Raw genomic sequence first — 72,089 nt, 5'->3', positions numbered from 1 at the left:
TAAAAACAAATAGCAATACAAACAGACTTAATAACTGGACGTCCAGCGTAAAAACCAGGGGTTAAAACAGTAATAATCTAGGGTTAAAACAGTATTAACCTGAAAGTGCACTATAGTGAACAAAAACACTCGTGACTAGATGATCATACTAATAGCATTGGATCAAGCTAATGGGCGAGTGAGGTACCTTGCGCTAATCTGTGGAGCACAGATTGAATATTGTTCGTCCTGTACCTCCTCCTGAGGTGGGTGTGTACTCCTAGAGTAGTTCACTTACATCACCCTTTCTGAAAATGTCCAGTTGATTTCGGGAGGAACAGAATGTAAATGATCTCTGGGGTAATAGCAATCCTTTAGATGATGGTAGATAGTAACTTCAAGGCACTCTTATTCTGTGGTGCTTAGTGCAGGTACTAGATCATCTGGCAGTATATTCAATTTGTAGACTGGTGCGCTCCCTCAGAGGGCTGTATTCAAATTCACAGGCCTTGGGGGTAGTGAGCCAGGCGTTGGTAGTTGTCCTGTGTGCTTTTTCAACACAATAGCGATCCTTTCGGCGGCTGTATCAAGTTCACAAGCCTTAAAGGAGTTCAGCTTAGCAGTAGTTCTTCTTGTAGGAAATGAGACACAGTCATCAACCGGTTTCTCCCCTCACTTGGGGCTTTTTCAAGATGTGTTCTCATTGCTGGCAGGTATTCCTTTATAGGGCTATCCTGCATCCTTATTGGTTAGTTCAAAGGGGTGTGTGATCCCAGTTAAGGTGGAATTTGAGTTATATCCCTTAAACTTTTAAGGAGGTATCTTATTGTCTCTTGTAGTTTTTTGGAAATTTCCCGTTGTTAATTTTAGTTTAACAACTAGTATACTAAAAGTACATATTGCTCCGGAAAGGAACAACCATACGTGTAATATGGTCACATCCATGGTGTCAAGTGAAATCGACTTAAATTATGAGTAAAGTCTGTTCAAGAGTTAGTATTTTTTGTTGTCCTCAATTTGATTAAACACATAGGTAGAGGTAAAAGACATAAGTCAGTATTGTACAGGGAATATAAAGTTTTTACAGAGTGTTTTACATTTGATAGTTACAAACAGAAGTAAATTAGGGACAAAAAGAGAGAACTGGGGGTTCTCATTGTCTTAGAGTTAAAGTTAAACACATAGGTAAAGAATTTTTCCCATATGTGTATATGATACAGAAAATAGACAGACATTCTAGATATTTCATGTTTGGTGGTTGCATATTGGGGCATACTTATCTGATCAAGAGTCAGTATTGTTTGGGGGATGATAGTATGATTAAACACATAGTTAAAGGTTAAACACATATGTCGGTATTTGTTCTCTTTTTGATAAATATTATAAAATCTTACATTTGGTACTTGCAAACGGAAGTTAATTATGAAAAAACGGTTCTTAGTGTATTAGGGGTAAAGTTAAACACATAGGTAAAAGTTAAACACATAGGTAAAAGTTAAACACATATGTGTATATGACATTGACAGACTATTCCAAAGTTTTACATTTGGTACTTGCAAACGTAAGTTAGTTATGAAAAACGGTTCTTAGTGTATTAGGGGTAAAATTAAACACATATGTAAAAGTTAAACACATGTGTATATGACATAAAAAATGTAGACAGACTATTCCAAAGTTTTGCATTTGGTGGTTGCATACTTGGGCAAATAATGAAAGGAGGTTCCGATTGTTCTTAAAAGGCATATCTAATAGAGACCGTTAGGGGAAGTTTTAGTCAAACATAAAAGGAGCTACATCAAGTTCTGAGTTTAAGCCTAATGGGTGCAGTGTTTTCATGGTATATATCAGTTCGGCTTCCTTTTTTAGGAGCTTTGTTTCAAAATTCCCTCCTTTCCATTCTGGTTTGACTTTTGAAATCCCCCAGAATTTAAAGTCTTTAAGTCGGTTATTATGGACCTCTCTAAAGTGTCTGTATAGGTGTGTTTCCTTGTTGCCTTTTTCTATGATACAAAGGTGTTCTCTAATTCTTTCGCGGAGTGTTCTAGAGGTCTCTCCTAAATATTGCATATTACAACTACACTGTATGAGGTATATGATTCCTTTATCTGTACATCTGATAGTGTCATTTATATGGTAGGTTATTCCTGTTTGAGTTGACGTATATTCTTTGGTTTTATTTGTGTAGTGGCAGGATCTGCAGCAATGGCAGGGAAAGAAGCCTTTGACTATGTTCCCTAGTAGGTCATGTTGTTTGGACTGATTATTTGTTTTAAACTCGCTGGGGGCCAATGTGCTCTTTAGGTTCTTTGATTTTTTGTATATAAATCTTGGGTTAATAGAGATCTTATCTCCAATAATTGGATCCTCTCTAATTAGGTGCCAATGTTTTTTAATAATACGTTCGATAGTCTTATGGTCCCCATTATAGTTTGTAATGAAAGGGACAGATATATCCTCCATTTCTTTTATGCCTATAGGATCTTCATGTCTTTTATATTTAAGTAAATCTTTTCTATCTATGTCTTTTATTTTATTGAAATTATCCTGAATTGTTATATCATCATACCCTTTGTCATTAAATTTCTTTATTAGAATTTTAGACTGTTCTTCGTAGTCTATTAGGTTAGTGCAGTTTTTTCTAATCCGCAGAAATTGTGCTTTGGGTATATTTTCTTTCCACTTTGAAAGGTGGCAGCTTGTAGCATGAATAAAGTTGTTGGAATCTATTTTCTTAAAGAAAGTTTTGGTATTAAATTGGTCATTGTTGGTTTCAATGTCCAGATCTAGAAACGAAATGTTATGTTTATTTATTTCGTAAGTGAACTGTATTCCCCTGTCATTTTGGTTCATGGAGGAGAAAAGTTCTAATAGTGTTTCTTCAGTGCCTTTCCAGATAATCAGAATGTCATCAATGTACCGCTTATAGGTCACCAGATACTGCACCAAGCTATTGGTTCCCAAAAATTCGGACTCCCAATCCCCCATAAAAAGATTGGCATAGCTTGGTGCAAATCTGGTGCCCATAGCGGTACCTTTAATCTGTAGATACATCTTTTGATTAAAAGAAAATGTACTGTTTTCAAGAATGAATCTGATGCTGTCTAATAGGAATTCTCTTTGTTCTTTGGATATAGTTTCATCTTTCTTTAGAAACTTTGTAACTGCTTTAACACCTAGATCATGTGCGATATTAGTGTATAAAGATGTTACGTCACATGTAGCTAAAATGATTTCACCGTCAATTTTCAAGTTATCTAGAAGTTGTAGCACTTGTGTTGTATCTTTCAAATATGAGGGTAATTGTTTCACATATTTTTGAAGGAATCTATCTATGTATTGGGACAAGTTGGCGGTGAGTGAGTTTATCCCTGAAATAATCGGGCGACCTGGTGGATTTTTTAAATCTTTATGAATCTTTGGTAAAAAATAAAAAATGGGAATTCTAGGAAATTCGGGGTATAGGAAATTGTATTCTTTAGAGTTGAGTATACCTTTATTTTTAGCAGTATCTAGAAGTAGTTTCAAAATTAGATGGTCGGCTCTAGTGGGGTCTCTTTTTAACTCTTTATAGGTGGTTTCATCCTTCAATAGTCTTTCTGCTTCTACTAGGTAGTAGTCCCTGTCCATAATCACTACTCCACCCCCTTTATCGGCTGGCTTAATTATGATGTCTTTGTTCTCTTTCAGTCTTTTGAGGGCATCATTTTCAGATTTTTTCAAATTAAAAAGGCGTTTTTTATTTTTATTTGGCTCATACTTTTCTATGTCTCTTTGTACTAGTTTTTCAAATAATTCTATGTTCTTCCCTTTCTCTTGAGTGGGGTAAAACTTGGACTTTGGTTTTAAATCTGTATGAACAAATTTGGGGTCTTCGGTGTATTGTCTGGATGTGTATTGTTCAATTGGATTTTTAATAAAATACCTCTTGAGTGTGAGTTTCCTTATGAACTGTGATACATTAATATGTGTTTCGAATTTATTGAGTTTAGACGTAGGTGCAAAGGATAAACCTAGGCTTAGAACTTTTGATTCTTCATTACTTAGACTTGTTTTGCTTAGATTAAATATTCCTGAGGTATCAGGGTCTACCGTTGCTCTCGTCTGTCCCTTGGTTTCTTTATTGTTTCTGCCCCTTCCTCCTCTCTTTCCTCTAGAGCTCTTTTTCTTTGATTCATGAGGGGGGCTAATTGTACTTTTTCTACTATATGCCCTCTTGATGTTTCTGCTCTTGGACTGACCCCTAAAAAATGTGCCCCTTGGTTCATTTCTTTTCTATCTATAGTGTTGTCCTTTTCAGACTTTTGTGTAAGTGGTTGAAACCTATTTCTGAGTGGTATTCTCCAATTCTTTTCTTCTCTTTTGTATTGAGGGTAGTCTGTTCTTCCTGAGGGGGGCTTCATTTCTATATCTATCCTCTCTCCAACTATAGGGGGGAGGGTTTCTAGTGGAGTATGGTCTATATTCTCTATCTGACAGTGGATATTCTCTAAAGCGTGCATGAGTATATTCTTGTCTAGTTGGCGGTATATTATGCCATCTATGTTGGTTATTATAGTACTCAGGTTCCCTATAGGAATCTTCAATATTCTGTGGGTTTCTAGGTTTGTACTCATTTTTATGTTGGTAGTTGGTAGTTTTTCTAGGTGTGAAATCCTCATGTTGTCTATGACTAATAGGTTTCCTAAAGGAATCATGTCTAGTATTATTTGTTTGAATAATTGGTTTATTATAATTAGAGGGATTTGTGTGCTCTGTTTTGTAAGTATCTCTGTCGCTTGTGTTATTAGAGTCTTCTATATGTAATGTGTAGTCATTTTTGTCTCTCTGCATTTTTTTCTTTTTAATTTTTTGTAACTCTGTATTAGTTGATTGTAATGTTCTAATTATTTATGCTTGTCTTTCTTTAAAAATATCCGTATCTTTTCTATTTTCAAGAATTTCTTGTATTTCCATTATTCTTTTGTTTATGGTTTCTAGACTTAGTGTTCTTGCTTTTTTAATGATATCAATTAGGGTGAAGGATGCCTTTTCTAAAGCTGTGAACCATTCTTCTTGTAATGTCTCACTTAATTCAAAGGTACAGTTTTTTTCCAACCTTAGGCCTCTTGGAACCATATTTAGTGTTATATATTTATCTAAATAGTTCAATTCTGTTTTTTGTTTTAATTCTTTAATCATTATTTTCTCTAGTTCACTCATTAGCTCTTTAGTACTAGTAAGAGTTCCTTGCATGTTTTCTATTTCTATATTTGAATCCTCTTTATCTAGTTCTAAAAGGATGTTGTTCCTAGTAGTGAAGAGGTCCATTCTATAATTTAGAGATATTCTAAAAGTAGTGTATGATAGAGCAGCCAAATTCGAAAAGAGAGATAAAGATAGTGTAAGGAGGATAGGTGAGAATTGGCGCTTATATCAACCCTAATGCCAAGTATAGAAGGGTCTCTCTCTAAGAACCCTGAGGAGGATAGTAGAATAATGTAAGCGGAAATACTGGCGCTGAAAGCAGGGTAGTACACAAATACAATATACGGGTAACCTAAAAGGGTCTACCTTAGCAGAAATATAATCGTTATAAAAGTCAATAAATGGTAATAGCCTAATATATATCTTAGAAAATATATTTAATAGTGTAAAATTACAATACAATCAAGATTATAAAATCAGTGTTAATAAAATCAGTACATATATACTAAAAAGTAATTAATGGGGCCCTTTAAATTAGTTTGAAAAAACATACAGAAAGGGGAAAGATTAACCACAAATCTATATATATATATATATACTATGATTGAGGATAGAAGAAAACTATACTCAAATAAATATAAGTATAAAGAGGGCAGAGATATTCAAACAGTATAAATAAAAACAAATAGCAATACAAACAGACTTAATAACTGGACGTCCAGCGTAAAAACCAGGGGTTAAAACAGTAATAATCTAGGGTTAAAACAGTATTAACCTGAAAGTGCACTATAGTGAACAAAAACACTCGTGACTAGATGATCATACTAATAGCATTGGATCAAGCTAATGGGCGAGTGAGGTACCTTGCGCTAATCTGTGGAGCACAGATTGAATATTGTTCGTCCTGTACCTCCTCCTGAGGTGGGTGTGTACTCCTAGAGTAGTTCACTTACATCACCCTTTCTGAAAATGTCCAGTTGATTTCGGGAGGAACAGAATGTAAATGATCTCTGGGGTAATAGCAATCCTTTAGATGATGGTAGATAGTAACTTCAAGGCACTCTTATTCTGTGGTGCTTAGTGCAGGTACTAGATCATCTGGCAGTATATTCAATTTGTAGACTGGTGCGCTCCCTCAGAGGGCTGTATTCAAATTCACAGGCCTTGGGGGTAGTGAGCCAGGCGTTGGTAGTTGTCCTGTGTGCTTTTTCAACACAATAGCGATCCTTTCGGCGGCTGTATCAAGTTCACAAGCCTTAAAGGAGTTCAGCTTAGCAGTAGTTCTTCTTGTAGGAAATGAGACACAGTCATCAACCGGTTTCTCCCCTCACTTGGGGCTTTTTCAAGATGTGTTCTCATTGCTGGCAGATATTCCTTTATAGGGCTATCCTGCATCCTTATTGGTTAGTTCAAAGGGGTGTGTGATCCCAGTTAAGGTGGAATTTGAGTTATATCCCTTAAACTTTTAAGGAGGTATCTTATTGTCTCTTGTAGTTTTTTGGAAATTTCCCGTTGTTAATTTTAGTTTAACAACTAGTATACTAAAAGTACATATTGCTCCGCTTACATTATTCTACTATCCTCCTCAGGGTTCTTAGAGAGAGACCCTTCTATACTTGGCATTAGGGTTGATATAAGCGCCAATTCTCACCTATCCTCCTTACACTAGTTTTCTTTTTAATGACACGATGAGTCCACGGATCATCTAATTACTATTGGGAATATCACTCCTGCCCTGCAGCAGCAATAAGCACCTCAGCAAAGCTGTTAAATATCACCTCCCTTCCCTCCCAACCCAGTAATTCTCTTTGCCTACGTTAAGAGCAAGGAGGTGGTAAATTAGGTGTTAGAAAAAGATCTTCAATCAAGAGTTTATTATTTTTAAAGTAGTACAGGATTGTGCTGCTTTGTCCTGGGGTGTAGCTGTAGTCCATATCAGTCTCTTCAGTAGAGCAGTGGTGGCTTTAGAGCGATGGGAACGTGTGGGACATAATTCTTACTGCGTCTCCCATACTGATACTGCCCTAACTCTGAAAAACTGAGAATAGGATCTTAGTCTTTTCCCTTTTGTCACAGGCCATGGGAGGGAGAGGACCTCTCAAACCTGGGAGCTGCCTTACTGTTGGGCAGATTATGAGGTAAGTGCTGACTTATTATCTGGGGGACAAGGACTCAGAAAAAGTTAGGCACTTGATTTCAACAAGGGACAATAAAGAGACTCATGGGATATGCGACACTTTATTTATGGCACAAAGCTCCTACATTGTCAGGAGGTATATGTGGACAGTAACAGCGCAGGCACTGGGGTTGATTATAGAAAGCATAGGCTTATGGTAGTTCTCATCTCCCGGCATTTTTAATAATATGCATGACCGGGAGAAGACAGGATTTGGCGTTGCCCACGATTGGCGGTACTAAGGGTTCGCATTGCGTGCCCTTTCTTTCTTCCTCTTCCTGATAGTCGGAAGAAGAAGCTTGTTAGAATTTTCTACTGCACATCTAGTTGGAAGAAGCGATTGTTAGCATAGTAATCTGTGCATCTTTGGTGAATTGGATGCGTGCCAACTAGCGACTGCAGAGTTCCGGTTTTGTTAGTTGGAACGGCTCCTGTTTAAGCAGAGAGGGTCGTTTTCTTCAGACAGGTAGGCACCTCAGCAAAGTACTGCTGAGGTGTAGAGGTGATCTGCAGGGCTAATTTGTATCACTGTATTTACATACGCTAAAAAGGAAAAAAAGTTACTGTTTTTTAAAATTTAAAGAGACAGTAACGTTTTTTGTTCAGTTCTAAAATTGCTTAAAAATTCTTTATTTTTGTGAACAGTTGTGAGTTAAGATGGACCAAGAGTCCTTGCAAGCTGTCACTTGTTCTTTATGCTTTGATGCCAATGTGGAACCACCAATTCCTTTCTGTTCCTCATGTATTGAGAGGACTTTTAATTATAGGGATAGACTTTTTGCTGAGCCATCATTTTCAAAAGAGGATGCTGTTCAGGAGTCTAATGACAATGCTCAATATATGCCACAGCTTTCTCCTCAAGCGTCCCAAATTTTACCGCCCTCACATGCAGTGCCCTGCGCTTCCTCTATAACTCCTGCTGGGGTTACTTTACAAGACATTGCTTCTCTTATGTCTTCTGCAGTTTCAGATGCGTTGTCTGCTTTTCCAATGTTGCAGGGAAGCATAAGAGGAAAATCAGACATTCAGTAAGCTGAAACCTGAGGAGGATACCGTAGTAGCATCTGAAGGTGAAATTTCAGATTCTGACAGTGTATTCCCTCTTACTGATACTGAAGTGGTATCTTTCAGGTTTAAGCTAGAGCACCTCCGTCTACTACTTAAGGAGGTTTTAGCTACATTGGACGACAATGACTCCACGGTCGTTGTTGATCCTAAGAAATCCAGTAAGCTTAACAAATATTTCGAGGTCCCTTCCTCAATAGATGTTTTTCCGGTTCCAGACCGAGCTTCTGAGATCATTACTAAGGAGTGGGAGAGACCAGGTATCCCTTTTTCTCCATCTCCTATATTTAAAAAGATGTTCCCCATAGCCGACTCTGTCAAGGAGGCTTGACAAACAGTCTCCAAGGTGGAAGGAGCGGTTTCCACTCTGGCTAAGAGAACTACTATACCCATAGAGGATAGTTGTGCTTTTAAAGATCCTATGGACAAAAAATTAGAGGGGTTACTCAAAAAGATGTATGTACAGCAGGGTTTACAGTGGCAACCAGCTGTGTGCATTGCTACCGTCACCAGTGTGGCAGCATATTGGTTTGATGCGTTGTCTGATGCTATTAGGACAGACACTCCCCTGGATGAGATCCAGGATAGGATAAAAGCTCTTAAATTGGCTAATTCCTTTATTACGGATGCTTCCCTTCAAGTTATAAAGCTGGGAGCAAAGATTTCAGGTTTCTCTGTTCTAGCTCGCAGAGCCTTATGGTTAAAACCTTGGTCTGCGGACATATCCTTTAAGTCTATGTTTTTAGCGATTCCTTACAAGGGAAAGACCTTGTTTGGACCTGGCTTTATGGAAATAATTTCTGATATTACGGGAGGTAAGGATAAGAGGTAAGGATAAGAGAAACAAACAGAAAGGACGTCAGAGTAATTTTCGTTCCTTTCGAAATTTCAAGGGAAATTCTTCCTCTTCCAAGCAGGAACAGTCTAAACCATCATGGAGACCCAATCAGTCTTGGAATAAGGGGAAACAATCCAAGAAGCTTGCCATAGAATCAAAGACAGCATGAAGGGTATGCCCCCGATCTGGGACCGGATCTTGTAGGGGGCAGAATTTCCTTCTTCGCTCAGGCTTGGGCTCGAGATGTCCTGGATCCCTGGGCTGTAGACATAGTGTCCCAGGGATACAAACTAGAATTTAAAAGTTTTCCTCCCAGAGGCAGGTTTCTGCTTTCAAGATTATCTGTAGACCAGACAAAAAGAGAGGCGTTCTTACACTGTGTAAGAGACCTCTCTGACCTGGGAGTCATAGTTCCTGTTCCGATACAGGAACAGGGTCTGGGATTTTATTCCAATCTGTTCGTGGTTCCCAAAGAAGAGGGGACCGTCAGACCAATTTTGGATCTCAAGAGTCCAAATAAATTCCTCAGAGTAGCATCCTTCAAGATGAAAACTATTCGTTCCAGTCTTCCTTTGGTCCAAAAGGGTCAATTCATGACAACAGTGGATTTAAAGGACACGTACCTGCATGTTCCTATTCACAAGGATCATCACAAGTTTCTAAGGTTTGCCTTTCTAGACAAACACTTCCGATTCGTGGCTCTTCCTTTCAGCCTTGCCACAGCTCCCAGAATTTTTTCAAAGGTTCTGGGTTCGCTGTTGGCAGTGCTTTGTTTACGGGGCATTGCAGTGGCGCCCTATCTGGACGACATCCTGGTCCAGGCACCATCCTTACAACAAGCAAGATCACACACGGAAATTTTGTTATCGTTCCTGCAATCTCACAGTTGGACTGTAAATTTGGAAAAGAGCTCCTTAGCGCCAAACACAAGGGTATCTTTCTTAGGAACAATAATAGATTCCCTATCAATGAAGATTTTTCTGACAGAAGTCAGGAAATCAAAGATTTTCTATACTTGTCTAGCTCTACAGTCCACTCCTTGGCCATCAGTGGCTCAGTGCATAGAGGTAATCGGGCTGATGGTGGCGGCAATGGACATCATCCCGTTTGCTTGGTTCCATCTCAGGCCTCTGCAGGTTAAACATGCTCAAGCAATGGAACGGAGATTATGCGGATTTGTCTCCTTGAATACTACTGGAGATGGAGACAAGGAATTCTCTTCACTGGTGGTTGTCTCTGGATCATCTCTCCCAGGGAACCTGCTTTCGCAGACCATCTTGGGTGATTGTGACAACAGACACCAGCCTTCTAGGATGGGGGGCAGTCTAGGGCTCCCTAAAGGCTCAGGGAGTTTGGACTCGGTCAGAGTCTGTTCTATCTATAAACATTCTGGAGCTGAGAGCAATCTACAATGGTCTTCTAGCCTGGCCACAGTTAGTCTTGGTCCAGTTTATCAGTTTCCAGTCTGACAACATAACTTCAGTGGCTTACATCAATCATCAGGGAGGAACGAGGAGTTCCTTAGCGATGACAGAGGTAACCAAAATAATTCAGTGGGCGGAAGCCCATTCTTGCTGTCTGTCAGTGATCCACATCCCAGGGGTGGACAACTGGGAGGCCGACTTCCTGAGCAGGCAGACCTTTCATCTGGGGGAGTGGGAACTCCATCCAGAAGTGTTCTCCAGCCTGATTCTCAAATGGGGTCAGCCGGAATTATATCTCATGGCATCTCGGCAGAATGCCATGCTCCCAAGGTACGGGTAGAGGTCCAGGGACCCTCATGTGGTACTGATAGATGCCCTGGCAGTACCCTGGACCTTCAGTCTAGCATACATATTTCCCCCATTTGCTCTTCTTCCTCGGGTCATTGCTCGAGTCAAGCAGGAGAGGGCCTCAGTGATCCTCATTACATCGGCTTGGCCTCGCAGGATTTGGTATGCAGATCTGGTGGACATGTCATCTCTGCCACTTTGGAGACTTCCGTTGAGGAAGGACCTTCTAATTCAAGGTCCCTTCCTTCACCCAACTCTAGTTTCTCTGAAGCTGACTGCTTGGAGGTTGAACGCTTAATTTTGTCCAAGCGGGGCTTTTCTGACTCGGTCATAGAGACCATGATCCAGGCTCGTAAACCTGTAACTAGAAAGATTTACCGTAAGATATGGCATAAATATCTCTATTGGTGTGAATCCAAGGGCTACTCCTGGAGTAGAGTCAGGATTCCTAGAATTTTGTCTTTTCTCCAAGAGGGTTATCAACAAGTTCCCTAAAGGGTCAAATTTCTGCCTTATCTATTTTGTTACACAAACGCCTGGCAGATGTTCCAGATGTACAATCATTTTGTCAGGCCTTGGTCAGGATCAGGCCTGTTTTCAAACCAGTTACTCCTTCATGGAGTCTTAATTTAGTTCTTAAAGTTCTTCAAGGGGCTGCGTTTGAGCCTATGCATTCCTTAGATATTAAGATGTTATATTGGAAAGTTTTGTTTCTGGTTGCTATTTCTTCTGCTCATAGAGAGTGTCAAAGCTCCCTGCATTACAGTATGAGTCACCTTACCTTATTTTTCATTCAGATAAGGTAGTTATACGTACTAAATTAGGATTTCTTCCTAAAGTAGTTTCTGATCTGAACATTAATCAGGAGATTGTTGTTCCTTCCTTGTGTCCTAATCCTACCTCTCAGAAGGAATGGCTTTTACACAATTTGGACATGGTTCGTGCCTTAAAGTTTTACCTGCAGGCGACTAAGGACTTTCGTCAGTGTTCTGCCTTATTTGTGGTTTTTTCAGGAAAACGTAAGAGACAGAAAGCTACAGCTACTTCACTTTCTTTTTGGCTGAAGAGTATCATTCGTTTTGCATATGAAACTGCTGAACAACAGCCTCCAGAGAGAGTTACGGCTCATTCCACGAGGGCTGTCACTTCCTCATGGGCATTCAAGAATGAAGCTTCTGTGAAGCAGATTTGCAAGGCTGCTACTTGGTCCTCTCTTCACACTTTTTCAAAGTTCTACAAATTTGACACTTTTGCCTCTGCTGAGGCCGCTTTTGGGAGAAAGGTTCTTCAAGCAGTGGTGCCTTCCGTTTAAGGTTCCCTGTCTTGTTCCTCCCGTATCATCATCTGTGTACTCTAGCTTGGGTATTGATTCCCAATAGTAATTAGATGATCCGTAGACTCATCTTGTCATTAAAAAGAAAATTTATGCTTACCTGATAAATGTATTTCTTTTTTGACACGATGAGTCCACAGCCCGCCCTGTTTTTTGATAGACAGGTTGTTGGTTATTATAAACTTCAGACACCTCTGCACCTTGTTACTTCCTTTCTCTCCTTTACTTTGGTCGAATGACTGGGTTGGGAGGGAAGGGAGGTGATATTTAACAGCTTTGCTGTGGTGCTCTTTGCCGCCTCCTGCAGGGCAGGAGTGATATTCCCAATAGTAATTAGATGATCCGTGGATTCATCGTGTCAAAAAAGAAATACATTTATCAGGTAAGCATAAATTTCCTTTTTCGTCTACAGTGGAATAATCTTGCAAAGAGACCTGGAGCTGTTCTAGCATGGAATCAAACTAGAGCTCTGTCAGGGTGCCAGGAATCAGACTGAGACGAGAAGTGCAAAAATAATCACACTTTTATTAATAGCAAAAAATTATAAAATGTCCACAAGTCAAATAACAAGCCAGGAGTCAAAACCAGAGCTGGTAGTCAGCAACACGTAATAAGAATGAATGGTACTGAGAAATATACTCAATTCATAAGATTTGATGAACATAACTCTAGCATAGAATAACACGAGTGAATTGAGAAGTTTTGCCAATAAGGGATTCCTCCGTCATACAGACACGAAATTGGAGGTCTCCGATTGGTCAGAATATAGGGAGGAGGTGGAGTCAGATTCATAAATAGCCGCGTTTGCCACGGCGCCCTGCCTTTTGATAAAGCCGCGAACCCGGCGAAACATGTCAAGGGAGGAAGGGGGAGCTCATGGGAGCTCAGTGCAGTTGTTTTTTTTAAAAATACTTGCTGGCACAATTTTTTAAGACTAGAACCTGTAAAACACATTCGGTGTATTGATCACTTTGACAATAGTAGTTAACTCAAGAATATATTTAACTTAGTGAATAATATAGCACTTCCAACACTCGAGCGAACTAGACTATAGATCCTAGTATGCTACCAATGGCAGTGATTTGTAAATAATTACGCTGTATAGTTACAAGTATCATTTGTTCAATAATACTTTAAGCTTGTGACTAAATATAGCTATTTAACTATTTAGTAATTTAACAGAAAACTGCGATTAAGCAGCAGGGCAGATAAACTTGCTGACACAGTATACTTATGTGTGTCAGAAGTACCAACGCTGCATACTAACAGCACTGCACAACAATGATTTGCAAATAATTACGCTACAAAATTACAAGCACTGGTTGTTAAATAATACTTTAAGCTTGTGGCTAAATACAGCTATTTAATTATTTAGGAATTTAATAGAAGACTGCGAGTAAGCAGCAGGGTAGATAAACTTGCTGACATAGTATACTCATGTGTGTCATATTCATCAACGCTGTATACTAACAGCACTACACAACATTTAAATACTGAATGGAATTTATGTATACTAACAGCACTGCACAGCATTTAAATGCTGAATGAAATTCATGACAGTACCTGATACTAAGGGATTTTCAAGCATCTAAGTTTTGTTATTAAGTAATTTTAAGCTGCTGATGGCAGTGCATACAGCACTAGATTCATTCTAACCCTTAATACAAATACTGATAAGCGTTAATGGGGCAGAGTTCCAAGAATATATATATACACATAATATATATGCAAATATATTATGCAATTCTAATATTAATGGACTCTGGAACCCATGTTATACGCAACTCAGGGATACAATAGAAGTACACTTGATCCAACATTTATATTGAGGCTGAGTACCAGCTGTTCAAATATAATTTCAATATTCAGCTTTATCTGTTGTGCTTCAAGCAACTGTACTGTGTATCAGGGTCGGACAAGCTGTCTTATGATCGTACAAGTATACACCAAGCACTATCAATTCCCTTATGTCTAACTCATACACATTGAGAAATCCTACTGACAGTCACCCACTGTTATTTTAGTTGATAATTCCTATTTGAATTTATGTACCATAATAGTCTCAGTCCATTATCCAAGACTTAATATAAGTTATATGAAAATATCAGCATGACAATTACTGTTCAAAATAATAACTTATATAATTTACTGATTTAAGTTTCTAATCAGCCAGACTGATTTGGTACAAACAGTGCAACTGGTTTGCCTATAGTACTGATTATTTCTTTCTAGCATTTTCAGTTACTTTAACATTATTGTGCTAATATGCAGTATTAGGAATTAGTGCTGCATTGGCTGAGACCATATATCTTGTTATGCCACTATTGATCTAAATTTTCTCTAGTAGCCACTAACTATCCTTGTCGTTGGTTTCATTAATAATCACCAGATCATATTATTAATTGGTTCTAGTCTCCAATATTCAGTCTTTGTACTGGGAATACCAGCATTTTAATTTTAAATCAACCCATATTTTAATATTTCTAATAAAGATTAATGTTTTAATTTGTGTGAATCTTTTTTTCAACTCCAGAAAATTTGGGGTCATGTGAGTGCTTATATAGTATCTTTTTCTGTTAGTTTCTTTAACTAACATATTTGGAATGCAACTTTGTTGATACATAGCACCTAACCACATTAACTGTAGAATATCTAGGCCATTGAGCTTATCACAGAACGGTAAAAGACCCAGTGTGAAATCAATGAGTGGTGCCATCAATTCTATCTGAATTTCAGCAGTCAGACAAGCCGAGTCAGGAGCCAAAGCAAATAGTCAGACGAGCCGAAATCAGGAACAAGGAGAACAGCAGAGTCAGGAACAAGCCAGGGATCAGGAAACAGGAAGGACGTCAGGCAGCCAGGTAATACACAGGAACACTCACAAACAGGTCTCAGACAAAGCAAAGGCAAAGCATACTGAACAGAGGCCCTTTAAATAATAAATGATGACATCACAATTCTGAGACTGCATCCTGTCTCACATGGATGATGCACAACAGTCTGGCCATAAAAGGAAGTGCAGGAAGTGAGCAGCATCCCCCACAATGCACCAAGTCAGGAAGAGAGGTGAGTAAAATGGCTGCCAGCAGCACATGGCAAACACAACAGGGAAAAACCCTGACAAGCTCGAGAGGATGCTGTACCAACGATATCAAGAATAAAAAGAGCTGTACATTACAATCTGCAACCTGTGGAAATAAAGATGAATGGGCTACCGCAAGGAATTTATTGGAAACCATTTCCAAAACCTATAATACAAAGACAAAGAGTCTTAGGAATATCTCAAGTGGTATTTATTGATTCAACAGTAATATCAAAGAAAGCAAAGATCAAAACTCATATGGGAAGAAAATTGGTAAAAGATCACATAAATGGGCAAATGGAAATGATACAAGCAAAAACTTTGGAATATGATTTGCCTTTACAAGAATACTGGAAGCAAAAGACATATAGAGAAAAAAAAATGTGTTTTTCAACATTTGCACATTGCTATTATGTGGACTTTCAAGGGACAAGGAGATGGTCTGCAAAATAAATAAAAGCAGACCAATGTCCACGTCCTGGGATTACAATTGACAAAGTCAAATATAAAGAATATCCTATTTTTTATCTAAACACAGGACAATTAACTCAAAAAGGCTTCTTTCCTGAAAATCACAAAGATCCTCGCACTGCATTCTGGGTAAATGCGAAAGAAGAGGAATACAGGATTCCTGGAGGAGTAGAATCATATAATGGAGCAGTATTTTGTACTAACACACTTTATTCAAATTGGTGGACGCCAGAGTTACATAGAGATGAAGGATACCTGCAACTATTTGAAAAGCTTCAGCTGGAAGTAGTGGATCAACAGACGGGAAGACTGCGAGAGCAAGCATTACCTACAGAATGGAATGAGAAAGGGAAAGATTAAATGTTTTTGAATCTAAAAGAATGGGATACATGTACAAGGCCAAGATATGCAGCTTTCTCGAATACAACATATTACAGTCACTCATGCAAAGAAAAGAACAATCTTTGTAATATAACAGTTGAAGATCTAATTAAAGAAGGCATTTGTAACTTGGAAACGGACTATCAATGTATATTCTGTTGTTTCTACCTTAAGAAATCAGGGAAATATTTTCGTTTTCAACCTAAAGACATTGATAAGGGATTCCTACATTATGCAGGCATGCCTGGGTTTTGGTGCGAGACAAAACATCACATTATTAACAAAAATTATGTAATGTATTCCCTGTTTCAGAAATGTCTCATAGATAGTATAAGATGTCCAGTAAATGTAGTAATTGCAAGTATGAAACTACAAATGGAAGTAAATATATCAAGTTGATGACATACCATGTAAATATGCTAAATGTTTTAAACAAAATGTGGCAGATATGACTTATGATGAACCTGTTTGGGGAACAAATAATACATTTGATAATGTAACATATATTACAATAGAAAATATAATTCCAGATGGTTGTAATACAGAAGGAAAAACAAATCAAAGGCAGTTAATGTCTAATGCTGAAGTTCAGATATCCACAGGGCATTTGTTAAGTGATGCAGTATTTATTGTCAGTGAAATTTCAGAAATTAATGATAAAGAATTAAAGAGAGGGTTAATGATTTTAAAAGATCATATGGTAACTATACTGACTGCAGCAATGTCAGATTTTACAATGGTAGATGAAGAAACGAAAGCAGTAACGGTACTTAATTATTTAACAGCTATGAGGTTAACTCTGCAAGAGGGACACATAGATATAACAGTTAAATGTTACAGAAATTTCTACACAATTAAGTCTAACGGTGAAACAAACAGAAATCATGCTGCATATTTCAAAATCAATGATTTATAATATAAGGGTATTGAAACGTAGAATAACGAAAAACCCTGAAGCTTGTCAATGGGAAATATTTATTAACTATCAATTAATAATACCAGGAAATCTATATACAACAAATTGGGAGGTTATCAATTTTGGACATTTAATTGATTCTCCTGATCATATGGCATTGTTACAGATTTAACACCCATATCAATATGTTTCACAGTATTGTGATAGCTGGGAATATATTGAAACACAAAAATATTGATCTAGGATACTTAGTATGTGAAAATGTCTACAAACGAAAACCTTGTGGTGTTGATAAACAAGACTCTGATTGTACTGTTAAAGTTACACCTGTAAAACCACCATACACTTGCATAGAACGAATTCATAATGGATCATATGTTGTGATTACTAGTCAAAATGATTGCAATATCCCTATGTTGCAAGCAACAATGGTAACAGTAAATCAATCTGTGGAGTGTTATAATACAATTTTAACACCACCTGTGATAATAAAATATGCATGCTAGGTCACATTTAACAATGCAGGCACCCCATATTACAATTGCAAATACCATACATGACAGCATTCTGGGCTAATTTACATAACATGCAAGTGAGACTAGGTTCCTCCCATGAAGCAATTGAGGACTTGGTTATAAGGGTACATGCAGACCTCTTAAGAATTGACTTGCATGAAGGGGACTTTCCTTCCTGATTAGAACTTTAGGTAAGTCATTGAGTCCAATAATGCCAACATTGGGTAACGTTATTTCAAAGATTGGACAAGGTTTAGCAACAGTAGGGAATGGGATCTTTGGAGACATACTGGGAATAGTTGGGTATATAAAACCAGTACTTATTGTATTAATAGCCATAGTATTGTTTATCATTTTATTTAGAATTTTATCCTTTCTTCCTAGGAGGAAATCTAAGTAAAGAAAATGAGCAGTTATTTGTCAACCTGTTTTCTTATGAGTGCAATTCCAGTAAAGAAAAGGCATTCCATATCATCACGTCATGCTTTAGTCCATACACCAATAACATATGTAGAAGAAACATCACTATTTTTATTATAAGTGTAACCAATGTGAGTTATTGGTAAAATATATAAATAATCCATATATATTTTCATTTCTTATAGGCTTTATAAGTTTAAAATTTAGGCCAAATCGGAAATCCTGGATTTCAGCATACCAACATTCTTGTGTAAACAATGAATCAATTGAGAGCACATAGGCCAACAACACTATCCCAGAATCAGAAGCAAGTGATGAGGCTACTCCCTCATATGGAACATATCACTATGAAGATATATCTCCGCAAGTGATACCTTGCCAACTAGCAGTGATACCGACCTACATAGCTCTTCAGTGTAAACAAAAGATGGTAGAGTGTCGCTAATTCAGCCGAGGATAAACATTACAATGTAATTCTAGAGTATTGGAATAGTGTATATCCAAGTAAGATAAGGTATAAAAAATTCACTATTAGTGCATGGATATAAGAAATATATATTTAATAATACAAACACAGATTATATGTATATAATAATCTAATCATTAGATCATTCAAACAGATGTGTCGTGGCCACGACTATAAAATCCTTAAAAAAATCAAAGAATACAAAGGTTATATATATATGTATGTATATATAGGTGGAAGCAATCGGGTTATATATATATATATATATATATATATATATATATATATATATATATATATATATATATATATATATATATATATATATATATGTCGGAATGATTTGGGATTTTTTGTCCTTTTTATACATATAATATATAACGATTTTGAATCTAACAACGGTTCAATTTGCACCATTTCAGAATAACAACCTTTTTTCCAGTCATGTGACTGCTATTGAAAAACATTGAGAAGCAGTGCATTGATTAAAATAGCCAGTAGGTGGAGCTGTCCGCTTGTGTTGCAGCAAAGCCAAGCAAGCTGAAATTAATCAGTTTAACCAGACCTGAGCTATCGAGCAGATTTCAAAGGAACAAGATCTTCCTGTCTATAAATCAGTCCAGATGGGAATGCATAGAAAGAACTGTTTGCAGAAAAATGCAAGTGAAGTCTGTGTTGTGTGATTATTTTATTAGGTTTATAATGCTGTTTAGCAAATGTTTTTGTTCATTTAACTTAGTTTAATTATATATTCTGTGTTGCGTGATTATTTAATTAGGTTTATAATGCTGTTTAGCATTTAAAGTCTTCATTTCAAAGCATTAAAAATAATGTATTAGGTGTTACTTATGACAATTTTGAGAGGGGCCTGGAACCTAACTCCCTCACTTCCCTATGACTTACATTATAAACTGGGTTTCAATTTACAACTGTTTCAATTTACAACCATACCTTCTGGAACCTAACCCCGGTGTAAACTGAGGGCTACCTGTGTATGTGTGTATATATATATATACACTGCTCAAAAAAATAAAGGGAACACTTAAACAACACAATGTATCTCCAAGTCAATCACACTTCTGTGAAATCAAACTGTCCACTTAGGAAGCAACACTGAGTGACAATCAATTTCACATGCTGTTGTGCAAATGGGATAGACAACAGGTGGAAATTATAGGCAATTAGCAAGACACCCCCAATAAAGGAGTGGTTCTGCAGGTGGTGACCACAGACCACTTCTCAGTTCCTATGCTTTCTGGCTGATGTTATGGTCACTTTTGAATGCTGGTGGTGCTTGCACTCTAGTGGTAGCATGAGACGGAGTCTACAACCCACACAAGTGGCTCAGGTAGTGCAGCTCATCCAGGATGGCACATCAGTGCGAGCTGTGGCAAGAAGGATTGCTGTGTCTGTCAGCGTAGTGTCCAGAGCATGGAGGCGCTACCAGGAGACAGGCCAGTACATCAGGAGACGTGGAGGAGGCCGTAGGAGGGCAACAACCCAGCAGCAGGAACGCTACCTCTGCCTTTGTGCAAGGAGGAACAGGAGGAGCACTGCCAGAGCCCTGCAAAATGACCTCCAGCAGGCCACAAATGTGCATGTGTCTGCTCAAACGGTCAGAAACAGACTCCATGAGGGTGGTATGAGGACCCAACGTCAACAGGTGGGGGTTGTGCTTACAGTCCAACACCGTGCAGGACGTTTGACATTTGCCAGAGAACACCAAGATTGGCAAATTCGCCACTGGCGCCCTGTGCTCTTCACAGATGAAAGCAGGGGCACACTGAGCACATTTGACAGACGTGACAGTCTGGAGACGCCGTGGAGAACGTTCTGCTGCCTGCAACATCCTCCAGCATGGCCAGTTTGGCAGTGGGTCAGTAATGGTGTGGGGTGGCATTTCTTTGAGGGGCCGAACAGCCCTCCATGTGCTCGCCAGAGGTAGCCTGACTGCCATTAGGTATCAAGATGAGATCCTCAGACCCCTTGTGAGACCATATGCTGGTGCGGTTGGCCCTGGGTTCCTCCTAATGCAAGACAATGCTAGACCTCATGTGGCTGGAGTGTGTCAGCAGTTCCTGCAAGACGAAGACATTGATGCTATGGACTGGCCCTCCCGTTCCCCAGACCTGAATCCAATTGAGCACATCTGGGACATCATGTCTCGCTCCATCCACCAACTTCACTTTGCACCACAGACTGTCCAGTAGTTGGTGGATGCTTTAGTCCAGGTCTGGGAGGAGATCCCTCAGGAGACCATCCGCCACCTTATCAGGAGCATGCACAGGCGTTGTAGAGAGGTCATACAGGCACGTGGAGGCCACACACACTACTGAGCCTCATTTTGACTTGTTTTAAGGACATTACATCAAAGTTGGATCTGCCTGTAGTGTGTTTTTCCACTTTAATTTTGAGTGTGACTCCAAATCCAGACCTCCATGGGTTGAAAATTTTGATTTCCATTTTTTAATTTTTGTGTGATTTTGTTGTCAGCACATTCAACTATGTAAAGAACAAAGTATTTAATTAGAATATTTTATTCATTCAGATCTAGGATGTGTTATTTTAGTGTTCCCTTTATTTTTTTGAGCAGTGTATATATATATATATATATATATATATATATATATATATATATCCCTAGCTATTTTGTGTATATACGGAGCTCCAAATTTGAAGAGAAAGAAAAGAAAAACAGTCTCTCTTATATAGTGAAAAAACACTTTTAGTGATATAATAGTTGCAACTTAAAAGTGAAACAATGTGCTGAAAATTGTCAAACAAATGTATCTTTAAGGGTGACGGTTCTTAAGCTATCCCTCTTGGTTTCTTATGTCTAATAGATTTGTTGAAAAAATGCTTTGATATATATTCCAGAATTATTCTGTTGCATATGTGAATAATTGCGTTTTTTTAATGCAGCAAATGTCCTTATACTGCAGTTGTTATAATAAATATAATAATATTTACGTTGTAACAGGTGATCTCCAAATAGTATACATATATATACGCTGTGTTCCGTATGTCTTTCAATATTTGTCTTACTTACTGACTGGTCAGTGTGATGTTCTATATGTGGATTTTTACCGGACCTCTGAACAGGCTATTATGTATCATTCAAGCGTACACATTCAATGGCAGACTTACTTGGCTGTGTCTGTTATCCTCGTTCAGATGTCTCCTGAATTCGCAGGGAATTTCACAGCGTCTTCACTGCCTGTGTCGGAAACTGGGTCATGTGACCTTGTTGCAGCCAGTCAGGTAACCGGAACCCAGTTTGGATCCAAATTCAAATAGCGATATATCGATGTAGATCCAAATTCAAAACAGCAATGTATTATAGAAGTTCAGAGCAATGCTATATGGATAATCCTCAAAGTTCAGCATAGATATACTTTAAAAACAAGTCACTTCACCGCATTTCGGCATTCACTGCCTTTATCATCTTGATAAAAGCAGTGAATGCCGAAACGCGTTGAAGTGACTTGTTTTTAAAGTATATCTATGCTGAACTTTGCTAACAGTGCATAACTTTGCAATAAAATGTGTTCATAGTATGCTTGTCTGCATAAAATTAAATGTTTTAGCTAAGACTGTGCCAATTTGATTAAAAACTATACCAACAGTAAGAAATACATTCTTTCGGAAAAACATTCATTATAAATTAAAGTAGTTTCTACTGTATATAAAGGAATTAACTCTTTCATATACATCTCCTATATATAAAGAAGTGTAAACTTACATATATACAGTATCCAATGCAAAAAGGATGTTTTAAAATCTTTCATATGCTTATCTTGCAATATTCAAATATATGTTTAGCTAAAATACTTCTGCAATATATAAGATGTATAACTGTATAACAATATTCAAATATATGTTTAGAAAAAATACTTCTGCAATACATAAAATGTATAACAATATTCAAATATACGTTTAAACAAAATTCTTCTGCAATATATAAGATTTATAACTGTTCATTGGGATTGTAACAAACTAATTGACTAACTTACTAACAACTAAAATGGAGATTTATTCAACCTTGAATTTGTAAGTCCTAAAATGGATGCTCATTGCAATAATATAAATGCGTATGTAAAACTTGTATACCAGACTTTCAAGGCTATGTACAAAATGTTTATGTTTTAAAGAGATACAATGTCTGCATCTGATTACAAAACGTTAACAAAACGCCTCTTTGTAAACAAGGTTCAGGTTGTTCTAGAGCATCTAAGAGATTAGGTGTCCGGTTGCATAGAAGTCATTTCGAGTGGTATGTAAACATTTATTATTGAAAGCAAGTTTAACTGATAATCTTTTAACTGTGTATTTTGGATTTAAATGAATTTAATTTTTATTACTTCTGTATGCTAATTTTCTGCATAATAAAAATTTATTAAAACAGTATTTCTCTCTCAATACCATATCTTATTATTGTACTCAAAAACTTTCTTTATAAGAAATGAGACCTGTTTCACTGATATAATATTTAAAGGTCAGTGCTTGGAAATCATATTTCAATATAACTGTACTTTAAGACATTATGAGTGAATTAGGTGTGAACCACTACAGGCCTAATTTGTTCATCCTACCTTGTCTGTATTCTCAACAGATGCAAGTTTTTCTGGTGGGGGAGCTGTCTGAGAGTCTCTGACAGCACTAGGAGTTCGGAAACCTCAGGAGGCGAGGTTACCAATCAATATTTTAGAACTCCATGCTATTTTCAGGGCTCTTCAGGCGTGGTCTCTATGGAAGAGACAATGTTTACATGTTTTTAAACAGACAATATCATAACAGTGTAATATGTCAATCATTAAGAGGGAATCGCAGTCCTGTTATGGAGGAAGTATCTAGGATGCTTTCTTGGGCGTAATCCAACCCTTGTCTAATTTCTGCGATTCATATCCCAGGTGTAGACAATTGGGAATGGGATCTCAGCCGTCAGACTTTATATTCGGGGGAGTGCTCTCCATCCAGCTGTTTTTTTCATCTTGTACATATGTGGGGTCTTCCAACAATAGATCTGATGGCCTCTCGTTTAAATTAGAAGCTTTCCAGATACCTTTCCGGTCCAAGGATCCAAAGGCGGAGATGGTGGATGTTCTAGCAGGTCCTTGGTTTTTACCAACCTGCTTACATTTTTCCGTCTCTGGTTCTTTTTCCAAGAGTGATCTCCAAGATCATAATGGTACGATTTTATGCGTTTCTGATAGCACCAGCTTGGCCTCTCAGGTTTCGGTATGCGGACCTTGTCAGAATGTCCAGTTGCCAGCCTTGGCCACTTCCTTTAAGGCCAGACCTTCTGTTTCAGGGGCCATTTTTTCCATCAGAATCTCAAATCTCTAAATTTGTAGGCATGGAAATTGAACACTTAAGTGCTTAGTCATAGAGGTTTCACCGACTCGGTTATTAGCACTACGATACAGATTTGTAAGTCTGTTTGAAGGAGAATTTATTTTCGGGTTTGGAAAATCTATATTTCATGATGTTCAACTCATGGTTATTTTTTGCATTCTTAGAATTCCTAGGATTTTACAGTTTCTTCAGGATGGTTTGTATAAGGTTTTGTCTGCAAATATTTTGAAAGGACAAATTTATGCTCTGTTTTATTTCATAGAAAGATTGCTAAACTTCCTGATATTCAGTTTTGTTCAGGCTTTGATTTATATTAAACCTGTTTTTTAATCTATTTCTCCTCCTTGGAGTCTTAATTTTGGTTTTAAGATTTTACAGGCTCCTCCTTTTGAGCCTATGCATTCTCTGGACATTAATTACTTTCTTGGAAAGTGTTATTTCTTTTGGCTCTCTCTTCTGCTTGAAGAATTTCTGTAGTGTCTGCTCTCTCTTACAAGTTTCTTTATCTGATTTTCCATCAAGAGAAAGTTGTTTTGCGGTCTTCATTTATATTTTTGCCTAAAGTTGTGAATTCTATCAACATCAATAGGGAAATTGTTGTTTCTTTTTTGTGTCCTAATCCTAAGAATACTCTTTAAGGGTCTTTACATTCTTTGGATGTGGTAAGATCTTTGAAATATGTTGAGGCTACTTAAGATTTCAGAAAGATTTTTAGTCTATTTGTTATTTTTTTCTGGCTCCAGGAAAAGTCAGAAAGCCTCTGTTATTTCTCTGTTTATTTGGTTAAGACTTTAGATTCACAAAGCTTATCTGGAAGCGTGGCAGTCTCCGCCTCAGAGAATTATAGCTCATTCTACTAAATCAGTTGACACTTCTTGGATTCTCAAGAATGAAGCTTCAGTTGATCAAATTTGCAAAGCAGTAACTTAGTCTTCTTTGCATATTTTTTCTAATTTTACCATTTTTTTGTGTTTGCTTCTTCGGAAGCAGCCTTTGGTAGAAAGGTTCTTTGGGCAGTTGTCCCAGCTTGATTCTAATGCCTTTGATTTGATTTTTTTTTGATTTTTAAGAAAACAATTATTGATTTAATTGATTAGTGATTTAATTTCTCAGTAGGAAATAGCTGTTTTTATTGTATCCCTCCCTCTCTAGTGACTCGTGGACTTCCACATCTTGGGTATTATATCCATATGTCACTAGCTCATGGACTCTTGCCACTTACATGAAAGAAAACATAATTTATGTAAGAACTTACCTGAAAATTTAATTTCTTTCATAGTGGCAAGAGTCCATGAGAACTACCCTATTTTTTGTGGTTAAGTTTTTTTTTTTATAAAGCACATTGTTTTTTATAGTTCCTCTTTTTGTGTGCTTTTTACTCCTTTTTATACACCTCACTTCTTGGCTATTCGTTAAACTAAGGTGTGAGTGAGGTGAGAGGTGTATTTACTGGCATTTTGAGGTTTGGAAAACTTTGCCCCGTGTGGTAGGAATGTATATCCCCATACATCACTAGCTCATGTACTCTTGCCACTATGAAAGAAATGAATCAGGTAAGTTCTTACATAAATTATGTTATTGTTTGGATGTGGTTCGATGTCTTCACATTTATGTGAAAAGAACTCAAAATCTTCGCAAGACGGACCATCTGTTATACATAAAGGTCCTTGTCAGGGTCAAGCTCATTCAAGATCTACAACCTCTGGTTGGATTGTACAGACAATTTCTAAAGCTTACACACAGAAAGGGGAACAGGTATCCAATGGGTTAAAGGTACATTCTACTAGGGCAGTATTAACTTCCTGGGCTCTTCAAGCAGTTGCTACACAAGAGGAAATTTGTCAGGCTGCAATTTGGAAGTCTTACCATACCTTTGTTTCTCATTATAAACTTGATGTTCGCCAAGCAGCCTTTGCTAGAATTTGTCTTCAGTTTTGTCTTTATAAATTTTGTAATGTTTTTGCAGTAATTTTGGAATTTATGTTTTTATTTTTCTCCCACCCGTCCTTGTATTTACTGGTTTCTATTCTTCTTGCTGGTAATTATTAAAAGGGGGGGGGCAAGATAACTAGAATGTATCACCCAAAATAAAAGCAATTTATATAACTTGGCCTACACCCTGGGTAATACTTACTTTTGCCTGGTTCACCTATTTTAGGCTGGACGTCACTAGGAGGAGGAGGGGATGGCATCTATGAGATATCTTTATTAGGCAACTAGGGAAGTGGGCAGTTCTGTCCATGCCCCAACAAGAGAGGGGGTCTTGCTGGTATTACACAGGGTATGGGACAAAATATACAAATTGCTTATATTTGGGGTGATAATCTTCACCACAAAATGTAACTTTCCTCTAGCTTATGTGTTTCATCCCCTTCATCTTTCTGTTCTATGGAAAATTCAGTAAGAGAAAGAAGAGGTGATGGTCCTTTATACCATCATCTGGTTAAACTGTAAACAAACTATAATTTTTTTTACCTCTAAGGCAGGACCTGCTGATTCAATTACCACTATTTATACAAATATACTGTATGAGCTCTCTATGTAATTGAATGGCAGCTGAGGTTTAGGTTTTGTCTTCAATCGTGTTTTTAAAGAGTATCTTATATACACCCAAGGGTATAAATCATTAGTGCCTCTATAGGATTAATGTTTAGACCTGGCAGCTCATAGTTTGAGATTATGGATGACAGCTATTTCTGTTGTCCGATATTCAAATGAATCAAGTTGTCTAACTTTTCATACCGGATAATTCTCTATAACATTTTATATAGAATTATCCCCCCCATCAGAGCTGGCTATATGTCTAATCTTCCTCCAGAAACAGAATCCATTAAAAACCCTAGTTAAAATAAATCCAAATAAATGATTTTCCATTGTTTAATAAGATAATACAGAAAAAAGTTTCACAAAAAGTTAAGACAAAAGACATTCAGCAAATTCAATGAAATGATGCAAACAAATGTTCTTAAACTTGATTCAAAAGGCATAATTGCAAACAAAATTTAAATCAAACTAATTTCAAAATAAAATGTCAGAATTTCACACAGTTAAGTTACATTTATTATATTCTCCCAAAAACTATTATGTATTGGAAATGATTTGACCAGAAACGAGTTACCATTTGTTTTTTTTATCATCATATAAACTAATGAAAAATCACACCACTACAAAATTACCACTCCTAATTTGTTTTTTGTTGGTAAGTAATGGAAAACTGATGCCTAGATTAGATTAAAGGGACATTAAACCTTTTGCTAAAAGCAAGCTCTGTAAACTGTTTTAAAACCGCTGCAAAGTTGCTTAAACCAACTGTTTATCTGCAGCATTTTGAAAACCTATATGATATATTTAGCTTATTGGCCTGTGTGCGAATTGTAGTACAAGCACATTTTTTTTGTTTTTAAAAAGCAGAGGTGTTTACATTTCCATTACAGTAAACAGACTTTATTTGCATTCCCAACTATTTTTTAATATTTAAAATACTTGATTTTAATGCAACAGATAATTTACAATATACTCTCCAATATGCAAGAAATAAATTATGGTGTGCTGTTTTCCATTACAATATATTCAATGACAGAGGGAATTTGTTTAATATATTTAATTTAACAATTTGGTTACAAATATCACATAAGTCACTTGGCTATAGAGTCAGAAGCCTACATTACAAAAAACAGATTTACTTTATGCAGCACTCTAATAAAAACACACACACAAAAAAAAAAAATATTTGACCTTTTAATTGTAGTGAAATTAAAATGCCAGTAAGTTACTAGGCATTAAAGGTGCAAAATAAACACTGGTTAGAAAATTGTTTCTTACAATAGGACACAATCAGCTCTACATACTCAGCCTGGTCTTCCACTATACTTTTCTGCTAATACTTTTGTAAAGGGTGAATTGTAAAAATGAAATCTACATTGTACTATACTATACTGGTACCATGCACTATGTGAAATGCTAAGATTAGGCATGCAGCAACAACAAATGCTGCTGAAAAGCTTAGTGCTCCTGGCACATTTAGATGTGGAATGACATTAATTCACTGTTCTGACTAGTCAAAGTCACGATTGACCAGCACCAGTGGAGCAACCAGTGTCCACACATACAACCCAATGCACACCCAACTGGAGGAGATCTTCACCCAAACTGCTGGCCATTTGCTTGTCATTGCCAAATAGGAAGCATCAGGACTGTTAAAAATAAGAGAGAAGAAAACATTTAATGTACTAAACATGGTCTAAAAATCAGTGTTTGTAATATCAATTCCTCAAGTACTCCTAATTGTGGCCGATTTAGATACATTCAGGTAAGAAAATCTATTAAAAAAAGGACAGTGAAGTCAAAATTAAACTTCCATCTAAAAAAAAAAGCAAAAAAAAAAAAAAAAGCAAAAAAAAAAAAAAAAAAAAAAAAAAAGCATACTTAGGTAGGTTCAAAGGCAACAATGCACTATTGGGAGGTGACTGGTGGTTACACATATGTCTCTTGTCATTGGCTCGCCAGTAATTTATAAAAATAAAAAATAACTTATTCTTCCATAGATTGCGTTTGGCCTGAATTCTGAATATGATTTATTCAATTATTGGTGTTAGTTTACTCCTCTGGGCCCAAGGACAGCCTTGATGGTTGTTTTTCTAAGCCCTCTTCTCCAAGTCTTTTTCCTATAGAAGTCCTTTTGCTATAAAGTATGCACACTCCTTATCCGAGTATATATTGTATGATACAGGGTGTAGATTTATATATATATATATATATATATATATATATATATATATATATATATATATATATATATATATATATATATATATATACACACATACAATTTTTTTCATATCTATGATATATTATGCTCTTAGGTGCATTGATCTTAGATAGTTCACATCGGATCTATGAATATTTGAGATCTCTCTTTGGCACGCCATACCCTCCTGTATATATATATTTTTCAATTAATATACTAATTAAATGTTTCTTTTTTCAAAAGCCAGTTATAATTCATATTTAAGATTTTAGTGAGAGGATCATATACAGTAGCAACTAAAGGGCTTACATGAACTATACATAAAACATGTTAAATAAAATGCATTAATGTTAACAAGAGCTTGTGAAAATCACAAATGGATTTGTCACCAAATTTAAAGGTACACTGAACCCACATTTTTTCTTTCGTGATTCAGAAAGAGCATGCAATTTTAAGCAACTTTCTAAGTTACTCCTATTATCAAATTTTCTTCGTTCTCTTGGTATCTTTATTTGAAATGCAAGAATGTAAGTTTAGATGCCGGCCCATTTTTGGTGAATAACCTGGGTTATTCTTGCTGATTCGTGGATAAATTCATCCACCAATAAAAAAGTGCTCTCTAGAGTTCTGAACCAAAAAGAGGCTTAGATGCCTTCTTTTTCAAATAAAGATAGCAAGTGAACGAAGAAAAATTGATAATAGGAGTAAATTAGAAAGTTGCTTAAAATTGCATGCTCTATCTGAATCACGAAAGAAAAAAAATTGGGTTCAGTGTCCCTTTAATAATGGTTCTTTTAAAATGCTCCACATTTGCTACTGTTGTTCTGTATATATTATGTATATAAGATGTTGAATAACATAACTCTGTTTTAGTGGGACTTTATGTTCTAGTGGTTGTTTGACAACTAATCTGTATTTCCCATAAATATTTTCCTAATACATGCCCCTGTGCCTTTAAGGTTTTGAAAAATGTTTTTACCAATCAGATCCCGGAGGTTTTTTTTTTTTTTAAAAAGTCTAGCATGTTCGTGTGTTTTTAACGACTAGTAGTACGGCACCCTGACGAAACGCATCAGTTTTTGTTTGTTGGGAGCCCTTTTTGCTTCTTGTCATTGGCTCACACATGTTCCACTAGCACCAAGTAGTGCACTGCTGCTCCTCCAACAAATAATACGAAGAGAATAAAACAAATTTGATAATATAAGTAAATTGGAAGTATAATGAAAGAAAGAAAAAAGTGTTTCACATCCCTTCGAATATGGCTTGCTAGGAATATTTAAGTTTTGGCATGGAGAAATACTGGTCTAGATAATTCATTTAAAAAAAAATGTAGTAATAATTCACAATTTTCCACTTCATGATTCTAAGCAAACTCATGGAAAAGTGATCTTCCTACATGCAGTTACATTCTAGAGGGTACAATACAGTAGGTATTATTTAGACTATACAACCCTAGGTTCATGGCACATTTTCTTAATATATCGCTGTTTTTTTTTAATGCACAATCTTTTTTTTTTTTTTTTTACCGGTAGCTCAGCAATCATCTGAAAGTCATGTTGGTCAGTGTCTCCCTGGCTGCTTCAGCTAGTTAGGGAGTGTGGGGAAAACCCCTAGCTCTGCTATACCTGAGTATTACATTGGCTTACAAATGTGTTTAGCTAGCTCCCAGGAGTGCATTGCTGCTTCTTTAATTAAAAATAGCAAGAGAATGAAGCAAAATTGATAACATGTATAATCTATGTGAATGCTGACTAATAAATAACTACCTCCAGGGAAGAGAGCACAATGTTATTTATATGTCACACATGAACTAGCAGTGTCTTACTGTGTAAAACTATCGAGATGCACAGAGATAAGAGGCGTCCTTCAAAGGCTTCGAAATTGGCATACGAGCCTACTCAGGTTTAGCTTTCAACAAAGAATACCAAGAGAACTAAGCAAATTTGATGATAAAAAGTAAATTAAAAAGTTGCATGCCTGATCTGAATCATGAAAATATAATTTTGACTTGACTGTCCCTTTAAGCATTTTTAAAAGTGCAGCTTTACTTCTTATACTGACTCACCTGTACCAGTTAGTGAGAGTCATCATGATGTAAAGTGATGCCAAGAAAAGCATAAAATGGCAGAAAGAATAGCTGTATGTTACTCCATCTCTCTCATTATCCACAGCACGGTGCATATCTTCTAAGTCATCCGGGGTCCCATCGTTTTGACTTCCATCTTCTATAAGAGTGGACTCATCACTTGTTAGAGTCAGCTTGTTCACTTGACTGTTGGTGGATGTCCGAATGCTATTTGAGAAGTAATGAAACAGAATTTACAAGTGCACTAACAATGTAGCCTCCGTATACCCACATAAATAAGGAACTTTATTTTTTAATATCACCTTCACCCAGAGCAATATAGATCTATGTCATGTGGTTCAAGTCCCATAGTAGTGCACAACGTAGACCTGCGCTAACCCTTTTTTGCAGCCCTTGCAGTTTTGGTTGTCACTTGCTGTCTCTGGGCTGCAGCATCTGCCTTTGCTGGCAGACTGGCTGCCAGTATCAAATATGGTGGGAAACCGTGGGAAAAAAAAAAAAAGCCCTAAACTGCAATCTGGGGGTGGGAGGGAACACAGCTGTTTGGGAGGTGTCAGGTGGGAGGGTAATCCTTACACTACAGCAAATATTACACTTAACAGCTAACTGATTAACCCCTTAGAAGTATGGTGGCTCAGAAGCAATTGGCAACCTTTTAATAACCAAAAACCAATGGCAAAGCCATGCAAGTCTATTTCTATACAAAGGATCCCAGAGATTTGTCTTATGACATCAGTAGTTGCGTGTAAATTATTTCAGTGAGAAACCCCAAGTATGCAAAAATGACATCTTCAATCACAGAATGTTCTGCCTTGGGGTATCTAGGCCCACTTAACTGCTAAATATGAACATTAAAAAAAAAAAACTAAAAAATACTTTTTTTGCATCAAATATACTAAAGTGGGCCTAGATACCCCAAGGCAGAACATTCTGTGATTGGAGATGTCATTGCACAAGTTGCAGCATGACTGCAGAAAGAATAGGACACATGCAGGAACTGTTAGCAATTTCACTTTGCAGCGCTGCTACACATTAGACTGTTCTTTTCAAACAGAGCTTTGCTGTGGCTGCAATGTGTAAGTTTCCTTACAGTGCATCCTGAGTAAAGTGCTGTTTGAAGAGAACAGTCAAATATGGAACAGAGCTGCAAAGCAGCTGATCATTTATTGTTGACTGTCTCTCAGATATTTTTTTTCAACCCTCCCCCTAGCCTTTCCTGATCTGCAAAGCTGTGACTTCTGAATGATGAATGCACCTTTTTTATTACTACATTTCTACCTTGTGATGTTAAATTATAGTTTGTGACTCAATTTTTAAAATTTGGGCAGTTCTGCTGTACCAAATGAGTGTTGGTCCATTACATAATTTTAGGTACAGCTAAAGAATAAGACTTTAAAATGATAAAAAATAATAAAAAAAAATATATACATGTTTGGTCTTAGCTGAATCAGTGGATGCTAATGAACACAATTTTATGATTTTTTTTTCTACAGTTAGAAAGCTACAGGTTTTTGTGGAATGTGATATTTTTTTTAATTTTATTTTACCTTTGAGTAATTTTACAATAATTTCTGAATTAAAAAAACAACAACAAAGGCTCTATTTCTGTTTAAATGGAGTGCTAGCAAAAATGTTGAAAATTCTCTGGTACTTTGGGCAAGTTTTTATTTCTGGTAGTGAAGGTGTTAAAAATAAGGCCCCCCCGCATGTATAATTTAATCTTGTAAAGCCAGTTATTCTGCTGTTGGCATTGGGGAATCCACCTCAAAAAAGTGCCTTCTCTGGCACTTATCTTGTATTGTAGATGCTGTTATGGATCAGGAAAAATGTACAGAACAAGAAACTTTCACAAATTTTCTCCTCTGAACTGTCAATTTTGGTTTCTGAATTACAGCATTTTAGCAGCAGAGTACAGAAGATTCTAAGCTTTATAACAGAGTGGTTGCAATGTTATCTAAAAAACAATGGTTATTATAAACACGTTAAAAATATATAACAACCGCCCTTTTCTTTTTTTAAGATAAATTTACAAACCTGGAGTAAAGGACACATAGCAAGAAAAGAACAAGTCCTACGATTCCCTGTGCGTCCCACCACTGCACAACCTTAGATTGCCCTGGAGTGGTTGTAGTGTTCATGCCTATTATGCTCAGCAGGCTAGGATTGCATTTACGATCTATTTAAGGGGAGAAAAAAAAAAAGAAATAATTACAACAACATATATTATTTGTCTTTGTGACTTGTTATTGCTAATTGATCAAAAATATGTTTGCAGACAACAGGTCTTCTCTCTAATACTTTGACTACAATACAATCTTTACAATTATAACAAAGGTAAAGAGTAGTGGGAAAAGGAAAACTGCACAGAGCAGAGAAATATAAAGAAACAATTCAAAACAATGGTATAAAATACACTTAGTAGCTCAGGTTTAGGTTGTAGAATGTTTCTATACATTTAATGACAAGAAGTAAAGTACACTTTGCCAACAAATTGTTCCTAACAATTAGTGAACATGCACAAAGGGAATGTTTTTGAATGTAAAAGGCGTATCCTCATTGTTCTTGTTATGACAGCAGATGATTGGAGTCCCCCTGAAATGTTGTCTGATTACCAGAAAAATTATTAAACATTTACCAGGTGTTTAGTAGATGGTTAGCAAAGGGACTCTACCCTCTCCATTACATAGAGAAATTCCTCTGTTGAATGGTGCAATGTCCCTCCCAGTTGCATTTGACTGCCCCACAAGACACAACATCTATCATCTTACCTAAATACTGCTGCCTGATCACTAAAGATATGAAGACATCAGACTTTATCCAAGGTATGTATTTTTTTTTTAAAAGAAAAAGCATTACAGCAAGCCAAAATGATCGAAGACATACCTTGAAAGGTATGAAACATATGCTTAAGAAGAAATTATGAATTGGCCAGAGATGTTAGGCTGGATAGAGCTTGTAATTAAGCTGCTTGGCTGACTGATTTACTAACCAAATCAAATACAGTGTTTTAGAGGTCAGTAGACTAAATCAAAGCGTCCACAAAAAGAAAATGAATGCTTACCTGATAAATTTATTTATATTTTGACACGAGTCCACGGATCATCTTAATTACTAATGGAAATATCACTCCTGCCCTGCAGGAGGCGGCAAAGAGCACTAAAGCAAAGCTGTTAAATATCACCTTCCTTCCCTCCCAACCCAGTCATTCAACCGAAGTAAAGGAGAGAAAGGAAGTAACAAGGTGCAGAGGTGTCTGAAGTTTATATAGCCAACAACCTGTCTTTAAATACAGGCCGGGCAGTGGACTCATCGTGTCAAAAAATAAATAAATTCATCAGGTAAGCATAAATTTTCTTTTTTTTTTTAATGACACGATGAGTCCACGGATCATCTTAATTACTAATGGGAATCAATACCCAAGCTAGAGTACACAGATGATAAGGGAGGGACAAGACAGGGAACCTAAACGGAAGGCACCATTGCTTGAAGAACCTTTCTCCCAAAAGGGGCCTCAGCCGAGGCAAAAGTGTCAAATTTGGAGAATTTTGAAAAAGTGTGAAGAGAGGACCAAGTTGCAGCCTTGCAAATCTGTTCCACAGAAGCTTCATTCTTGAATGCCCATGAGGAAGCAACAGCCCTCGTGGAATGACCCGTAACCATCTCTGGAAGCTGCTGTCCAGCAGTCTCATATGCAAAACGTATGATACTCTTCAGCCAAAAGGAAAGAGAAGAAGCTGTAGCTTGCTGTCCCTTACGCTTTCCTGAGAAAACCACAAACAAAGCAGAAAACTGATGAAAATCCTTAGTTGCCTGCAGGTAAAACTTTAAGGCACGAACCATGTCCAAATTGTGCAGAAGCCGTTCCTTCTGAGAGGTAGGATTAGGACACAAGAAAGGAACAACAAACTCCTGATTAATGTTCCGATCAGAAACAACTTTAGGAAGAAATCCTAATTTAGTACGTAAAACTACCTTATCTGAATGAAAAATAAGGTAAGGGGACTGAAACTGCAATGCCGAGAGATCTGACACTCTGCGAGCAGAAGAAATAGCAACGAGAAATAAAACTTTCCAAGATAACAACTTATCTAAGGAATGCATAGGCTCAAACGGAGCCCCTTGAAGAACTTTGAGAACCAAATTAAGACTCCATGGAGGAGTAACTGGCTTCAACACAGGCCTGATCCTGACCAAGGCTTGACAAAAAGATTGCACATTTGGAACATCAGCCAGACGTTTATGTAACAAAATAGATAAGGCAGAAATTTGACCCTTTAGGGAACTTGTTGATAATCCTTTCTCCAAACCCTCTTGGAGAAAGGACAAAATTCTAGGAATCCTAGCTCTACTACAGGAGTAGCCCTTGGATTCACACCAATAGAGATATTTACGCCATATCTTATGATAAATCCTTCTAGTTACAGGTTTACGAGCCTGGATCATGGTCTCTATGACCAATTCTGAAAAGCCCCAATTGGATAAAATTAAGCGTTCAATCTCCAAGCAGTCAGCTTCAGAGAAACTAGATTTGGGTGAAGGAAGGGTCGTTGAATTAGAAGGTCCTTCCTCAACGGAAGTCTCCAGGGTGGCAGATATGACATGTCCACCAGATCTGCATACCAAATCCTGCGAGGCCAAGCCGGTGCAATGAAGATCACCGAGGCCCTCTCCTGCTCGATTCAAGCAATAACCCGAAAAAAGAAGAGCAAACTGAGGAAATAAGTATGCTAGACTGAAGATCCAAGGCACCGCCAGAGCGTCTATCAGTACCGCCTGAGGGTCCCTGGACCGCAACCCGTACCTCGGAAGCTTGGCATTCTGCCGAGATGCCATGAGATCCAATTCCAGCTGATCCCATTTGAGAATCAGGCTGGAAAACACTTCCGGATGGAGTTCCAACTCCCCCGGATGAAAGGTCTGCCTGCTCAGGAAGTCCGCCTCCCAGTTGTCCACCCCAGGGATGTGGATCGCCAACAGACAGCAAGAGTGGGATTCCGCCCACTGAATTATTTTGATTACCTCTGTCATCGCTAAGGAACTCCTCGTTCCTCCCTGAGGATTGATGTAAGCCACTGAAGTTATATTGTCCGAATGGAACCTAATAAACTGGACCAAGGCTAACTGGGGCCAGGCCAGAAGAGCATTGAAGATCACTCTCATTTGCAGAATGTTTATAGGTAGAACAGACTCTGACTGAGTCCAAACTCCATGAGCCTTTAGGGAGCCCCAGACTGCTCCCCATCCAAGAAGGCTGGAATCGGTTGTCACAATCACCCAAGATGGTCTGCGAAAGCAGGTTCCCTGGGAGATGATCCCGAGACAACCACCATTGAAGAGAATCCCTTGTCTCCTGCTCCAGAAGTATTCGAGGAGACAAATCTGCATAATCTCCGTTCCATTGCCTGAGCATGTTTAACTGCAGAGGTCTGAGATGGAACAGAGATGATGTCCATTGCCGCCACCATCAGCCCGATTACCTCCATGCACTGGGCCGAGGAGTGGACTGAAGAGCTAGACAAGTATCGAAAATCTTTGATTTCCTGACTTCTGTCAGAAATATCTTCATTGATAGGGAATCTATTATGGTTCCCAGGAAAGTTACCCTAGTATTTGGGACTAAGGAACTCTTTTCCAAATTTACCTTCCATCCGTGAGATCGCAAGAAGGATAACAACATTTCCATGTGGGATCTTGCCTGTTGTAAGGATGGCACCTGGACTAGGATGTCGTCTAGATAGGGCGCCACTGCAATGCCCTGTAACCGAAGCCCGGCCAACAGCGAACCCAGAACCTTTGAGAAAATCCTGGGAGCTGTGGCAAGACCGAAGGGCAGAGACACAAATTGGAAGTGTTTGTCTAGAAAGGCAAACCTTAAAAACCTGTGATGATCCCTGTGATAGGGAACATGCAAGTACGCATCCTTTAAATCCACCGTTGTCATAAATTGACCCTCTTGGACCAAAGGGAGAATGGAACGAATAGTTTCCATCTTGAAGGACGGTACTCTGAGGAATTTGTTTAGACTCTCGAGATCTAAAATAGGCCTGAAGGTTCCCTCTTTTTTGGGAACCACGAACAGATTGGAATAAAATCCCAGACCCCTTTCCTAATGAACTATCCTAATGAACTATCATTCCCAGGTCGGAGAGATCTCTTACACAGTGTAAGAACGCCTCTCTTTTTGTCTGTTCTACAGATAATCTTGAAAGCAGAAACCTGGTTTTAAACCTAAGGCTCTGCGAGCTAGAACAGAGAAACCTGAAATCTTTGCTCCCAGCTTGATAACTTGAAGGGAAGCATCCGTAATAAAGGAATTAGCCAATTTAAGAGCTTTTATCCTATCCTGGATTTCATCCAGGGGAGTTTCTGTCCTAATAGCATCAGACAACGCATCAAACCAATATAACGACGCACTAGTGACAGGAGCAATACACACAGCTGGCTGCCATTGTAAGCCCTGGTGTACATACATCTTTTTGAGTAACCCCTCTAATTTTTTGTCTATAGAATCTTTGAAAGCACAACTATCATCTATGGGAATAGTAGTTCTCTCAGCTAAGGTGGAAACAGCTCCTTCCACCTTGGGGACTGTTTGCCAAGCCTCCTTAACCGAGTCGGCTATGGGAAACATCTTTTTAAAAATAGGAGATGGAGAAAAAAGGTATACCTGGGTCTCTCCCACTCCTTAGTAATAATCTCAGAAGCTCGATCTGGTACCAGAAAAACCTATCAAGGAAGGTACCTCAAAATATTTGTTCAGCTTACTGGATTTCTTAGGATTAACAACGACCATGGAGTCGCTGTCGTCCAATGTAGCTAAAACCTCCTTAAGTAACAGACGGAGGTGTTCTAGCTTAAACCTGAAGGATACAACTTCAGTAACAGCAAGAGGCATTACACTGTCGGAATCTGAAATTTCACCTTCAGATGCTACTACATTATCCTCCTCCTCAGGCTTCTGTGAGGGGACATCTGAAATAGCAACAACTGCGTCAGAAACCTCGCTTATTGAATGTCTGATTTTGCTCTTACGCTTCCCCTGCAACATTGGGAAAGCAGACAACGCATCTGAAACTGCAGAAGACATGAGATAAGCGATGTCTTTTAAAGTAACTCCAGCGGGAGCTAGAGAGGAAGCGCAGGGCTCTGCATGTGAGGGCAGTAAAATTTGGGACGCTTGAGGAGAAAGCTGCGGCATATATTGAACATTGTCATTAGATTCCTGAACAGAATCCTCTTTAGAAAATGTTGGCTCAGAAAAAAAGTCTATCCATGTAGCTTAAAGTTCTCTCAATACATGAGGAACAGAAATGGATTGGTGGTTCCACATTGGCATCAAAACATAAAGAGCAAGTGACACTTTGTAAGGCCTCTTGGTCCATTGTAATACACAATTAAACAATTTGACATAAAACGATTAAATTTTATTAAGGAAATGCAAAATGATAAAAAACGTTACTGTCCCTTTAAATAATAAACCGTAACTTTTTTTATTCCAGTTAAACAAACTTAGTATAGAGCTGCTTAACCCGTTAAAATAATCTTTCAACGGGTAGAGATGAGGGGGGGAAGAGATAGGGATTTGATCATGATTGAGATTGAGTCAGGCTAGATGGAAAGCGGAATTAACACACCATTATATGTTGGAATGTTACTGAAAGGTCGATAAACCAAAATTACTCTTGTCTTGTGTGGAAAACTCACATATTCAATCACTTGAAGGCTGCAATGTTATTGTATTTGTATTTTTTGTTTTTATGTTTCTGTTATTTAAGATGCTGTATGTAATAACATTAAAAAGTCAATAAAAAATATTTTCAACTAAAATAATCTTTCAAACACCTCTACACCTCAGCAACACCTTGCTGAGGTGCCTCTCTCCTCTGAGCAGGAGCCGTATGATCCCAACAGTCAGTCTCCGTTGTAAACACGTTTAACTATGTCGGTCTCCGGAGTTAACAGGCAGCTATGATTAGAGATGCGTAGTATGCCTTGCTACCATAGAGCGGAGTGAACGGAAAAAGGTGCGCAATTACTTGCTACGTCCTGGAGTACCTCCCATTGTGGGCGTGTCACTAAGGAATCTCCCGGTCGGCTATTTAAGTTATAAAACCGACGAAAGATGTAGAACCACCGCAATAATCAGAATCAGCCCCAGTGCCTGCGTCTGAGCTGCCCAAAGTGTCCCCTATGCCCCTAGGAGAGTCTATGAGTCTTAGAACTATGAGGTCTGTCCCATAAAATACAGTGCCCAATCTTTTTCTGAGTTTAATTCTTGTCCCCCAGAAATAAAGCCAGCACTTACCTCATGTGCTGCCTGACAGCAAGGTAGTTTCCAGGTTTGAGAGGTCCTATCCCTCACACGGACCTGTGAAATAAAAGAAATTCCTGAGTAAATATCCCTCAGGTTTTCAGGATAAGGGCAGCATCAATATATGGGAGGCACAGTGAGAATTATGTCCCACAAGTTCCCATTGCTCTAAAGCCACCACTGCTCTACTGAAGAGACTGATATGGACTACGGCTACACCCTAGGACAAAACAGCAAAATCTTGCACTACTTTAAAAATAATAGAAAAGATTCTTCAATCAAGAGTTTAAAGGGACAGTCAACCATAGAATTGTTATTGTTTTAAAAGATAGATAATCCCTTTATTACTCAATCCCCAGTTTTGCATAACCAACACAGTTATATTAATGTACTTTTTACCTTTGTGATTACCTTGTATCTAGGAACCTTCTTCCAGCCCCCTGATCACATGACTGTGACTGTTTATTATCTATTGTCTTAAATTTAGCATTGTATTGTGCTAGATCTTAAATAACTTTCTGTGCCTGAACACAGTGTTATCTATATAGCCCACGTGTACTTTTTGTCTCTTTGTGTTGAAAAGAGATTTAAAAAGCATGTGGTAAGAGGCAGCCCTCAAAGGCTTAGAAATTAGCATATGAGCCTACCTATGTTTAGTTTAAACTAAGAATACCAAGATAAAAAAGCAAATTTGATGATAAAAGTAAATTGGAAAGTCAATTAAAATTAAAAGTCCTATCTGAATAATGAAAGTTTAATTTATACTTGACTGTCCCTTTAACACCTAATTTACCACCTCCTTGCTCTTAACGAAGGCAAAGAGAATGACTGGGTTGGGAGGGAAGGGAGGTGATATTTAACAGCTTTGCTGTGGTGCTTATTGCTGCCTCCTGCAGGGCAGGAGTGATATTCCCATTAGTAATTAAGATGATCAGTGGACTACTCATGTCATTAAAAAGAAATCTCATGCATGCACTAGCTTTTAAGGTTAATTTTAGCTTTAGTGTAAAGATTACCCTCCCACCTGACACTACCTACCCCCTGATCCCTCATAAACAGCTCTCATCCCTCCCCCACCCCCACTGGTCAGCCCCATCTTAAGTACAGCCAGTCTGACAATAATAAATATAAAAAAAAAAAAAAGATTTTTCTTATTTTTCTGCAGTGTAGGATCTCCCTAACCCACCAACCTCCCTGCCCCCACCCCAAAACAGCTCTCAAACCCTCCCCCCTCTAACTATTGCTGCCATCTTAGGTACTGGCAGCTGACTGCCAGTACCTATAAACCCCCTTTTTTTTTTGCTTTTAATTTTGCTTTTTTCTGAAGTGTAGTGGTCCCACCACCTCCCCCCCTCCCGCAATCGCCATTTATTGATCCCCCACACCCCTTTTTTGTAGTGTAGCTGCCCCATCCCTCCCTGTCCCTTTAGTTTTATTTTTTCTGTAGCATAGGGCCCTCCCCTCTCGCTCCGCAGCTGAGCCGCCCACCAGCCAGTCACCTCCCACCCGCACATCCCACCAGCAAATGATCATTACAGACGGTGACACACTCAGGCATCTGCCCTCATATGGAACTGGAGCACCAATCTCGCTCTGGTTCCATATGCAGCAGATGCCTGGAGCTTCAGGAACTCCAGCTCTGTAACTTAACAGCCGAGAGTGCTGGAGCTTCCTGAAGCTAAGATCTATATATACATCTTGCAGTACGATAGGCAAAGTACAGCAAGACGTATATATACACATCTACTTGGGTGAAAGGGTAATAAACTTTATCACCATCTTAAAAGGGATAGAAAGGTCAAAATTGAGATGTGCATGGGGGCATTTAAATTTCAAATACAAGCATTTTTTTGCCATATACTGTCATTAGCAAAAATGCATCTAGTAAAAGTTATTACTGGTTTTAAGTGGCATGTGCACATATCCTGTGAGGGCCTGTACACCAGCATTCAAACAACTTTCCTGCTCAGAGAGCTGGCGGTGGTGTATATTGCTTCTGACATTGTGATTTGTCATACAAGCTACTGCTGACTCTCTGAGGTGTGGTGTTTAAATACGGATACAAAATCCCTCACAGCATGTGTGTTTATGCGGCAGAAAAATAGTAACTTTTACTAGAATCATTTTTGTTAATGGAAGTATAATGCAAAAATGATTATATTTCAAATTAAAATGCACCAATGAACATTTATGACCGTTCCATCCCTTTAACCTCTTCTGCCATTTGGACGTAGCTACTACGTCACAGCACACTTTGACCAGCATACGTTCAACCTTCTCCCTCATGCTGCGTCACCTGCTGAAAGCGAAGACCGCAGCCAAAGGGAAAAGGGATCTGTCTTCATATGATTACCCATTTATTTACGGTGGCATGAAATATATCAAAATGGGCCGAGATCAATACAATGAGTTGTCTACTATTACTAAAAATAAATATATAGTGTTAATAGGTAAATAAATAAAAAAAAAAACAAGGCTCTCTTTCTGTTTAAATGGAGTGATAGCAAAAATGCTAAAAATTATCTGGTACTTTGGGCAAGTTTTTCTCTAAAATGCATAGTTCTTAAGGGGTTAAGGCAGGGTTTAAAGAAATACTATATAGGGTGAAAAATCAATAAGCAGGCTTCAAAACAGTCACATCAAAGGAATATCAGAAATAATGCTTTTATTTCTTGACTATGAAAAAGCAGGTTTCTAATAGAGAAATATGATTAAGTTGTAGACATTTGTGTTTAAAAACACCAGAAGAAGCACAATATCTAAAATACGGTTTACATATTGCCATTTTTACTTTATTGGTTTAAATAAAGAATCTCACCTACCAGGCTCATTAGTCATAGCAGACCAGGTAAGATACATTGTATAAACTGTTATCACCGAAGACTGAAGTAAACCAGATCTGGGCTGTGATTCCTTTAAACACAAAAGGGAAAGAAAATACAGCTTTAATCAAAACAATCTAACATATATGTTAAAATGAAAAATTGTGTAAATATTATTGGTATTAGTATCTTTATATGCAAGTTTGCCAACAGATTATACAGGGGAGAATATAGTCATTACCTCCCTGTCTCTCTGCAATACTGTGAGTGACTGCGTGTAACGCAGCTCCTGTGTAAACTTTTTTATCTGCAATAAATTTTCTATGTTTATCTTATCTAAGTGCAGTGTGCATAGTGTCTATACCTGATAACTACTAAAGTTTGGATACGTGTGCCCTAGACTATGGGCTTTAGACCTCTCTTTTTCTTTGGGACTCCGGAATCCTTTTTTGCCATTTTGTATCAGCAGCTTTGTATGTGCTGATTCTTAGCCGCGTGGACGGCGGCCATTGGTCTCCCATGAATAGAGAGTTTTCTTTGTCCGTTTACCTTAATATATATATATATATATATATATATATATATATATATATATATATATATATATATATATATATATATATATATATATATATATACACACACACACACACACACACTGTATATATAAAGGCAAGACAGGAATAAGCAGAATAAATTATATATTTAATTTAAAAAAATTCTGTATAAAGCCAAGAAATAATTAATTATCATTTTTATTTTATTTTTTAAATTTAACACCATAGATACAGAATTAATTGTTTTACTTTTTTCAGCAAACCACAGTATGGAATGAAAAACAAACACATAATTTATGGTTTGTGTTGATAACTCACAGAAAGAGCACAAGGATGTTTAACTGCAGTCACTGTTTAGTACTCATTCTAATGAAAATATGGTCATGCATAAGAAAATAGTAGGTCATACCTGTATTTTAGGCAGGATAGACATTATTGAAGCTCCAATACAAAGCAACATATTCACACTAATGAATGCCTTATTTTCAGTACAGCCTCCAGGGTGAGTGTAGTAAACGTAAAAAAGGACTATGGCCACTAGTGAGAATGCATAGTTTATACCAGTAGCAGATACCAAGGCTGTTGGGGAAAATGTTAGAAGTTTCACATTAAAAAAATACAGTTTAAATGAACAAAAGGTAAGAGCCCATATTACAGTGCACAGAACAATCATTTAACATGTTGGTTACCCAGAAAAAGGAGCATAATTGCAACTACATCATGATATACTAACTATATCATTCAAAACCATTATGCTCACCAATCACTTCGATATTACTAGCAAATAAATATGTATACTACAACAAAGATTTGGGGAATGTGATATTGCTAGCCAGAAAGATAAAGGCAACTATTCCACATAAAAATTGCTCAGTAACTACAAAGATATCACATGCATTGGACATTGTGTCACTATACCTCTCTGCAAAGCAACTTCCACACTTTTTAATTCAGATCAGTTTCTAGGGGTTTGAGGGTTTTTTTCTCCTCCTTAGTGGCAATAGAGATTTTTTTTTCAGGTTTCATTCTTACGAGTATGGACCCAGCAAACGGCAGCAATAATGGGGCATCAAGCACACAGGCAGTGCATGGACTCATATTGCCCAGAGTGTCTCCAGCAATCTGACAAAGTCAGGAACCAGTCACATTAAATAGCTCAAAATTCCTACTTTCCCCCTAATTAGCCGAGTGGCATTCTGGGAATAATAGTACCCAGTCACGTAACCTAGAAAAGATCCAGCGAAGAGTAGTGGCCGGAGGGGAAAGATAGGGGAGGCATCCTTAGGGGCTCCAAACCAGGGCGCCAGGACCTAATTTTAAAGCTCCATTGGCAACCTTATTTGTCAAGCTGTGCCCTATTACATTTGCAAAATGAAGATTTTTGTTGTTATCACGGAATAAAATGGAATTAGTAATGCTTGCATACAGCATTTTGGTTACAATATGAAAAAGTTTACTTCTTTTATCTGCAAGTTAAAACATTTCTTGCAATCTATGAACAGAGTAATGTTTTACAAGAAATAAATACAAAGCAAACTCAGCATGTAAAGTCTGAGTTTGCAGGAAAAGTCAAATGTTGTTTTAAAGGGACAATGTGCCCTAAATTTTCTCCCCTTTAACTTATCGATGTTACCTGCTGGAGTGTATTAAATCGTATGCAAATAGGCATTTGAAATAGGACTATTTTGCCTGTGGTATCCCTACCTATACTGCAAGTTTCTATACTAATTGTTCTTCTTAAGTATTGGGGTTTATTATACAGAGATAATAAAGAAGCATGTGTGTGTACAGAATGTGATCAAATAAAGACATCCAATTTCCTGCAAGCTCATCCCATTTTAATGGGTTGTGGCTTTAAAGAACAGAACCAGCTATGCCATATACAAAAATAAACCTAAAGAAGCAATTTCTCATACATTTTACACTCTGCAGCTGGTATGACAAGTCATTGGAAACACACTAAGGGAAAAACAATTTTACAGTACACTCTCCCTAATAATAGCTAATAGACAATACTGCATACTTCATGCTGAAAGTTCTTTTATTTGTTTGAAGCATTCGCCGCATCCGGCTTGGCGCTAGCTGGCCCGCACGGCTATTGGCTAAGAGGTGGAAACGTCACCTAACGGCAAAAGTGTTCTGCCGTGGGCTGCCTGAGGAGCTCAGTGCGACGAACGCTTAAAACAAATAAAGGACTTTTACACTTCATGACTGAAAGTCCCCTTTATTTGTTCCACTGGTAAATCCTAGTGTTTCACAAACGCTAGGATTTACCATTACTTTACTTTAAATGATCAGTAAACATAGTAGAATTGCATAATCAACAAATTCATGAGACAATACAATAGAACATAGTCTAAACTTCCAATGAAATCAGAAAAGTCTATTTCCACTCCCCCTGCATCATGTAACAGACATCGGCCAATAAGAAATGCATATACATATATTCTGTAAATTCTTTTGGGTTTCATATACCTTTAACATAGATCACAAAATGAACAAATGTATGAAGAAAGTAGTTATATTTATCACAGAAACGTCTGTTAAAATTGTCAGCCAAGCTTGAAATACCAAGACTCCCATGGCCATACAATAACTTTACAACGTTAACCTTATGTGTTCTATAAAATCTAAAAACAATTAACATGAGACTTACCTGCGTACCAGCATCTGGAATTCCCTTCCTCAAGTTTTTCAACCCAGGATTCATTCCAAGAGTGAGCAAAGTCAATAAGCAGAACCAGCTGGATAAGGATGAAACAAAAGGCACCACCCATGCCCACATAAAACCACACTGCAAAAGATGGCACCAATATTAGCGAAGTGGGGATTTTATTACATACATTTTTACTTTAGTATTGCCTTCCTGTCCTGTCTATTTATTATACCTCGTGTACAGCGCTGCTAAATCTACTGGAGCATTACAAATAAAGATAATAAAACAGAATTTATGTTTACCTGATAAATTACTTTCTCCAACGGTGTGTCCGGTCCACGGCGTCATCCTTACTTGTGGGATATTCTCTTCCCCAACAGGAAATGGCAAAGAGCCCAGCAAAGCTGGTCACATGATCCCTCCTAGGCTCCGCCTTCCCCAGTCATTCGACCGACGTAAAGGAGGAATATTTGCATAGGAGAAATCATATGATACCGTGGTGACTGTAGTTAAAGAAAATAAATTATCAGACCTGATTAAAAAACCAGGGCGGGCCGTGGACCGGACACACCGTTGGAGAAAGTAATTTATCAGGTAAACATAAATTCTGTTTTCTCCAACATAGGTGTGTCCGGTCCACGGCGTCATCCTTACTTGTGGGAACCAATACCAAAGCTTTAGGACACGGATGAAGGGAGGGAGCAAATCAGGTCACCTAAATGGAAGGCACCACGGCTTGCAAAACCTTTCTCCCAAAAATAGCCTCAGAAGAAGCAAAAGTATCAAACTTGTAAAATTTGGTAAAAGTGTGCAGTGAAGACTAAGTCGCTGCCTTACATATCTGATCAACAGAAGCCTCGTTCTTGAAGGCCCATGTGGAAGCCACAGCCCTAGTGGAATGAGCTGTGATTCTTTCAGGAGGCTGCCGTCCGGCAGTCTCATAAGCCAATCTGATGATGCTTTTAATCCAAAAAGAGAGAGAGGTAGAAGTTGCTTTTTGACCTCTCCTTTTACCAGAATAAACAACAAACAAGGAAGATGTTTGTCTAAAATCCTTTGTAGCATCTAAATAGAATTTTAGAGCGCGAACAACATCCAAATTGTGCAACAAACGTTCCTTCTTTGAAACTGGATTCGGACACAAAGAAGGCACGACTATCTCCTGGTTAATGTTTTTGTTAGAAACAACTTTCGGAAGAAAACCAGGTTTAGTACGTAAAACCACCTTATCTGCATGGAACACCAGATAAGGAGGAGAACACTGCAGAGCAGATAATTCTGAAACTCTTCTAGCAGAAGAAATTGCAACCAAAAACAAAACTTTCCAAGATAATAACTTAATATCAACGGAATGTAAGGGTTCAAACGGAACCCCCTGAAGAACTGAAAGAACTAAATTGAGACTCCAAGGAGGAGTCAAAGGTTTGTAAACAGGCTTGATTCTAACCAGAGCCTGAACAAAGGCTTGAACATCTGGCACAGCTGCCAGCTTTTTGTGAAGTAACACAGACAAGGCAGAAATCTGTCCCTTCAAGGAACTTGCAGATAATCCTTTCTCCAATCCTTCTTGAAGAAAGGATAGAATCTTAGGATTTTTTTACCTTGTCCCAAGGGAATCCTTTAGATTCACACCAACAGATATATTTTTTCCATATTTTGTGGTAAATTTTTCTAGTTACAGGCTTTCTGGCCTGAACAAGAGTATCAATAACAGAATCTGAGAACCCTCGCTTTGATAAGATCAAGCGTTCAATCTCCAAGCAGTCAGTTGGAGTGAGACCAGATTCGGATGTTCGAACGGACCTTGAACAAGAAGGTCTCGTCTCAAAGGTAGCTTCCATGGTGGAGCCGATGACATATTCACCAGGTCTGCATACCAAGTCCTGCGTGGCCACGCAGGAGCTATCAAGATCACCGATGCCCTCTCCTGATTGATCCTGGCTACCAGCCTGGGGATGAGAGGAAACGGCGGGAATACATAAGCTAGTTTGAAGGTCCAAGGTGCTACTAGTGCATCTACTAGTCGCCTTGGGATCCCTGGATCTGGACCCGTAGCAAGGAACCTTGAAGTTCTGACGAGAGGCCATCAGATCCATGTCTGGAATGCCCCACAGTTGAGTAATGTGGGCAAAGATTTCCGGATGGAGTTCCCACTCCCCCGGATGTAATGTCTGACGACTCAGAAAATCCGCTTCCCAATTTTCCACTCCTGGGATGTGGATTGCAGACAAGTGGCAGGAGTGAGTCTCCGCCCATTGAATGATCGGTAGAAGAGATTCTTCCCGAGACCAAAGACCCTGAGCTTTCAGGGGTCCCCAGACCGCGCTCCAGCCCATCAGACTGGCGTCGGTCGTGACAATGACCCACTCTGGTCTGCGGAAGCTCATCCCCTGTGACAGGTTGTCCAGGGACAGCCACCAACGGAGTGAATCTATGGTCCTCTGATTTACTTGTATCGTCGGAGACAAGTCTGTATAGTCCCCATTCCACTGACTGAGCATGCACAATTGTAATGGTCTTAGATGAATGCGCGCAAAAGGAACTATGTCCATTGCCGCTACCATCAAACCTATTACTTCCATGCACTGCGCTATGGAAGGAAGAGGAACGGAATGAAGTATTTGACAAGAGTTTAGAAGTTTTGTTTTTCTGGCCTCTGTCAGAAAAATCCTCATTTCTAAGGAGTCTATTATTGTTCCCAAGAAGGGAACCCTCGTTGACGGAGATAGAGAACTCTTTTCTACGTTCACTTTCCATCCGTGAGATCTGAGAAAGGCCAGGACAATGTCCGTGTGAGCCTTTGCTAGAGGAAGGGACGACGCTTGAATCAGAATGTCGTCCAAGTAAGGTACTACTGCAATGCCCCTTGGTCTTAGCACCGCTAGAAGGGACCCTAGTACCTTTGTGAAAATCCTTGGAGCAGTGGCTAATCCGAACGGAAGTGCCACGAACTGGTAATGCTTGTCCAGGAATGCGAACCTTAGGAACCGATGATGTTCCTTGTGGATAGGAATATGTAGATACGCATCCTTTAAATCCACCGTGGTCATGAATTGACCTTCCTGGATGGAAGGAAGAATTGTTCGAATGGTTTCCATTTTGAACGATGGAACCTTGAGAAACTTGTTTAGGATCTTGAGATCTAAGATTGGTCTGAACGTTCCCTCTTTTTGGGAACTACGAACAGATTGGAGTAGAACCCCATCCCTTGTTCTCCTAATGGAACAGGATGAATCACTCCCATTTTTAACAGGTCTTCTACACAATGTAAGAATGCCTGTTTTTTTATGTGGTCTGAAGACAATTGAGACCTGTGGAACCTCCCCCTTGGGGGAAGCCCTTTGAATTCCAGAAGATAACCTTGGGAGACTATTTCTAGCGCCCAAGGATCCAGAACATCTCTTGCCCAAGCCTGAGCGAAGAGAGAGAGTCTGCCCCCCACCAGATCCGGTCCCGGATCGGGGGCCAACATCTCATGCTGTCTTGGTAGCAGTGGCAGGTTTCTTGGCCTGCTTTCCCTTGTTCCAGCCTTGCATTGGTCTCCAGGCTGGCTTGGCTTGAGAAGTATTACCCTCTTGCTTAGAGGACGTAGCACTTGGGGCTGGTCCGTTTCTACGAAAGGGACGAAAATTAGGTTTATTTTTGGCCTTGAAAGACCTATCCTGAGGAAGGGCGTGGCCCTTGCCCCCAGTGATATCAGAGATAATCTCTTTCAAGTCAGGACCAAACAGCGCTTTCCCCTTGAAAGGAATGTTAAGCAGTTTGTTCTTGGAAGACGCATCCGCTGACCAAGATGTTAACCAAAGCGCTCTGCGCGCCACAATAGCAAACCCAGAATTTTTCGCCGCTAACCTAGCCAATTGCAAAGTGGCGTCTAGGGTGAAAGAATTAGCCAATTTGAGAGCACGGATTCTGTCCATAATCTCCTCATAAGAAGGAGAATTACTAGTGATCGCCTTTTCTAGCTCATCGAACCAGAAACACGCGGCTGTAGTGACAGGGACAATGCATGAAATTGGTTGTAGAAGGTAACCTTGCTGAACAAACATCTTTTTAAGCAAACCTTCTAATTTTTTATCCATAGGATCTTTGAAAGCACAACTATCTTCTATGGGTATAGTGGTGCGTTTGTTTAGAGTAGAAACCGCCCCCTCGACCTTGGGGACTGTCTGCCATAAGTCCTTTCTGGGGTCGACCATAGGAAACAATTTTTTAAATATGGGGGGAGGGACGAAAGGTATACCGGGCCTTTCCCATTCTTTATTTACAATGTCCGCCACCCGCTTGGGTATAGGAAAAGCTTCGGGGGGCCCCGGGACCTCTAGGAACTTGTCCATTTTACATAGTTTCTCTGGGATGACCAAATTCTTACAATCATCCAGAGTGGATAACACCTCCTTAAGCAGAGCGCGGAGATGTTCCAACTTAAATTTAAATGTAATCACATCAGGTTCAGCTTGTTGAGAAATTTTCCCTGAATCTGAAATTTCTCCCTCAGACAAAACCTCCCTGGCCCCCTCAGACTGGTGTAGGGGCCCTTCAGAAACAATATCATCAGCGTCCTCATGCTCTTCAGTATTTTCTAAAACAGAGCAGTCGCGCTTTCGCTGATAAGTGGGCATTTTGGCTAAAATGTTTTTGATAGAATTATCCATTACAGCCGTTAATTGTTGCATAGTAAGGAGTATTGGCGCGCTAGATGTACTAGGGGCCTCTTGTGTGGGCAAGACTGGTGTAGACGAAGGAGGGGATGATGCAGTACCATGCTTACTCCCCTCACTTGAGGAATCATCTTGGGCATCATTTTCTCTAAATTTTGTGTCACATAAATCACATCTATTTAAATGAGAAGGGACCTTGGCTTCCCCACATTCAGAACACAGTCTATCTGGCAGTTCAGACATGTTAAACAGGCATAAACTTGATAACAAAGTACAAAAAACGTTTTAAAATAAAACCGTTACTGTCACTTTAAATTTTAAACTGAACACACTTTATTACTGCAATTGCGAAAAAGTATGAAGGAATTGTTCAAAATTCACCAAAATTTCACCACAGTGTCTTAAAGCCTTAAAAGTATTGCACACCAAATTTGGAAGCTTTAACCCTTAAAATAACGGAACCGGAGCCGTTTTTATATTTAACCCCTTTACAGTCCCTGGTATCTGCTTTGCTGAGACCCAACCAAGCCCAAAGGGGAATACGATACCAAATGACGCCTTCAGAAAGTCTTTTCTATGTATCAGAGCTCCTCACACATGCATCTGCATGTCATGCTTCTCAAAAACAAGTGCGCAATACAGGCGCGAAAATGAGACTCTGCCTATGATTAGGGAAAGCCCCTAGAGAATAAGGTGTCCAATACAGTGCCTGCCGGTTATTTTACAAAATTCCCAAGATTAAAATAATTCCTCAAGGCTATGGAGTATAAAATATGTTTATATATAAATCGATTTAGCCCAGAAAATGTCTACAGTCTTAAAAAGCCCTTGTGAAGCCCTTATTTACTGTCTGTAATAAAATGGCTTACCGGATCCCATAGGGAAAATGACAGCTTCCAGCATTACATCGTCTTGTTAGAATGTGTCATACCTCAAGCAGCAAAAGTCTGCTCACTGTTCCCCCAACTGAAGTTAATTCCTCTCAACAGTCCTGTGTGGAACAGCCATCGATTTTAGTAACGGTTGCTAAAATCATTTTCCTCTTACAAACAGAAATCTTCATCTCTTTTCTGTTTCAGAGTAAATAGTACATACCAGCACTATTTTAAAATAACAAACTCTTGATTGAATAATAAAAACTACAGTTAAACACTAAAAAACTCTAAGCCATCTCCGTGGAGATGTTGCCTGTACAACGGCAAAGAGAATGACTGGGGAAGGCGGAGCCTAGGAGGGATCATGTGACCAGCTTTGCTGGGCTCTTTGCCATTTCCTGTTGGGGAAGAGAATATCCCACAAGTAAGGATGACGCCGTGGACCGGACACACCTATGTTGGAGAAAAGGTATCACTAAAATTAAAATAATGGTATTTGCTTTATTTATTTACTCAAGTATATTTAGTTTAAAACATCATTTTAAAAACTATATATGATTCAGCAAACATATGCATAAAAGCAAGTGCATGCAATAGTTTATAAGTATCTTCTGATTTGTAAGTCTCAAGTTAAACAGGAGAATAACTTTAGACAAGCACACACACGTGATATTTTTACTGAACAGTGTTCTGTAATCTGCTACCTTATAATATAAATATATATATATAAAAAAAAAAAAATGCAGTCCCATAAGGATTTGGACAGTGACCTTTCTGAATTGAAATGAAACTATGAATAAAAGGATAAACTGCAGTGCAAGTTTTAATTCAATGCTATTTATATTCATAATACACACAAAGGCATATGCATAATTTAACTTAAAAATATTCAGAGGCTTATATGGAGAGTACAGAGTTTAGGTTTTCTCTGATTTCATGTCTTTATCTGAAAAAACCCCAAAACAAATAAAATTCCCTCTATTTTATAAATATAAATGTTTATGAAACAAAGCATCATGAGGATAAAAAACAACAACAACGATTTGAACAGAAACAGAATTACCCTGTTCCAGGGTGATGAAAAGAGAAAAAGAAAGAAACTAAATGAACTACATAAGAAACTATACATTATCTGACAGCAATGAAGGAGGAAGTGTATGGCTACCAGTAGATTACTTAGGGCCCATAGTGTTACCGCACAGACATGTATGGCTACCACCAGTAGATTACTTAGGGCCCGTAGTGTTATCACATAGTCATGAATTATTATAAATGGCTTACTAGAGTGTGCAAACAATGACTGTGTGGAACATAGCTGTATCTGCACTTCTATGTTTAACATTAATTGGAAAACCCACAATATTGAGAATTGAATTACAGGAGAGGAGAACAAAATAAATATTGAAAGTATATTGCAAAGTTGTTTTACGACATGTAGTTAAACAATTTATATTAATATCTTTAGGTCCCCTAAAAGAGCAGGAATAAGGATATAAATAATCTAAAATTCAAGAACGTCAATTAAAATAAATTGTGTTAAAATGCAGATCAAAAACTCTCCAAAAACATATGGACTGCTATGTAATTGTTTCTGTTTACATTCTTAAAATGTATATCCCTGCCTCCTAAAATGACAAGAATGCCATGAATGTGTAACAAAACAACATTTCATAGTGGGATCAATTCTAAATCATGTGAATGCAGACTTATTGCCTGTGCATTTAGGCAAGGAGCTACTCATACCATACAGTGGCTACACAAACAGTACAAAATATTCACTGTATTACAACCTCATATCCTCCTTTACATAAAGAAATATGTAGCTACAAAAAAAACTGTACTAAACACATAGTAGGGACAAAGTATAAACTCACATGTTGTAAATGGCCCCTCTGGGATGAAAAATGCACCAACTGTAATTGCAACAGCTGCAATAAACTTGAAGAACCAAAATCTGGAAAAAAACAAACATAAAATACAGTAAGCTTTGAGAGTTCATATAACCCCTAGACCTTTGGCCTACAACATAACTAACACTAAATAAATATATTAACCCCTAAACCTAACACCTATATATGCATAAAAATGTAGATTAGATCACACAGATCAGTGCAATCTAAAAGTCTAGGAAAAACAGCACCTATAAGACAATATTATGTTAAGAAAGGAGAAGATACAATCTATGCAAAAATAATCAAATACATTTATTAATATAAGCATATAGACATATAAACATTAAAAACACATACAAGTCAGGGGTCCCCATATGTCAATGTGTACATAAATTTGTGGATTTGCCTTGCTTTATGCTGATTATTTCCTGCTTTGTGCATCATGCTTTTCAGCACTAATTGGAGAACTTCACTAGCATTGACTGCTTTGCTGAGCCTGCTAACACTTATGCATACATGCTTTGCTTATCATTTCCAAGCAACCTTGGACAGCCTTCCATTGCTATTCTGAGCATTAGTGGTGCACTACTTTAGTTACCTATTTGGCCATATCTTTGTACACATTTACATATGGGGACCCCTGACTTGTATGTGTTTTTAATGTTTATATGCTTATATTAATAAATGTATTTGATTATTTTTGGATAGATTGTTTGTATCTTCTCCTTCCTTAACATAATATTGTCTTATAGGTTCTGTTTTTCCTAGACTTTTAGATCGCACTGATCCGTGTGATCTACTTTACCTTTTTATGCATATATAGAAATTTTCTTTCTAGGTTGCACTATAAGACTTATGCTACTAATTGATGTGAAGCAAGCATTACAGCTTTTTCATTTGTTCTAACCCTAACACCCCCTTAACTTAAATATAATTAAAATAAATCTAAATAAAACTTACAATTATTTGTCCACAAGCCATATTTCTAAAAATTACAATTATTACCTAAATAATTCCTATTTAAAACTAAATACAAACTTACCTGTAAAATAAAACCTAAGCTAGCTACGATACAACTAATAGTTACACTGTATCTAGCTTAGGTTTTATTTTATAGGTAAGTATTTAGTTTTAAATAGGAATTATTTAGGTAATAATTGTAAGTTTTATTTAGATTTATTTTAAAGTTAGGGGGTGTTAGGGTTAGACTTAGGCTTATGTTAGGGTTTAATATATTTGTGTAGGGATGTGGGAGGCCAGAGGTTTAGGGGTTAATAGTTTAATTTAGTATATTTAGTTGTGGGGGGCTTGCGGTTTAGTGGTTAATAGGTTTATTATAGCGGCGGTGTGGGCGGATGGCAGATTAGGGGTTAATATTTAAATAGTGTTTGCAATGCGGGAGGGCGGCGGTTTAGGGGTTAATTTTATTATAGTGGTAATGATGTCGGGGAGCGGCGGAATAGGGGTTAATACATTTTTTTAATTGGCAGCGATGTCTGGAGCAGCATATTAGGGGTTAATAATTTTATTTTAGTTTTTGCAATGCGGGAGGGCCTCGGTTTAGGGGTTATTAGGTAGATTATGGGTGTTAGTGTACTTTGTGACAGTTTAGTTATGAGTTTTATGCTACAGCTTTGTAACCTAAAATTCATAACTACTGACTTTAGGCTGTACTGCTCAATTTTTGGCCTCACCGCAAAACTCATAATACCAGTGCTATGGAAGTCCCATTGAAAAAGTGCGGTACTGACGTTGCGTGACGGCCAAAAAGGTGTGCGGTACACCTATTCTGAAAAGACTTGCAATAGCGGCGTTAGTGAAAAAGCATCGTTATGAAGCATAACGATGCTTTTTCACTCATAACGCAAAACTCGTAATCTGAATGTGCATTAAGGTACTTCGTGATGATCTGAATGCAGAAGTAGTGTGGTGATCTTTCACAAGAATAAATCCATCACTAAAAAGAGCCAAACTTAGATCCTTTTTTTTTTTTTTTTTTTTAATTATTAATCTCTCTCAAAGAGTCCAGGCAGGCACTCTGGATTTTAATATAATCACAAAAAGAAGTGATTATATTAAACTCCAGAGAGAGGCTATATGGACTTTTTGCTGTGGATATTTCTGCTGGCACCCTGGTATTTAAAAATGTAAAAGTGAGAATGCCCTTCTGTGGAAAATTATATTATATATAATTCAGCTAAGACCAAATATGTACATATTACTTTTAACGTAGACAACCCAAGGTATTGATGTAGGACCATTTTGGAATATTTCATCCTACCATTTGGCCTCCAAATGCGACCATCTAACAAAAAAAAAAAAAAAAAAATTTTTTTCACAAACTTTGGGTTTCTCACTAAAATTATTTACATATCACATGTGCAGTCATAAATGGTTGTAAAAGCTTCTGTTGGATCCACTTCATTCAGAAATAACAGAAATGCTCAGCTATGCCACTAGTCTTTGGTAATTAGAAGGCCGCTATTTGCAGCTGTGCATCACACTTCTGAAATTCCTGGCAGCAAAGGGGTTAGTTAGCTAGCTTTTAAGGGTAATATTTATTACCCTCACACACCCTGATCTCTCTCAAACAATAATCTACCCTCCCCACCATCTTAGGTTCTGGCAGACAGTCTGACAGTACCCACTGGAGGGTCTTTTTCATTTATTTTTATATCTTTCTGTAGTGTAGGGATCCCACCTCACCCACTCACCTCCCTGATCCCTCTCAAAGAGCTCTCTAACCCTCCCCTTCCCACTGGTTAGCACCATTATTGGGACTGGCAGACAGCCTGCCAGTACCTTGTACAGTTTTTTAATTTTTTTTTTATTTAGTTATTTAAAATATTTTCATTAAAGAAAAAATCAACACTAAAATTGTTATTGTTTAAAAAGATAGATAATGCCTTTACTACCTATTCCCCAGCTTTGCACAACCAACATTGTTATATTAATATACTTTATAACATTTAAACCTTTACATTTCTGCCTGTTTCTAAGCTACTACATACAGCCTCTTATCACATGCTTTTTTATTTGCTTTTCACAACAGGAGACTGGTAGTTCATGTGGGCCATATAGAGATCATATTCACGCCGGTGGAGTTATTTAAGAGTCAGCACAACACAGCACTAATTGGCTAAAAGGCAAGTCAATAGATAATAAATAAAAAGTCATGTGATCAGGGGGCCATCAGAAGATGCTTAGATACAAGGGGGCATATTTATCAAGCTCCGTTGGGAGCTTGATGCCCCGTGTTTCTGGCGAACCTTCAGGACCGCCGGAAACATAAGTTATGAAGCAGCGGTCTAAAGACCGCTGCTCCATAACCTGTCCGCCTGCTCTGAGGCGGTGGACAGAAATCAACCCGATCGTATTGACACCCCCTGCTAACAGCCGCGAATCTGCAGGGGGCAGCATTGCACCAGCAGTTCACAAGAATTGCTGGTGCAATGATAAATGCCGAGAGCGTATGCTCTATAACAGTAGTGGTTATGCAAAACTGGGGAATGGGTAATAAGGGATTATCTATCTTTTAAAACAATAACAATTATATTGTACATTGTCCCTTTAATGTAAGGATCTTCTCACCCTCTTCACCTCCCAAGGATCACCTATTTTTAATTTTCTGTAGTGACACCATCTCTCCCTCCCAATCCTGTGATGGACCACCCACTTCCCTTCCTCCTCCCCCCCCCCAGCACAGATACAGACAGTGGCACTGTTTATATTGGAAATCTGGCTTCATATTGTAAGGGAGCCGGATCAGTGACCCTCTGTTGTGGCTCTCACTGTCAAAGCTGACAGCATGACCACAACCTGTGCCACAATGTGGGACATAGGTACTATGTCAACACAGGACACGAGTTGCTGGTAAATCTGCTTAACACAAACCAACTTTGATAATATTCTAAGTGGACACGCTGCGAATGCGCGTGTCCACTGTTAACTTATAACTAGGTGTATTGGAATGTGCTGCATTTTATATCTATAGATGTCCATGTTTGTAAGCAGAGGTGATTACACTGGTCTTATGAGCAGTATTTCAAAGAGAGCAGGGAGTCAGCGAATGCAGCATAAAATATTCTAATGATTACATTTGTCTCTTCAATGGTAGCAGTGAATAGAACCGAATGCATTTAAACAGTTGGCATTTAAAGAGCCTAATTTTTATATTACAGACAGAAAAGCTTTGCAACAAATACAATAAGGTTATTACTTAACTCTGCTGTTCTGGGATACAAGATATTCTACCTCCATTTAGCAAAATAATTATTCCACTCGTGTATTTCACTGACGAGCAGACTTGCTTACAACCACATTTATTTACAGGACATGGTTTAAAATCCACAGCCTAGGTCTGTATTGATTAGTGTATTTTTCAAAATCGCCCTAGTGAAACTTACTGACAATTAACACATGATTTACTTACCAGCTTTAACTCATTTGTGTTTTTAAGTGTGTGTGTTTTATATTTTTTAATGATCTTAACTTTTTAAAGCCGTTATGACGTTCTATTCCGTCATAATTAGACTGGGCTTTAAAGCCGTTATGACGGAACAGAACGTCATAACTAACGGCTGTCCTGAAGCCTTCTGTGCAGTCAGGACTTGATTGTGGTCTTGGGGGCGTTCCTAGGGTTGTAGGGACGCCCCCCAGACGCGATCCAATAATTGAAATCTCGCAATCGTGTGCACGATTGCGTGGTTTCAATTTGTCTACATCGGAACAGTTGTTCCGATGTAGGCACTTTAGCCCAGACTCGAAAGGGTTAACAAAGGTTATATTTTAAACAGCGTATCTCTGTCACAATCTCATTGCTCTATACTTAATATAGCCTATAAGGAATGCGAGTGCTCCCTAAGTGTACATACCATCAGTCCAGGACTGATTAAATAAAGTTTACTATGTCAACACAGTATGCTGGGCAAACTATTGTGTGATGTAATACCTATATTGTATGTATTGGGTACTTGTAAAGCGTGGCTAATCACATGTAAGGGTCTCAAGGCGCTGCTCATTTTATCGACCTCAGAAGGATGAAAGGCTGAGTGGACCTCGAACCTGCAACTCTTGGGTTGCTACAGAGCTCAGCCACAGTGCCTTAGCATGCTGAGCAATCTGTCCTGCTCATAATTAATTGGCACAAGGGGTTAAACAACTTCCCAATTTACTTCTACTATCTAACTTGTCATTCACTTGGTATCCTTTGTTGAAAAGCACACCTAAGTAGGCTCAGGAGATGAAATGCACTACTGAGAGCTAGCTGGTGATGGATGGCTGCACATATATACTTATCAGTGGATCACCAGCTAGCTCACAGTAGTGCACTACTGCACCTTCAAGATGCCAAGAAAATGAAGCAAATGAGATAATAAAAGTTAAAAAGAAAAGTTGTTTAACATTGTATGATTCATGAAAGAAAATAGTGTTTCATGTCCCTTTAACTAGGAATTATCTCAGCTTGCTAAAAAAAAAAAGCTAACACACACTAGGGGTGCAGAAAATAATCGTTAAGCCGATGCATCCTTGAACGATGCTGCATCGATGCAGTGAAGCCCATAATCGATTCAGGGTCAGTGATGTCATCAAGCAACGTTACGTTAGGTGACCCTGCGCTCCTGCCCTTATCACTACCGCGGCCGCTCACTCCCTGCTGGAGGGTAATGTGCTGAGGCTCATATATTGTTTGGCGCTGCAGCGCCATCTTACTCCTCTCTCCCACAGTTCACTGTGTAGACTGGTTTGTTCAGCCGTGCCTCCTTATAGTTCCCCCTCTCACAACCTAGACTGAGTTTGTGTAGTGACACCTTTGCTGGGTTGTTGACAATGAGAACAGCTGGTATATTGAGGTGTAACTGCTAAGCATAACCTTAGTGTTGCTCCATGAGTTTGAGTGCATTTATAAGCTTATGTTCTGATTTATACGAACTCATGTTGGTGGAAAGGTAAATGTGGTGATCAGTTTTTCTTACATATTTAAAGTACGTCTGTGCAGAGAGCCAGCTAGCAACACAATTTATTGACACTATGCCGCTCCGTTACTTTGCAAAGTAAGTGGGAGGAAAGGGAGTTAAAGTTTAAAGGTTGACGTTTACAGCATGGTGTCTGCAGCGTAGTACTAGACAGCACGAATGAATAACTTGCAGCAGATACAGCAGCCTCAACAGCCACTGAGCAGTAAGGTAATGTTAACTGCTGATGTCTGTGGAAGATATAGAAATTAACCCCTTATTGACACCAATACACTGTAGCATATTTATTGGCATTACACTATTTATTCACTCTTTATTATATAAAATGTGCGTGTATGTAAATAAAAATACCTGTTCATCCATACCATAAAAGCTGGAAAATAAATTCTGTCTAAATGTTTTAACCTGCTTCTAAGTTATAAAACAATATGTCAAGCCATAATGTGTATTAGTGCTGTAGGCTATTGCATGCTATTTTGTACTGAATAAGCACACTTTTGGGTTCCCTCCTCCAATTTTTAAAAAAACTGGAACTTCCACTATGTGATTAAAGAGTGATTAGTATGCTTGATCACATGACTCGCGTGTGTGTGTGTGTATATATATATATATATATATATATATATATATATATATATATATATATATATATATTTTATGGAATAGAACAAGTTCATGAAAATCATGGGCAGTAATCGTGATGCATCGCGGAATCGAATCGAATCATTGACAGGATAATTGTAATCGAATCGTGAGACCATTGAAGATGCACACCCCTAATAAACACATGAATGAAAATTTACTTTTTAAGTGACATAAATATACAAGTTCTAATTGTTCTAATTCAGCTATTATCATATTATTCTCATATAAAGGCTCAGGTTTGTGGTGAAAACCTTATTTCAGTCTGTGTGCAACTGTTTGGGTTTATAAACCAGTTTAGATATTGGATTAGTTTAAGGAGAATATTCCTTCACTTAACATAATTGTAAGTATATGTTGCAGCTCAGGAATTAATATATTTGAAACGGTTGCTAAATCCTTTTATTGCCTGCAGGCTAAAACCATGTACTGTACTTACAAAAAGAAAAAAATTTTTTTTTATCCCATTTCAGCTTTTGCCTTAAACTTGGTAAATCTATCTTTACACATTTGCTTTTGCATAACAGCATACAATTTGTTAGTAATACTAGGCATCTGTTTTTGCACAAAAGCATACAATCTGCTGGCAAAACTAGGCATCTTACCCGTTGTGCACTGCAGCACGAGGATCTTGACTGCTCTTCACTTTAATCATAAGGAGTGAAAAGAGTAGAAAGAACATGGACATGCCAAAGCAAACACGGTACACAGCCTTGTAGCCAACCAGAACATCACAGTTAATGTGCCCGCTTATTCCAGGGACCGAAGACATAGTTCCTCCATCACAAAACCCAGGGATCTGCCAAAAGAAGCCAAGCAAAAAAGTTAGTTTGTGCGTCTCCTAAATCAGGATACTAACTTTATACAGACACAGAATTCACAAATTTTCTTACATGTATGAATAAGACGGTTTACGGGCGTGCAATAAATTAGCGCTCCACTTGTAATCTAGCCCTTGATCACTTACTTTATTTCACAATTATTTTAAGATAGCAACACTTGATTTAATGCTATTATGCTGTAGCTGCCAGTAGTATTAGTAAAAGAATACTCCACATGTTTTACTATGAATTCTTCTTTAAACAATAGAAGCCACTACAGACATCCTCCTCTACTACTATACAATATTTTCCCTTATCCCTCCTGCTCATTTTTCTCTCTTACTTGTTCTGATCTCTCCTTTCTGGTAATTTCCACTACTAACTCCATCCTCAATTACCCTGGCTAATAATGTAAGGGTATGACAAACTAACAAAAATATTCCAGTTTCTTTACAACAACCAATAATGTATAGACAATACAAACCTGAAACACAAAAAAATTCTGATTAAAAATGTATCTGACCTTTTTAAGCTGTTCCTCCATTCCTGGTATTAACATTACACAGGCAACTGCTGCTCCAAGAAGTAAGAAGGCTGCATATATAAGACGTGTAACAGTAGAGTTGTTCCCACTGGGGCAGCATCTGCACAGCAGACATGGGGCACTGCCACAAAGGCAGGGAATCTGCAATAAATAAAAAAGTTACATATGTTTTATATACACACACACACAACACCACCTGCTTAACAGCGAAGGGAAAATGTTAGGGCTGTGAAGTTGGAAGCAATAAAAAAAGAAAAAGAAAAAAAAAGGAAAGATTAGCAGGAACAGTCACTTAATCTTCCTTCTCTGATATCAGTAGCCAAGTGGGACCATGTCCTTCACATGTGACATGGCAGCAGGGAAATATGTTTGGTATAAAATCTACTTTAGGTGCAAAGTTGGTATATATATATATATATATATATATATATATATATATATATATATATATATATATATATATATATATATATATATATATATATACACATATACACACACACATATATATATATATATATATATATATATATATACACACACACACACACACACACACACACATACATACACACACACATATATATATATATATATATACACACACACACATATACACACACACACATACATACATACAGTGGATATAAAAAGTCTACATATCCCTGTTAACATGTCAGGTTTCTGTGATGTAAAAAAAAAAAAGTAAAAAAATGAAACAAATATAAATCATTTCAGAACTTTTTCCATCTTTAATGTGACCTATAAACTGTACAATTCAATTGAAAAACAAACTGAAATCTTTTAGGTGGAGGGAAGAAAACAAAAAAAAAATTATAACTGGGGATGTAGCTGTGTTCAGAATTAAGCAATCACATTCAAAATCATGTTAAATAGGAGTCAGCATACACCTGCCATCATTTAAAGTGCCTCTGATTAACCCCAAATAATGTTCAGCTGCTCTAGTTGGTCTTTCCTGAAATTTTCTTAGTCGCATTCCACAGCAAAAGCCATGGTCCACAGAGAGCTTCCAAAGTATCAGTGGGATCTCTTTGTTAAAAGGTATCAGTCAGGAGAAGGGTACAAAAGAATTTCTAAGGCATTAGATATACCATAGAACACAGTGAAGACAGTCATCATCAAGTGGAGAAAATATAGCACAACAGTGACATTACCAAGAACTGGACGTCCCTCCAAAATTGATGAAAAGACGAGAAGAAAACTGGTCTGGGAGGCTTAAAAGAAGCTTACAGCAACATTAAAGGAGCTGCAGGAATATCTGGCAAGTACTGGCTGTGTGGTACATGTGACAACAATCTCCCAAATTCTACGTCTGGAGTGGCAAGACAAAAGCCTTTTCTTACGAAGAAAAACATCCAAGCCAGGCTACATTTTGCAAAAACATATCTGAAGTCTCCCAAAAGCATGTGGGTTAAGGTGTTATGGTCTGATGAAACCAAGGTTGAACTTTTTGGCCATAATTCCAAAAGATATGTTTGGCGCAAAAACACTGCACATCACCAAAAGAACACCATACCCACAGTGAAGCATTGTGGTGGCAGCATCATGCTTTGGGACTGTTTTTCTTCAGCTGGAACTGGGGCCTTAGTTAAGCTAGAGGGAATTATGAACAGTTCCAAATACCAGTCAATATTGGCACAAAACCTTCAGGCTTCAGCTAGAAAGCTGAACATGAAGAGGAACTTCATCTTTCAGCACGACAATGACCCAAAGCATACATCCAAAACAACAAAAGGAATGGCTTCACCAAAGATGATTAAAGTTTTGGAATGGCCCAGCCAGAGCCCAGACCTGAATCCGATTGAAAATCTGTGGGGTGATCTGAAGAGGGCTGTGCACAGGAGATGCCCTCGCAATCTGACAGATTTGGAGTGTTTTTGCAAAGAAGAGAGTGGGCAGATCTTGCCAAGTCAAAATGTGCCATGCTGATAGACTCATACCCAAAAAGACTGAGTGCTGTAATAAAATCAAAAGGTGCTTCAACAAAGTATTAGTTTAAGGTGTGCACAATTATGCAACCATATTATTTTGTTTTTATATCTTTTCTTCCCTCTACCTAAAAGATTTCAGTTTGTTCTGCAATTGAGTTGTACAGTTTATATGTAGACTTTTTATAATTATATATATATATTCAGAAAATATCCTCTATTATTATTATCGGTTATTTGTAGAGCACCAACAGATTCCGCAGCGCTATATGATCTGAATGCCAAATGCCCTATAAAAATGTAAAGTGTCACTTTGTTGAAACAGTAAAACTGTGTCACCTTTGCTGACAAAGTACAGGGACATAGGGCAGAATTTACCATCCATGCAGATCAGCAGGTTTGTAAGTAGTGAACCTGTCTGCCTGCAATTGCAACTTATGTTGTTGCATCACAAGGTGAAATTTAACATTGCACAAAAGGTTTCATGGGCAACGTCACTCCTGCTCTGGCGCAAATCAATTGCTCTGGAATAGTGCATGTCAATCACCCCCAACAAGCTTATGCGAACCTGCCCATAATCCCTGATAAACCTGTCCAGTGTCTTTTTTTTCCTATATCAAGGGGTGCCCTAGGTAGAACATGAAAAAAACAATTGCTGGAAAGACAGCCACAATGAGTGCATTTTGATTTTGAATAGAACAATCTTTGTGACATATACATTAGCAAACATTATTCTAGTTCAAGCAATCACTACTGTGCACAGCACGAGGATTGCTCACCTTGATATGGTACATAAACCCACATTCAAATACAACAAACCAAAGCTGAGTAATCAACAATACAAGCCATTGTCATCTCAATGAGCAGAGGCAGTCTTTGAATATCTAGGTAGGCCCCATGTGACCATGCACAGTATAAACATCAATGAAATAGTAATAGCTTTTACTAGAAACATTTCTGCTAAAGAGTGTATTGGAAAAATGCATATTTTTCAGAACTCAGTTTTGACTGTAGTGTCTTTTTAACAATGAAGCACTAAACAGCAAACATAAAATAATGGCCAAAAGTGGCTATTGGTATACAAAGTAATAGGTTCCAAATGGATCACTGGTAATACATTAAAGGAAGAAAAAAATACAGTATAATATCCCTTTTCAACTAAACTGTGTTCAAAGATGGGTATGTGTGAAATCTGTCTTGTTGTTGACCTCTGTGGATGAAATAAATACACCTTTTTTTAAGAGATCTCAAGACGTGTCAGTATGTTTGACGTGTAGTGTAAATTTGCCAGTATTTACTGTATACCAAAACAGTATTTCAATAATTATTTGAATAACTAGTGGCCGACAGCTAGTTTATACCTATCTGCCCCACAGATTAAAGGGGTTATTACAGGCAACACTAAAATTGTTATTGTTTAAAAATATAGACAACACCTTTACTACCCATTTCCCAGCTTTGCACAATCAACATTGTTATATCAATATACTTTATAACATTTAAACCTATAATTTTCTGCCTTTCACTAAGCCACTACGGACAGCCTCTTATGACATGCTTTTTTATTTGCGTTTCACAACAAGAGACTGCTAGTTCATGTGGGCTATACAGATAACATTGTGTTCACACCCGTGGAGTTATTTAAGAGTCAGCACAACAGAGAACTAATTGGCTAAAATGCAAGTCAATAGATAATAAAAAGTCATGTGATCAGGGGGCTGTGGGAAGAGGCTTAGACACAAGGTAATCACAGAGGTAAAAAGTATATTAATATAACTGTGTTGATTATGCAAAACTGGGGAAAGGGTAATAAATGGATTATCTATCGTTTAAAACAATAACACTTCTATTGTAGACCTCCATTTAACACGAAATAAAATAGAAAGCAGGTTACAAAAAACAAATATTTATAACAAATTGATCAACTTCTCGTTGACGAGTACACATTACTAAAATTACGATGCCTCAATATGAGAAGTAAACACAAATAATCATACACACAGTGGTAGTATATGATGATATGGTGACAGCAAACATGAGACTGTTTTATATAAAGAGAGTGGTTAATAATAGTGGGCGTCACAAACTGGCTATGAGACAGATCATGCGACTCCAGTCTCTGCACTATCCATTAGATTACGAAACTATAAACCACCATGCATTCCTGAGAAACGTTACCCAGCTAGCTGCCGTGCAAAGACCCAGCACAGCCCCCATGTCGGCCTTGATGTCGCACAATAAAATGGAGCCTTCTTCCAGTCGTTTGTTTACAAACCACTCAGGAAAATAGACGAGTTGCCACTTCCGCTTCCGGTATCCACATGCTGCAGAAAGAATAGAGTGGTTTCATAATGACGTCATGCAGAGAAATGTCAACGCGAAAGTGAGGCAGAGCCGACTGTTCTGTCAGAAGAGCGAATCTGATGAATTCGCGCTGGTCTGATAGATCATCACAGACCAACAATAGCAAAAAAATGGTTATCATAGTGTAAATAAACGTGTTGGTGTGTCATAAGGAATTTCGAACGCATGCAATAAAACCTTACGTGATCCAATATGTTTTCTTATGAAATTAGGTCCATACAGTTAAACACATATATATTTAAATTGAGGACGCATAGGACCACCAAAAACACTTCAGCATTAAAGACAAACTATATGTATTATTACTAGCGCCGTTTAATCAGCCAACTGTTCAGTAGAAAAATACGATGCAAGTCATTTAGAGAAAAAAACAGAATTTATGCTTACCTGATAAATTACTTTCTCCAACGGTGTGTCCGGTCCACGGCGTCATCCTTACTTGTGGGATATTCTCTTCCCCAACAGGAAATGGCAAAGAGTCCCAGCAAAGCTGGTCACATGATCCCTCCTAGGCTCCGCCCACCCCAGTCATTCGACCGACGGACAGGAGGAAATATATATAGGAGAAACCATATGATACCGTGGTGACTGAAGTTAGCGAAAATAATTCATCAGACCTGATTAAAAAACCAGGGCGGGCCGTGGACCGGACACACCGTTGGAGAAAGTAATTTATCAGGTAAGCATAAATTCTGTTTTCTCCAACATTGGTGTGTCCGGTCCACGGCGTCATCCTTACTTGTGGGAACCAATACCAAAGCTTTAGGACACGGATGAAGGGAGGGAGCAAATCAGGTCACCTAAATGGAAGGCACCACGGCTTGCAAAACCTTTCTCCCAAAAATAGCCTCCGAAGAAGCAAAAGTATCAAATTTGTAAAATTTGGCAAAAGTGTGCAGTGAAGACCAAGTCACTGCCTTACATATCTGGTCAACAGAAGCCTCGTTCTTGAAGGCCCATGTGGAAGCCACAGCCCTAGTGGAGTGAGCTGTGATTCTTTCAGGAGGCTGCCGTCCGGCAGTCTCATAAGCCAATCGGATAATGCTTTTAAGCCAAAAGGAAAGAGACGTAGAAGTCGCTTTTTGACCTCTCCTTTTACCAGAATAAACAACAAACAAGGAAGATGTTTGTCTGAAATCTTTAGTAGCCTCTAAATAGAATTTTAGAGCACGGACTACGTCCAAATTGTGTAACAAACGTTCCTTCTTTGAAACTGGATTCGGACACAAAGAAGGTACAACTATCTCCTGGTTAATATTTTTGTTGGAAACAACTTTCTGAAGAAAACCAGGCTTAGTACGCAAAACCACCTTATCTGCATGGAACACCAGATAGGGCGGAGAACACTGCAGAGCAGATAACTCTGAAACTCTTCTAGCAGAAGAAATTGCAACCAAAAACAAAACTTTCCAAGATAATAACTTAATATCTACGGAATGTAAGGGTTCAAACGGAACCCCTTGAAGAACTGAAAGAACTAGATTTAGACTCCAGGGAGGAGTCAAAGGTCTGTAAACAGGCTTGATCCTAACCAGAGCCTCAACAAATGCTTGAACATCTGGCACAGCTGCCAGTCTTTTGTGAAGTAAAACAGATAAAGCAGAGATCTGTCCCTTCAGAGAACTTGCAGATAATCCTTTCTCCAAACCTTCTTGTAGAAAGGATAGAATCTTAGGAATTTTTATCTTGTTCCATGGGAATCCTTTAGATTCACACCAACAGATATATTTTTTTCATATTTTATGGTAAATTTTTCTAGTTACAGGCTTTCTAGCCTGAATCAGAGTATCTATTACAGAATCTGAAAACCCACGCTTTGATAAAATCAAGCGTTCAATCTCCAAGCCGTCAGTTGGAGGGAAACCAGATTCGGATGTTCGAATGGACCCTGAACAAGAAGGTCCTGTCTCAAAGGTAGCTTCCATGGTGGAGCCGATGACATATTCACCAGGTCTGAATACCAAGTCCTGCGTGGCCACGCAGGAGCTATCAAGATCACCGAGGCCCTCTCCTGATTGATCCTGGCTACCAGCCTGGGGATGAGAGGAAACGGTGGGAATACATAAGCTAGGTTGAAGGTCCAAGGTGCTACTAGTGCATCTACTAGGGTCGCCTTGGGATCCCTGGATCTGGACCCGTAGCAAGGAACCTTGAAGTTCTGACGAGACGCCATCAGATCCATGTCTGGAATGCCCCATAATTGAGTTATTTGGGCAAAGATTTCCGGATGGAGTTCCCACTCCCCCGGATGGAATGTCTGACGACTCAGAAAATCCGCTTCCCAATTTTCCACTCCTGGGATGTGGATTGCAGACAAGTGGCAGGAGTGATCCTCCGCCCATTGAATTATCTTGGTCACTTCTTTCATCGCCAGGGAACTCCTTGTTCCCCCCTGATGATTGATATATGCAACGGTCGTCATGTTGTCTGACTGTAACCTTATGAATTTGGCCTTTGCTAGTTGAGGCCAAGCTCTGAGAGCATTGAATATCGCTCTCAGTTCCAGAATGTTTATCGGGAGAAGAGACTCTTCCCGAGACCATAGACCCTGAGCTTTCAGGGATTCCCAGACCGCGCCCCAGCCCACTAGGCTGGCGTCGGTCGTGACAATGACCCACTCTGGTCTGCGGAAGCTCATTCCCTGTGACAGATTGTCCAGGGTCAGCCACCAACGGAGTGAATCTCTGGTCTTTTGATCTACTTGAATCGTCGGAGACAAGTCTGTATAATCCCCATTCCACTGTCTGAGCATGCACAGTTGTAATGGTCTTAGATGAATTCGTGCAAAAGGAACTATGTCCATTGTTGCAACCATCAATCCTATTACTTCCATGCACTGCGCTATGGAAGGACGAGGAACAGAATGAAGTACTTGACAAGAGCTTAGAAGTTTTGATTTTCTGACCTCTGTCAAAAAAATCCTCATTTCTAAGGAATCTATTATTGTTCCCAAGAAGGGAACTCTTGTTGACTGGGACAGAGAACTTTTTTCTTTGTTCACCTTCCATCCGTGAGATCTGAGAAAGGCTAGGACGATGTCCGTATGAGCCTTTGCTTTTGACAGGGACGACGCTTGAATCAGGATGTCGTCCAAGTAAGGTACTACTGCAATGCCCCTTGGTCTTAGAACCGCTAGAAGGGACCCTAGTACCTTTGTGAAAATCCTTGGAGCAGTGGCTAATCCAAATGGAAGTGCCATAAACTGGTAATGCTTGTCCAGAAAAGCGAACCTTAGGAACTGATGATGTTCCTTGTGGATAGGAATATGTAGGTACGCATCCATAAATCCACGGTAGTCATAAATTGATTTTCCTGGATAGTAGGTAGGATCGTTCGAATAGTTTCCATTTTGAACGATGGTACCCTGAGAAATTTGTTTAGGATCTTTAGATCCAAAATTGGTCTGAATGTTCCCTCTTTTTTGGGAACTATGAACAGATTGGAATAAAATCCCATTCCTTGTTCTCTTATTGGAACTGGATGTATCACTCCCATCTTTAACAGGTCTTCTACACAATGTAAGAATGCCTGTCTCTTTATTTGGTTTGAAGATAATTGAGACCTGTGGAACCTTCCCCTTGGGGGTAGTTCCTTGAATTCCAGGAGATAACCTTGAGAAACTATTTCTAGCGCCCAAGGATCCTGAACATCTCTTGCCCAAGCCTGAGCAAAGAGAGAAAGTCTGCCCCCCACTAGATCCGGTCCCGGATCGGGGGCTATCCCTTCATGCTGTTTTGGTAGCAGTGGTAGGCTTCTTGGCCTGCTTACCCTTGTTCCAGCCTTGCATTGGTTTCCAGGCTGGTTTGGGTTGTGAAGTATTACCCTCTTGCTTAGAGGATACAGAATTAGAGACTGGTCCGTTTCTGCGAAAGGGACGAAAATTAGGCTTATTATTAGCCTTAAAAGAACCTATCTTGTGGGAGGGCGTGGCCCTTTCCCCCAGTGATGTCTGAAATAATCTCTTTCAAATCAGGTCCAAATAATGTTTTACCTTTGAAAGGAATGTTAAGCAATTTTGTCTTGGAAGACACATCCGCTGACCAAGACTTTAGCCAAAGCACTCTGCGCGCCACGACAGCAAACCCTGAATTTTTCGCCGCTAATCTAGCTAATTGCAAAGCGGCATCTAAAACAAAAGAGTTAGGCAATTTAATTGCTTGAACTCTGTCCATAACCTCCTCATACGAAGATTCTTTACTGAGCGATTTTTCTAGTTCCTCGAACCAGAAACACGCTGCCGTAGTGACAGGAACAATGCATGAAATTGGTTGTAGAAGGTAACCTTGCTGTACAAAAATCTTTTTAAGCAAACCCTCTAATTTCTTATCCATAGGATCTTTGAAAGCACAACTATCTTCGATAGGAATAGTAGTGCGTTTGTTTAGAGTAGAAACCGCCCCCTCGACCTTGGGGACTATCTGCCATAAGTCCTTTCTGGGGTCGACTATAGGAAATAATTTCTTAAATATAGGGGGGGGAACAAAAGGTATGCCGGGCCTTTCCCACTCTTTATTTACTATGTCTGCCACCGCTTGGGTATAGGAAAAGCGTCGGGGGGCACCGGAACCTCTAGGAACTTGTCCATCTTACATAATTTCTCTGGAATGACCAAATTGTCACAATCATCCAGAGTAGATAACACCTCCTTAAGCAGTGCGCGGAGATGTTCTAATTTAAATTTAAATGTCACAACATCAGGTTCAGCTTGATGAGAAATTTTTCCTGAATCTGAAATTTCTCCATCAGACAAAACCTCCCTCATGGCCCCTTGAGATTGGTGTGAGGGTATGTCAGAACAGTTATCATCAGCGTCCTCTTGCTCTTCAGTGTTTAAAACAGAGCAATCGCGCTTTCTCTGATAAGTAGGCATTTTGGATAAAAGATTTGCTATGGAGTTATCCATTACAGCCGTTAATTGTTGCATGGTAATAAGTATTGGCGCACTAGATGTACTAGGGGCCTCCTGTGTGGGCATAACTGGTGTAGACACAGTAGGGGATGATGTAGTATCATGTTTACTCCCCTCATTTGAGGAATCATCTTGGGCAATATCATTATCTGTTGCATTACTGTCCTTACTTTGTTTGGACACTATGGCACAATTATCACATAAATTTAAATGGGGAGACACATTGGCTTTCATACATATAGAACATAGCTTATCTGATGGTACAGACATGTTAAACAGGCTTAAACTTGTCAACAAAGCACAAAAAACGTTTTAAAATAAAACCGTTACTGTCACTTTAAATTTCAAACTGAAAACACTTTATTACTGAATATGTGAAAAAGTATGAAGAAATTGTTCAAAATTCACCACAGTGTCTTAAAGCATTAAAAGTATTGCACACCAAATTTCAGAGCTTTAACCCTTAAATTAACGGAACCGGAGCCGTTTTTACATTTAACCCCTATACAGTCCCAGAATGAGGCTCTGTCTATAACTAGAAAGGCCCCCATCTGAAAAAGGTGTCCAACACAGTGCCTGCCGTTTTTCTAAACGTTCCCCAAGATTATAATACCAATAATTAGTTAGAATCTGCATAATATGCCTAGTAAAGCAATTGTTTTAGCCCAGAAAAATGTCTACCAGTTTTTAAGCCCTTTTTGAAGCCCTTTATTCTTTTATGTTTAACTAAGAAAATGGCTTACCGGTCCCCATGAGGGGAAATGACAGCCTTCCAGCATTACATGGTCTTGTTAGAAATATGGCTAGTCATACCTTAAGCAGAAAAGACTGCTAACTGTTTCCCCCAACTGAAGTTACTTCATCTCAACAGTCCTATGTGGAAACAGCAATCGATTTTAGTTACTGTCTGCTAAAAATCATCTTCCTCTTACAAACAGAAATCTTCATCCTTTTCTGTTTCAGAGTAAATAGTACATACCAGCACTATTTTAAAATAACAAACACTTGATAGAAGAATAAAAATACAAAAAACTCTTAACCATCTCCGTGGAGATGTTGCCTGTGCAACGGCAAAAAGAATGACTGGGGTCGGCGGAGCTTAGGAGGGATCATGTGACCAGCTTTTCTGGGACTCTTTGCCATTTCCTGTTGGGGAAGAGAATATCCCACAAGTAAGGATGACGCCGTGGACCGGACACACCAATGTTGGAGAAATATAACCATGCTGATGTGACAATTCATAGCATTATTCACAAACATTGCAGTATTGTTGGTAGCCCTTATCCGAATCCCCATACCAATTTTCCAAAGTAAAATAATGCTATATGGCCGAGAAAATAATTTAGAACGCTAAACTCATTTTTTTTAGAGAAGGTTTCTGATGCACAAGTTCATTACAGCCAATACATAATTAATCAAGCATTAAGGCTTTTTTTAACATACTGTGAAATGTAGTAGTTTACATTCCGCTAGATTACGAGTTTTGCGTTATGAGTGAAAAAGCCTCATAACGCTGCTTTTTCACTACCACTGCTATTACGAGTCTTGCAGGTAAAGCTGTACCGCACACTTTTTTGGCCGTAACGCAACGTAACTACCGCAGCTTTCAAAAAGTACTTTTTCAATGAGACTTCCACATCGCTGGCATTACGAGTACAGCCTATAACTTCTCCCGGCATCGTTGAGGACTTCTTGCCGCTTGGATGAAGACTTCTCCCGGCTTCATTGAGGATGGATGTCCGTTCTTCAAAAACTGTAAGTGGATCTTCAGAGGTTAGTGTTAGGTTTTTTTAAGGGTTTATTGGGTGGGTTTTATTTTTAGCTTAGGGTTTGGGCTGAAAAAGAGCTAAATGCCCTTTTAAGGGCAATGCCTATCTAAATGCCCTTTTCAGGGCAATGGGGAGCTTAGGTTTTTTAGATAGGATTTTATTTGGGGGGTTGGTTGTGTGGGTTGTGGGTTTTACTGTTGGGGGGTTGCTTGTATTATTTTTTTACAGGTAAAAGAGCGGATTTCTTTGGGGCAATGCCCCGCAAAAGGCCCTTTTAAGGGCTATTGGCAGTTTAGTTTAGGCTAGTGGTTTTTTATTTTGATAGGGCTATTAGATTAGGTGTAATTAGTTTAAATATTTAATAATTTATTTTTTATTTTGTGTAATTTAGTAGGGTTTTTTGTAATTTAGTTAATTGTATTTAATATAATTTATTTAATTGTAATGTAAGGTTAGGTGTTAGTGTAAGACAGGTTAGGTTTTATTTTACACATAATTTTGTATTTATTTTAACTAGGTAGTTAGTAAATAGTTAATAACTATTTAGTAACTAGTC

General features: G+C 38.4%; 1 protein-coding gene across 1 annotated transcript; it reads right to left on the bottom strand.

Moving 5' to 3' along the window:
• Positions 1–26,816: 26,816 nt before the first annotated feature.
• On the bottom strand, positions 26,817–64,823 carry SERINC1 (serine incorporator 1). Its single transcript, XM_053710781.1, has 10 exons — positions 64,670–64,823; positions 60,522–60,683; positions 59,783–59,976; positions 52,543–52,622; positions 45,133–45,270; positions 42,886–43,055; positions 41,920–42,010; positions 32,821–32,962; positions 30,766–30,993; positions 26,817–28,146 (listed from the first exon to the last, which is right to left on the bottom strand). The coding sequence occupies exons 1-10, from the start codon at positions 64,706–64,708 to the stop codon at positions 28,008–28,010; spliced, it is 1,383 nt and encodes a 460-aa protein (XP_053566756.1). The 5' UTR covers positions 64,709–64,823; the 3' UTR covers positions 26,817–28,007.
• Between the last annotated feature and the right edge of the window lie 7,266 nt (positions 64,824–72,089).

This window comes from Bombina bombina, chromosome 4 (genome assembly GCF_027579735.1).
Source record: "Bombina bombina isolate aBomBom1 chromosome 4, aBomBom1.pri, whole genome shotgun sequence".
Classification (NCBI taxonomy): Eukaryota; Metazoa; Chordata; class Amphibia; order Anura; family Bombinatoridae; genus Bombina; species Bombina bombina.
This window is presented reverse-complemented; position numbering and strand designations above follow the sequence as displayed.

What these genes read in the sequence shown, in the direction of transcription:
- SERINC1 (XM_053710781.1), bottom strand. Translation starts at nt 64,708, where the DNA reads ATGGGGGCTGTGCTGGGTCTTTGCACGGCAGCTAGCTGG. An exon ending in TTCCAGATGCTGGTACGCAG is followed by an intron (nt 43,056 to 45,132) that starts GTAAGTCTCATG and finishes TTTCCCCAACAG; the next exon opens with CCTTGGTATCTGCTACTGGT. An exon ending in CTATCCTGCCTAAAATACAG is followed by an intron (nt 42,011 to 42,885) that starts GTATGACCTACT and finishes TTGTGTTTAAAG; the next exon opens with GAATCACAGCCCAGATCTGG.